At 38.0% G+C, this 71,422-nt stretch overlaps 5 protein-coding genes and 1 long non-coding RNA gene across 6 annotated transcripts; 5 read left to right on the top strand and 1 right to left on the bottom strand.

Moving 5' to 3' along the window:
• The first annotated feature begins 1,756 nt into the window (after positions 1-1,756).
• Positions 1,757-3,080, top strand: LOC143852998 (major pollen allergen Bet v 1-D/H-like). The gene is made up of 2 exons (XM_077362691.1): positions 1,757-2,016; positions 2,524-3,080. Exons 1-2 carry the CDS (start codon positions 1,836-1,838, stop codon positions 2,820-2,822), a joined length of 480 nt encoding a protein of 159 aa, XP_077218806.1. The 5' UTR covers positions 1,757-1,835; the 3' UTR covers positions 2,823-3,080.
• Positions 3,081-7,927: 4,847 nt separating this feature from the next.
• On the top strand, positions 7,928-9,536 carry LOC143853117 (major allergen Pru ar 1-like). Its single transcript, XM_077362841.1, has 2 exons — positions 7,928-8,171; positions 9,051-9,536. The coding sequence occupies exons 1-2, from the start codon at positions 7,991-7,993 to the stop codon at positions 9,341-9,343; spliced, it is 474 nt and encodes a 157-aa protein (XP_077218956.1). The 5' UTR covers positions 7,928-7,990; the 3' UTR covers positions 9,344-9,536.
• Positions 9,537-12,657: 3,121 nt separating this feature from the next.
• LOC143853055 (major allergen Pru ar 1-like) lies at positions 12,658-14,458 on the top strand. The gene is made up of 2 exons (XM_077362768.1): positions 12,658-12,998; positions 14,043-14,458. Exons 1-2 carry the CDS (start codon positions 12,815-12,817, stop codon positions 14,339-14,341), a joined length of 483 nt encoding a protein of 160 aa, XP_077218883.1. The 5' UTR covers positions 12,658-12,814; the 3' UTR covers positions 14,342-14,458.
• A 6,270-nt stretch (positions 14,459-20,728) lies between these two features.
• On the top strand, positions 20,729-34,825 carry LOC143853489 (uncharacterized). Its single transcript, XR_013237143.1, has 2 exons — positions 20,729-21,603; positions 34,156-34,825. It is a non-coding gene; the product is annotated as an uncharacterized LOC143853489 (long non-coding RNA).
• A 3,864-nt stretch (positions 34,826-38,689) lies between these two features.
• Positions 38,690-41,100, bottom strand: LOC143853330 (uncharacterized). Its single transcript, XM_077363063.1, has 5 exons — positions 40,862-41,100; positions 40,640-40,727; positions 40,489-40,562; positions 40,337-40,393; positions 38,690-39,061 (listed from the first exon to the last, which is right to left on the bottom strand). Exons 1-5 carry the CDS (start codon positions 40,964-40,966, stop codon positions 38,870-38,872), a joined length of 516 nt encoding a protein of 171 aa, XP_077219178.1. The 5' UTR covers positions 40,967-41,100; the 3' UTR covers positions 38,690-38,869.
• A 5,319-nt stretch (positions 41,101-46,419) lies between these two features.
• Positions 46,420-62,579, top strand: LOC143852634 (importin subunit alpha-like). Its single transcript, XM_077362117.1, has 12 exons — positions 46,420-46,568; positions 46,671-46,902; positions 47,571-47,667; positions 47,776-47,867; positions 47,957-48,088; positions 48,269-48,454; positions 48,544-48,707; positions 48,837-48,915; positions 60,902-61,030; positions 61,211-61,338; positions 61,445-61,825; positions 62,063-62,579. Exons 2-11 carry the CDS (start codon positions 46,693-46,695, stop codon positions 61,821-61,823), a joined length of 1,596 nt encoding a protein of 531 aa, XP_077218232.1. The 5' UTR covers positions 46,420-46,568; positions 46,671-46,692; the 3' UTR covers positions 61,824-61,825; positions 62,063-62,579.
• Positions 62,580-71,422: the final 8,843 nt, after the last annotated feature.

Genomic DNA, 71,422 nt, shown 5'->3' with positions numbered 1-71,422 from the left:
CAAGCCGATCCAACCCAACCCGAGTTGCACCCTTGGGTGATCCATAGTCTGCCAAAAAAATTATTCAAAAAATATGTTCATTTTTTTGATTGATTTTCCGGCAGCTGACAAAGTACCTTTTCCCGGCCGTATTGGTCAGGCAGAGAGATTCCGGTCAGAATTGGTCTGTGATGGCTGCCGGCGACAACTCATGTTACAATGGCATTATTAAAACTTTAACCCTTTTGTAAGGGTATTTTGGTACTTTTGCACTGTCCTTTTTAAAAATAAAAAATAATATTCCACAACCATTTTAAATCACTTTTCCAAACTTAAATATAATTAAGTTGTTTCACTAAGTTTAAGTTATGTTATCCGGTTGTTTTCTTTTTTCACAATGGAAGATTACAAATTTGTCCCTTCTGTTCACCATTCACACCCCTTTTATTGGTTTTATGCTCTGCGATAAAACTTAAAAGAGCTCTGTAGACATAAAACCGGTACAAAAAGCGGTATTCATGATAAAACAAGGGGCGGCGAATTTACCATCACCATTCACATTTTGTAAAGTACCTTTATGTTAAAAAAAGGAAATGATATACTCGCCCACTTTTTTTCTTGGGACAGCCCCCTCTACTGTAAAAGACTAGGCGGGCTAACTTAGGTCGGGTTGAAGGGGTTGAGACTTTAGCTCAGCTTCAGAAGACCATTTTCTTTCACCCTCAGGTCGTGGGTTTGATACCAACTTACCTGCCAAGAATAAAAAAAACTTGGGTGGTTGGGTCGGGTTTAACTTTTGCTAAAAGTGAATTGGAATCAACCGAACCCGTCGCCATACTGAGGTAAAATTTCAAACCGAATTCCCAAAAGTTGACCCGAGTTGCACCCCTATTAATAAAAGAGTAGTCATAAATACACTTGATGGGGCTACCCAAGTTTAAAAGGAATCAAATATATCACTTCCTTTATATTCACCCTCTTTTCTTCTTTGGAACAGTCTCCTCTAGTGTATTGATATTGCTCATGACCATGGATTCAAATTTCGGTTTCAGAATGCGTTTCGGTGAGGCCGCCGCCTCACCGAAACCGAAATTCACGTAAATCAAACGAAATCAAATAAAATAATATTTTATCTCCTACAAAATTCAGGCGAAATGACCAAAAATTCGCATCATATTAAATAATAAATAAAATCAAGATTTTTGGGTGTAATTCCTTAAATTTCCGATGAAATTTCAAAAAATAAAAATGAAATTTTGGCCAAAATTTTGTAACGTTTCTGGTATACCCGATTTCAGTATCCACTGAAACCCGAAATTTCGTCGTAACTATTCTTTTACACTACAACGGGCTGTCTCAAGGAAGAAAACAGGAGGGAATATATCAATTCCCAAGAAAAATAAAAAAAACAAAGATGACAGTATAACAAGGTTTTAATTTGGAGAGGGCCGTCAGTCTTGACGAAGTGGAGTACGTGATGGATGCCTTCTGCTCCCCACCTCGCCAGAAAAACACAAAATCTATTCTTTGAATAAGGTTTTGTCACTATCCGGAATAGTGCATTTATTATTATTGAAGCCGTCTCTATTGACAAAGTCATATCCTAGAAATGTATTCTACTATGATATCCCACCTTATCAGCCCCTATGTTGAATTTTCTCTCTCTCTTGATAACTCTAATGACTAATTAACGTATGAAATATTTTATTAGATGGATAAGGGAGAGAAAGGGACACCTCATCTACCTCTAGTCTATAAATACCACATTCCCCCTCCTTCCCTCAACAAGCCCAGATCTCTTCTTCTTCACTTATCTCTTTCAATCCCTTGTGTTTTCTTAACTTTTCATTATCACCATGGTTGTTGGCCACTTCCTCGAGGAGACCTCTTATCCATTCCCAGCTTTAAAGCTATGGAAGGCCATGTGCGACATGCACAACCTAATGCCTAAGGTCATGCCTGAATTCATTGCAAGCGTCGTGGTCCTTGAAGGAAGTGGGGGTGTTGGCACTGTCAAAAAGACCAAGTTCACTGAAGGTTCGGCTACACTATTCTTAGAAATAGTTTAAATTTTAAGAAACCATTTCTTAATACAACTTTTCCTTAGGCTTTTATTAAATGCCCGTTAAGATACTTTTGGTAATTAATTCACTCTCTTCCTTTTAGTTATCTTTTGAGAATGCTTGTTTTTGTTTAAGTATAAATGATTAAATAACATCAACTCTAACAGCTTAAGCTTTGTGAGTAATTGGTTGTTTCACATGGTATCAGACCTATTGCCTCGGGTTCTGGGTTCAAAACCCAAGAACTCTTTTATATTAAAAATTCATGTGTACGATCAACCCAAAAGAGGGGTCACTACATGTGCCACGTGTAAGGCCGACCCAGAAAAAGAGGGGCACACGTTGGGGGGGTTGAAGTATAGAGTAATTGGTTGTTTCACAGTTTTCACTTCTAAATTTCATTCTCAAAACCCTTTTCTGATTTCATTGATTAACATCATTATAACAAGTGTAAATTTTATTTTCTTGTAACAATTTGCAGCTGTGAAGGATTTTAAATACACGAAGGAACGTGTTGATGTCATTGATCATGATAAGTTTGTGTATAAATACACTATCATTGAGGGAGGACTCTGTGGGCAAATTGTGAAATGGTACTCTTTTGATATGAAGTTGGAGTCTGTTGGTGATGGTTGCGTTGCAAAGATGAAAGTTGAGTATGACTCCCTTGGCGATAGCCTCCTGACCGACGATCAGATTGCACAGATAAAGGCAGGAAATCAGGGCATGGCCAAGGCCGTCCAAGCTTACCTTCAAGCCAACCCTGCTCTCTACGCCTAAATTCGAGACTCAGACTATGGGCGTGCACTAAAAAAAGTAGTAATGGAGATATGCTTTGGTTTCCAAAAACCTTTGTATTTTATGAGTGTGAGCAGTAGTTTTTTTACTGTGTTCGGTTTATGTTATCTTTTCCCTGGTGAAGGTTTTCTTCTAATAAATGGGTCAATAAAAGATGCATCGCCCTCGTCCTGATTTTGTGTCTCGGTGTTGTGGTTTATTAATATAAATGGATACTGTTATGAGGTTTGGAAGGCTGAATTTTGGTTTTTAACTTTGTTGGTAGCTTTGCCACCATTAAATTAGCTGCTTCAGCACTTATAAAATTTGTCTTATATGTGAGAGTGAGGAAATTGAATGAGATTTGCTGCACTCAAATGCAAAATTTTAAAATGAAATGTGATCTTGGGTATTACCAAGTTCCAATGAATGCAAAGAAATCTAATACATGATCTTGGGTAGTACTCTTCATCAAACCAAAGGGCTTTTGTTGATTGGCATGCCTTCTTTCCTCCTTTTACCTTCTTGCTGTTAAGCAAGAAGTGTATTAGTAAGGGAAATATTCACAAGATAAGCCAAGACAAGCAATACGAGTGGAGGGTCACAAAATAGCTCTGAGATCTGAGACTAAAAGCCAATAGCTCAACAGCCCACTTTTCTTCCAGTGGCTACCCTTAGATCAAATATCAAGGGCAGCACCTATGTCGTACCCCATTATTTGAAAAAAGAGAGTCTTCTAGTCTGCTTTATTTGCAACAAAAGTTTTCTAATTTGACAAATTGCAAATAGAGATCACATTAATTTTACAAATCAGGAGGTGCCACGATTTTGTGACTAAAATACCCGTGGTAGATTTATTTTTTTTCACTAGTAAAAATATCAAAATTGTCCATTCATGTGAAAAGATGGAAATTACCTTGTGAAAAGGCCAAAATACCAACGATATGTTTTGATACGTTGGGTCCCACCAACTCAACTCAAACCATTCATGGGGTGGACGGTGGACCCATCATTTTACACCTCATGTTTTGACCGGGTGGGGCCCTTTATTGTTTTGATAGGGTGGTCACACCAACTCAGCTCAAACCAATCCAACGGGTGGGGACCACCATTTCACCTCATGTTTTGATGAGGTAGGTCCCACTAGATACACACCCGAGCCTATGCAGAGGGTGGAGCTACTATTTACACCTCATGCTTTGACGGGAACATCACGAATATTTTGATCTTTTTATAAGATAATTTTCATCTTTTTACACACATTTTGGTCTCTTACGAGTAAAAAAAATCTACCATGGGTATTTTGCTCACAAATCTATGACATGACCCGAATCACCCGATTTGCAAAATTCCCTCAGATGTGATGACTATATTTGCAAATTGTGAAGCTAGAAGACTTAAAAGCAAAGTAGAAGACTTCCGTTGCAAAAACCCTTTCTTCTTTGTTTTTTCCCTTGACTTGGGGTAGTAAGTATGAGAAGTATTTCTACTTGCAATTTGACTGTTGAATTGAAGTGCACGCCATTTGGGTCTACGAAATAGACAGCAAAGAGAAATTAAATGGTTGATTTTTGTATGGACAGAATACCCTTTTTTGAATAGGGCCAAGATCGTATGGGTTGCTTCAAAATGGTCGTCCATCAGATCAATTGTCCTATTACCTTTTTTGTTAAATGAATTTCATTAAAAGAGAAAATAGGAGGAAAAAGAACATGATCCAATCATAGTTTCAAAACTCCTACGCGTCCCGTGGACTCTCTCGAGTCGACTCATGGCCAGGTTTTTGTCCAAGTCCACGTTTTGCCCTACAAAGTCAATCAAATTTGACTCTCCCGAGTTATGACCTTGCCAACCAGGCTGAGTACTCCCGCGTTGTGCCGAGTCAACTAGGATTTTGCATTGACCATGTTTTGCCGCATCCGTGTTTTGAAACACTAGATAAACAACATTAATATCAGCAGAAAAGACGGGCCAGCTCTTAAACCAAAAACAAAGGAAAGGAAAGAACCCCAAATATAGAAAGTGAAAATGGAAATAGTAAAGATAGAAAAATACAATTTGCACAAGTGGAATGTTTTTGAAACTTGTAAGTCATTTTGTTTTAACATTTTTAGTTTTGTAGAAAGATTCATCTTTTAGATAAGAGGATTTACTGAAATTGATGTTGCAAACAACATGAGCTTGCCCTCTTTCATGGTGGGCGACCACGGAAATTGTTATCGATTTAGGTTTTATTGGGTTTCTTTCTAATAACTAACTTGATTCTTTAAAAACCTCAAGCAACTCATCTGAGTTTATTAAATTAGATTGAGTCAAATCGTTGACTAAACAAAAATCAAAAAATAATTTGTCCGAGTCGAGTTACTTCTTGAGTCAACCCAGACTTCATTCCAGTCGAGTCAACTTATTTGAATAGATACAATGAATCAGTACTATTAATGGTCCACTGGGGGTTGGGCTCGTAGGTATGTAGCCTTGAAGGGACACATATGTTCCTATGCACGCAAAAGGGAGCGACCACCTACGTCGTGCACCATAAAACTCGAGGAGACACATAGGGGGCTATGCCCCAGCACAGAACATTAGCTTAAAACTTTGAAAACATAATTCGACTTAAAAATGGGTCGAGTTGAGTTAACTCAAATGAGTGGCTAGTGACTGGAAAAAACTTGAGGATATTTTCCTACTACATAGCTATAATAATATTCCTTACTTTGAAATGCATGAAGGATGTATGCCACAAGGGAATTGTTAGACTAGCCGCATCGGAAATGAGGACAAAAGCTGCTGAAAAGTGAGCCCGTGTGGCTGGTTTGAGATGCAACAGACCATCTGTGAAATGCCTTCTGCAATGGACGCTAGTAAATCCCATGCCACAATGGTTTGAAACATTCTGCCCTGAAATTCCTTACTTTGAAATGAAAGACAGATGTGGGTTCTGTTGCCGTTGAAATTTGGACTGGGCTCTAATCATGTTGAGCTAGCTCCTTGAAAGGTGACATGCAGGCTACAAACAGAGACGAGCTTGGGAAAGTGGTCCAGAGTTGGACTCTGGGGGACTCTTAGGCCAAGCGGCCCAGAGTTGGACTCCGGGGGACTCTCTGATGCCTAAGTTAGATGCTACAACAAGTATGAGCTGAACTCTCTGAGGGCTTAGGAATCTGAAAATGAGATGCTGAGATGCGTGCCTTGGGTTTGGTCCCCGTTTTGTGAAGTAGTCCTAGGCAATGAAGGAAAATTGCCTTTCCTGGAATTTCGGTTTCTGATTTTATCTTCTTGGTGGATGTAATTCCTAGGGTTTCTAGGGCTTCAAAAAGACTTGCAAAATTACCCTTTTACCCTCTCAGCCTTTGAGTCTTTAGGTGCCACGTGTCAGCCTCAATTTAATTGAATGTCAAGTTTTACCCCTAACCAGTTCGAATTCGAGGAATTGTTGGGAAGTTGTTAACTCAATTTAAGGGCGACCGGAGGATTCACTTTATTCTTCATCAAAGTACTTGTTCCAATGTGGATTAAACGCAATAAAAAAGATCATTTGAAAAATCAAAGAAAGACACGGGTAACATAGCCATGCAAAATTTCAAATCTGTGTGCTATAGGAAGCTGGTTACTAAGCTAGGTAGGTATTCAAAATTTCAAATCTGTCTGCTAAAGACATATTTTAGTACCTTACAACCCTCTCCCCGATCATTATAAAATTTAGGCCAATGTTTGGCCACTTGTGAGAGATGGGTAGGCCGTAGGTGTCTAGGAGATGGAGACAATTGGAGGAGCGTTCTCAGGGGAGCATGAAAAGCTCCTAAAAAACAGGAAAACAAAAAATCAATTATAAATAAGTATTTTCTTTTCACAAGTTTTTAGGAATTTTTATACTACCTCAACTAATTCTCTCCCTCTCCTTCCTTCTTAGTCTCCCTCAACTAATTATCTCCCTCTCCTATGCAAATTAATGTGATGCTGAGATGCGTACCTTGGGGTTTGATTCCCTTTTTATAGAGTATAGTCCTAGGCAATGGAGGAAAGTTGCCTTTAATGGAATTTCGGTTTCGGGTTTATCCTCTTGGTGGATGTAATTTCTTGGGTTTATGGGGCTTCACGAAGAGTTGCAAAATTACCCATTTACCCTCTTAGCCTTTGAGTCTATAGATACCACATGTCGGCCTCTGAATCAGCCTCTAATTGAATGCCTAGTTTTACCCCTAACAAGTTCGAATCCTAGGAATTGTTGGCAAGTTGTTAACTCACTTTAATGGCGACTGGAGTCACTCAGTCGAGTTTCAAGACTCACTTGCCGGGATTTGTGGTTCAAAATGCACCTCAAGCGCCCTTGTCCCACAGCTTGTGCCCACACAAACATACCAATGAGTAATTCCCCTTGTGTGAACTCAAGCACAAAAGAGGAGATGATTCACTTTATTCTTCATCAAAGTCCTTGTTCCAATGTGGATTAAACGCACTAAAAAAGATTATTTAATGAAAAACCAAAGAAAGACACGGGTAACATAGCCATGCATTCACTTTATTCTATAGGATAATAGGAAGCTGGTCACAAAGCTAGGTAGCTATTCAACATTTCAAATCTGTCTGCTAAAGAGGCTCATATTCAATGGAATATTTGTGGGGCCAGTTGTGAGAGATGGGCAGGAGATGGAGACATTTGAGGGAGTGAAGGGAGCATGAAAAGCTCCCTAAAACAGGAAAACAAAAAATCAATTCTAAATAAGTATTTTCTTTTCGCTAGTTTTTAGGAATTTTTATACTACCTCAACTAATTCTCTCCCTCTCCTTCCTTCTTAGTCTCCCTCACACAGTTGAACCCATGAACTTTCCATGGAAAAATTTTCAAGGTTGCCAAAAATGGACTTATAATTTGTTGCCATGTCACAATTCATAATTTATGTAGTGTATTTCTAAGTCGGTGAAAGAGTAAAAAATGTCAATGTAGTTAAAATGCTGAAATTTATATGCTTCTTGTGTTTACATGTTAGATGGAAGATAAAGAAACATATCAACAAAGGAAAACAAAAAGAGACTGAAGAATAAAACAATGAAACAGAAAGAAGCTGAAGAAACAGATGGTTGGACCATCTATAAAGACCACCACCATGACCATCTCTTTGTCACCTTAAAAAGTCCTCTTCTTCACCTCTCTCTGTTCGTATAAAGAAAAAATGGTTGTGGGAAGCTTCTATGAAGAGTTCAAGTCTCCGATCTCTCCTTCAAGGCTATGGAAAGCAGCCATTGTTGACTCCCACAACCTCATTCCTATAGTTGCCCCCCAATACATAGCCAGTATAGAGCTTTTGCAAGGAGGAGGGGCCGGTACTATCAAGAAAATCAACTTCACCCAAGGTTTTTTGACAATGGTCTTGTGTATTATTTATACATAGTCGCATGCATGTATACATATGCTCATGCATAGATGTATCAATAAACCAATTTCTAGAGAACTATCATGTTAGTTACATGATTCAATACACTGTTAATATAATGTTAAATGAAACATACAATTACACTAGTATTAAGGACTCTACGATTTTTCAATTTAATCTTATTTTCAAATATTACCATAAGCCCTCCCTGGAAATCATTAACTATATAATTTCTAGAACTATTATAACTTTTATTTGCAAATAAATATATTTAATGTCAGAACAATTTGCATATAAGATTATATGCAAATAATATTTAGAAGAAAAATTGTCATTTGTTGGATCATGTGGCCATCAACCCTCGGTCGGAGATCTGTGATGGGGATGCATCACGTTGACAAACCTCAGACACATATTTCACACACTCACATGCATTGATTTCTAAAATTATATTTGTACTTTTATTATCTTGTATAAAAACCAATTTCTAAATCGGTGTATTTATCAATTTCATGACAAGTGCACTAGGGAGAATAAAAGATCTAAAGGTAGGTAATGAAAAATATCTCTCTAGGTTGGTGTTGTTTATAAGCAACAAGCTACCAACAGGAGTGTATATCACTGAAAATCAGAGACAAATCAGTTCTTTGTTAAGAATTGAAAATCCACATTGAGTTTCAATTGGGAGACTTGTACCCTGCCTCTCAGTTTCCTTTTTTCACATCGTTCTTTCGATATCCAATGATCTTCACTGTTAAGCTCTGATTGCTTACATGGTGAAAACCAGCAAACCCTGCAATAAGTTATCAATGAAAGTACTACCACTATACTAACATATATTTGTGGATTGAATTTGCAGCTATGAAGGGAGTAAGCTACATTAAGACCCGTGTTGATGTATTAGACGAGAACAATTTCTCTTACAAATACTCGGTGATTGAGGGCAACGAAAATTATGAATCGGCATCTTATGAAATTAAGCTGGAGGGTTCTTCAGATGGAGGAAGTGTGTGCAAGATAAGAGGAGAATACAAAACTGTTGGTGATTATGTACCCACTGAAGAAGAAAGCAAGGCTGGAAAGGAAGGGTCTGTTAATATGTTTAAGGCAATTGAAGCCTATCTCGTTGTGAACCATAACGCCTACGCCTAGTCTAGTTTCGCTAATGCTCATGGTTCTCCATTTCTTGCAAAGGTTGAAGTTGTGTGTGTCATAATATGCTACGTCTGTTTTTAGTCTTTTTATTGTTATAGTCTGGTTTGGGTTGCTAGAAGAATAAGGTTTGTGCTAAATAAATGAAAATGTTGGGAACTAATTAATAATAGCTTTATTACCTTTCTTGTTATTTTCATGTGAAACGCTTGATTTGAAGTTATAAGTCTCAGCTCAGTAGTGTTTTTTTAGAAGTGTTTAGTTAACGATTTTGCCAGTTTGTATATGCTATAGTATCCAAAATGAGATTTTAAAATGGCTTTGGTAGCACAATTTGGGATGGGACCTTTATAATTTGGTTGACCAATGGTGGTCAGTGACATTAATTCCAGGTTATAAAGGTATATGTGAGAATATGGTGGTGAACTTTATTTCGAATTGTGCAGGGCATACCTTTTAATAACAAGGGAACAAATTTGAAGGGATCGATTTTGTGATGCAACTGTTTTAACTCAAATTAGATTTGACTTCAATAAGGACACAACCTAAAGTTGGAAACACCGGATGATCCCACTCTAAACTTGCATCTTGAGATACTTAGATTTGCATCTTTTTTTTTATGGGTTACTTAGACTTGTATCTGATATAAGGTCACCTAAAAATAAATAAAAAGAGGTCACCAAATGCCCTTTATGCTTCTAATATGTAAGAAATTATATGATGCCAGACCGTCAAGTCGCGTGAAGGTGGTACTTCAAAACTACCACCCTTGATATTTGATCCAACAGCAGCATCTTAAAAAGTGGGCTGCTGTTGGATCAAATATCAACGGCGGTGCCTTTTTTACGGTACTTGATGGTCGGCCACCATATAAAAACTCCTAATATGTAACCCATTCATTCTACCATATTTATTCTTTTGGTGAATCTATGAAACTAAAGTTAAGATCTGGCATAAATTATTTAAAATAGTTTTAAAACACCTAATTCAAAATAAAAGTAGAGGGCTGATAAATTCCCCCCCCCCCCCCCCTTATGAATAAATTTGCCCCCTTCTCCTAGTACTATCTCGCTCTATGAACCTTTGGTGGGGCCTAAAAAAAGTGTTTAGATCTTTGAACAAGGTAGGGCCCACCCATTCATATTCTCAAAACCAATACTTTCTCCTCTCTTAAAACACAAACCCTTAGTGGGGCCAACAATGAATAGTTTAGATCTTTGAAGTTAGGCCCTATAAAAAGTGTATTTAAAAAATAAATAAATAATCTTTTGGGGCCACTTTTTTCGTGTTGCAGTGCAATGTTTGTCCTTGTCCCAAAGTCATCTCCCAAGGATGATACTAACTCTTCGATCCGCGGAGATTTATATATGGTGTCAGCGTATTAGATTGGAAGGTTATGATCATCCGATGGAGATGATTTTGGGAGCACAACCTATTCATGTTGAGGCGCAACAAATGAACGCTTTGGATCTTCAAACAAAGTGGATCCAATGAATAATAGGTGTGCCCCTATGTATATTGCGTCGGTTTATAGGTGATTATATATTTTGAAAAAAAAAAAACAATGAAGCCCACGTAGTTGAATGGGCACAACCATTTAGTTGCTGGGCCCCAAAGGTCTAGACAATCCACTTGTTAGGCCCAGCAAAGGTCTAGAGAGAGAGAGAGAGATCTACCGGTTGTGTTGTGAAAACCCGGTAAAAGGCCCCTTTCAGTCTTTTAGGATGCATCTCTCCTTTAATTGGCAATCAATTAAGCACAAATCATCAAGTTGTTTTACATTTGTTCGTGGGTGGGGAATACCTTTTCACTTATGCCCGTAAAAGGGATTATTCAATTTTACTTTCTGAAAGTATAGTTCAATCGTCTCTGTCTTTGTTCATATTTCAACATTTCCACCAATATCGTAAGTTTTACTTTTCCATTATAAAACCCATAAGTTGGTTTCGCGTGTTGTGGGCGTTGTGCTTACGCCTCCTCCGGTAACCTTTTTCATGTATCATATGACATAAAATACGAACGACATTAATATTTATTACTCATCAATCCATTTCATAGGGTTTATAAGTATTGAGATCGACTAGCAAGACTCCCTCGTCGTTTTGCTTAACAAAAAATGCTTTTTTCTTTCCAATTTTTAGGGCGGGACTATTCCCTACTGATGCGCGCAATCACCCATAAACCAAGCTCATCGGGTAATATATTAACCAAAAAAGCTGTCTCACCGTAAGGGTGGCACATGTTTTGTGATCTGAACTGTTGACATATATGATTAACACAAAGTTGCAGCTGCCAAATAGGGCAGGTCAATGTGGTTGCACAATTTTTGAGGTTTACTGAGTGTTTTGGTTGGTTTTGAGTTATCACATCATATACTAATGGTGTTTGGTTGAATGTTTTAATTCAAACCATAAGGAGAATACTTGCCTAGCTTGTCTATACCCTTTCGGCCTATCTTTGTTGACACTCTTGATCAAGTGTCTAAAACCGTCGAATGATAGCAGCACAAGGGCAATAGGCCAAACTTATGATGGCCACAAGATTTACGGACACACTCGATCATTATACCACATGGCAGTAAATTCATGGTGTGAAATTATCATTTTACTTGTATAAACTATCCTCCTCCACTAGATACCCCCATAGATTACAGAGACAAATTATGGCCATGGTTTTAAATTTCGACCGAAGTTGAAATCAAGTATACCTGAAACGTTACAAAATTTCGACCGAAATTTAAGGAATTTCTCCCAAAAATTTTGAATTTGTTCATTATTTATTATTTTCATGAAATTTTGGCTTTAAGCTGAAATTTTGTATATTGATTTCGGCCAGAATTTCGGTTTTGGTGAGGACCGAAACGCATTCTGAAACCGAAATTTGAAACCATGATTATGGCCCCGCTTTGTACATTTGTTTTTGAGTCCAAAACTGATTATGTGACTCAAAAACTAAACACAATTTTGTGTCCAATGGGCAGTTTTGGACCCAATATGCAAAGTCAATTTTCAAAGTATAAAACGGGGAAGGTCTAGGAGCGAAACAACATCTCTACTTTCCTTTTTTCATGTGGTTCAGAACTTCAGATGGTTCTGTAGTCTGTCAAAAGGGTTCTGTAGAGAAAGAAAAAAAGAAAAAGAACACATGCATTCGAGAAACATGACTCGGTCAAAATAATGGAACAGCCTAAAGTCAAAGCAGTGAGGGAAATCATATTTCACACACCCTTGTTTTGATATTGGCAATCATCTCTTCATTTTATACACTTTCCCGTGGTTATTGGAACTTAGAAAATGCTAAGAGCCATATTTAGACGTGAAAATAACGCGTAGAGTGTCAATATTAGAACAAAGGGAGTATTGATGTATCTCCCTTGTATAAAGTGCATCATCTTTCCCCTTTCTCTTACATAGAGCTAGACAACTTTCATTTTTCTTCCATTAATTCTTCAATCTCCATAGAATAAAAGAGATGGGTGTCTTTGGTTTCAGCTTTGAGATGGAGTCTTCAGTTTCTGCTACAAAAATGTTCAAGGCCTCAGCCTTAGAATCCCATATCCTCCTCCCAAAGGCCGTGTCTCAATTTAAATCGAGTGCCCAAATTGTTGATGGAGATGGAGAATTTGGAAGTGTTGAGCATTTCAAGTTCACCGAAGGTTAGACAAACAAACTCTTCTTTTCTTGGAATAAATGGTTTTAAACAAGTTTTAGGTCCTGTTTGGTTTTAGATTTTGAGAACCGATTGAGTTCAAAACTGATTATTGGACAAACAGCATCTTCTATTCACAATCGGTTCTCAAAATTCAAATCAAACATGGCCATAGCAAAGCTAAACCGTGGCTAATTAACTTTTACAGCCTTTGAAGTTTCTTATAAAAAGATGAAATGTAGTGCCAGGATGAGAAGATTTGCTTGTGAGTAGGGGTGCAACTTGGGTCGGGCTCAAACCGAACCTGATGGGTTCAATTAACTTGATTTCGGCTTGCGTTGGGTTTGCATTTCCTCCGGTTGGGTTGGGTTTGGGTTTGGGTTTGGATTTGGGTTACTGTTGGGAAAAGCCAACCCAATTTAATATCAGATAGGGAAACGGTTGAGGCCTTGGGCGACCCGAGCCCCACCTCCATCTTCTAATTTTATCGCGATAATCAAAATCTCAAGTTATGTTTATTTTCTTTTATAATATTTTTGGCTTTTGCTCCATGATAACCCGAACTCAACTTGACTCAATCCGACCCAGTTTGGAACAAATGGGTTATACAGGTTGGATTAGGGTTGAAAGACTTGGAGGCGGGTTGGCTTAGCTGGGTTAACCATCCTAGACCCAAGGCTCGGGTGGGGTCGGATTAGGGTTGAGAGAATGCTTTCTGGGGTATGGCTAGGGTTAGCCTCAACCCGGCCCAAGTTGCACCCCTAGTTAGCCTCAACCCTCTTTTACTAGTCCTAATTCAAAATTGTAAAGAACTGTTATGCAACCCGCTAGCATGATAGTAAGAAATTACATGAGAATATTCGTCCAATCTGCAGTTCTTCCAGAAGACTATGTGACAGAACGCATTGATGTGCTTGATCGCGACCCAATCCTACCCAAGTTGCAGCCATAATTAGCCTCAACCATCTTTTACTAGTCCAAATTCAAAGTTGTTAAGTCCTCTAATGAATACTAGTAGGAAACAACATGAGAATATTCTTCCAATGTGCAGTTCTTCAAGAAGACCATTTGAAAGAACGCATTGATGTGCTGGACAGAGACAATTTGGAATACAAATACACCGTAATTGAGGGGGGGAACATTGGGACGAAACCAACTTCAGCTATTTACCACACTAGGTTTGAGCCTTCAGAGGAGGGAGGGTGTGTCATCGAGGCATCTGCAGAATACAATACTATCAATGGTGAAGAGTATACAAAAGAGGAAATCAATGCAAGAAAGGATGAAATGATGGGGAAGTACAAGCTTGTGGAGGCCTACGTCTTAGCAAATACCGATTACTATGCCTAAATCTTTAATTTTAATTCTGTGGTTCCTTTCTCAGCACACTAATTTGAGTTTTGTTTTAGTAAAGATTGTTATATACATGTCAATATGAGGGGGTGATGATTCCCACCCTTTTTGGTACCTTGCATCTCAATTTTTCTCTTTGGCTAGAAGAATTTCAATTGACTAGATAAATTTGTAAGTAATTAAGGGTAATTTCAATTCTAGACAAACTGCAATTTGTTGGCATTGGGACCTTTTTAAATTACATGGAAATAGCAATTTGAGTGTATATTGCGCCGCATTTCAATTAATGATTTTTTTTTTCATTTTTGATAGTATAATAGGTGTATTTAACTCCATTTGTATTTGGTTAAGTGAATACAGTTTTTGCAAACATACTTAATGTTGGGTACTACTGCAATTATGTAAACTTTCTCTAATCCCATTGGGAATATGGATTCTAGTGAAGTGGAATTAAGATGGATGGAAGGTTGGAGATACATGCTAGATGAGATCCAGAAGTGAGTGAAGATTTTCATGTCCGCTTCCATCATGTGAAGAGATCGGCAAATTGTGTGGCGGATAGGCTAATACGAGGTGTTAGTAGAGAAGCGTTGGAGATCAACCTTTGATTATCTTTCCCCTTGAGGGTCTTGATTTTTTGTCTTAATTCGCCTTTTATTAGTTCTTTTTCTATCTTGATCTAACTATCTTGGTTGTGTATTACGTAAAAATCCCTTTACATTAGTATATATAATAATGCGTAAACCCTGGCTGAACCATGTATCCTGACAAGATGGTGCCTACCCAAGCAGCCTCCAAAAACCAACTTACCATTTGTCAATTGTGAGGTCAAGTATAAAACCTTAGCTGTCATGCACCGTGTAGAACTTCTCTGGTTGTCATATCGGCTTCTGATTCTACTAGTGCCTGAGTGGCTGAGTCTCTTCTTTTTCCCTAACGTTTGGTTGCCGGAATTTTTTGTGGTTCTTGGGATTTTTGTGGAACACAAAACTTCCTGAGAGATTAGTGGGAAAAAAATACTCCCTAGAAGTATCTTGGTAAAATAAAAATCCCATGTTTGGTTGACCATATTATGGTGGGAAAAACTTTGTTTGGTTGCTTGAACTGTTGGGAAGAAAAAAAATTCTTTTGCAAGCTTATTTTTGGTTCCTGGGATTATTTTTTGTTCCTTCCTAGGGTTTCATGCGGGATTATTTTGGTTCCTAGGATTATTTTGGGCCCAGCAACCAAACGTGGGTTTCCTGCGGAAATTCCACAAAAATCCCAAGAACCTAAAAAAATCTGGCAACCAAACGGAGAACACAATATTAGTGCTTTTTGTTCAAATTTTTTAAAATAAAAAGATTTTTGAAAATGATTTTCAAAATAATATAGTTTTTTTTATTAAAATGAGTGTTTTTCAACATGTATTGTAAAAAGCTTGTAGGATGACTAAAGACTAAAGTTTAGTCTCACATGGAAGAATAAGTAGAGCAGAAAGGTCTATAAGTTTCCTCTAATCAAGACATGTGTTTTAAAAACATGTCTTTTGCAATTGGGTGGCTCTAGGATGATGCCACATAATCTGAACGTGCGTGGAGTAGGAGTGGGTTGTAGGGCACTAAAAGCGCATGGTGGTGCTTCATTGGGATACTTTGTACTTGAGTAATCTGAACCGTAGACTCGTGACCAGTCGCAATCTAACGGTCAGATAACCATCCCATATGTTTCTTTGCATACAGTGGTTCATTGACCAGTCAATTGGACATTGCCTACAAGCCGATCAACGACTAGATCTTTTCCAAGGCCTTCATAGGCTAGGAAAAACACTAAACAACATCCTCAGTTTTCATCTCTTTCTAGTTGAATTTATAAATTTATTTGAGGCTAGTATCAACACCTTTAAAATTGGCCACCTAACCCATGCCAAATGATCATATATGAAGAAAACCAAAAGCGAATAAAAGAAGACAGAAGTGAAGATGCACCCTCGACCACTGTATTTGTACTCCAACTTGTCATCGTTTAGCACATAGATTCATTCTTTCATGTGTAGTGAATAACTGCACATGGGAAAACATTTGTTTATGTTAGTAAAGATATGAATTAGAAATGGAATTGAATCATCAACATTGAATCACACATTGATGTGGTCAGGATTGTCGATCTGGTAGACCATGATGAACGTGACACCACAGGGTCTGTTTCTTTATCTAAGGACACATACTTGATGCCTACTAATTGGGATAGTCTATTAGTTAGGTAATAATTCACTTGGGGGTAGGAAAAGGAGAGAATTGGAACGGAGTTTCTGGGTGACATGAAGAGTCTGCCGGAGTTGCTCACCGGCTACTAGGGCCCAAGCCCTTCAATCCAACGGACACGTATAGGCACAGCTGTCCATCGTTAATCGAGGATGATGGAATGCAGACAAACAGATGGCATTCTGCTCACGGTAGTAAATGGTCCGGCAAAATCACGGGATCGTACGTCACAGGCTGTGGAGTGAGATAAGGGGTGTGTGGAATCAATGGAAGGGCCCATGGATTGTCGGAGGGGATTTCAAGTCTACTCAAGACCGGCTGATCTTGAGTAGACTTGATAGAGTCTTGTTATCTAAGGAGTGGGAGGAATTGTATCCATTAATCTCACAGAGGGCACTACCGAAACCAATATCTGACCATAACCCGATTGAACTAGAAATGAAGGACTAAAATGTGAGTATGCTGATATTATTAGGAGGGAAGAAATTAGTTGGGGACAAAAGTCAAGGGCAATCTGGTTGAGGGAGGGTGACGGAAATACCAAGTTCTTTCATAGAATGGCCAATTCTCGCAGATGTATTAACAGAATTAATTGTTCATATGTCAATGGAGCACTGATCGAGGATGAGAGGGTGATTCGAAATTAACCTTATAGTGGAATTTTACAGGCTCGAAGCAACACTATTGGAGGTCCAAGTTTGAGGGACTTCAATTTAAGCAGATATCCTCCGACAATGCGTGCTGGCTGGAAAGGGCGTTTACCTTGGAAGAAATTGAGGAGGCGATGCAATCTATTCAAAAAGGACAAGGCACTAGACCTGACGGATTTCCTATCGCGTTCTACCTCAAATACTGGGAAATCATCAAATTCGAGGTACTGGATTTCATGAATGAATTCCATGATCGTAGCATTATCAATACTGATGCTAACGCTACTTCCATTACTCTCGTTCCAAAAAAATAGCGGGCGGTGGAGATGGGGGACTTTCGGCCCATTAGTTTGGTCCACAGCATTTATAAATTATTAGCTAAGGTTCTGGCACGCAGAATGAGCAAGGTAATGGGGGAGGTGATTTCAAAATATCAAGGTGCTTTCGTTAGAGAGCATCGGATAATGGACGGGATATTAATAGCTAATGAGATTCTGGATCCAATGACGAGGGAGGGGTAGTGTGGATACCTTATTAAAGTGGATATCGAAAAAGCGTATGATCATGTTGAACGGTAGTGTGGATACCTTACTATGTGCTTATGCGCATGGGTTTTGGTTATAAACGGAGAGGATGGATTGTTGCGTGCTTATCATCGGCATCTTTTTCCATATTAATCAATGGATCACCGAAAGGGTATTTCAAGAGCTCTCGTGGTCTTCGACAAGGTGACCCTTATCACCCTACTTATTTATTGTGGTTGCTGAAGTATTGAGCTCCCTTATTAATAAAGCTGAGGAGATGGGTTATGTTACCGGTATAAAGCCTTGCCGCAGTCATGTTCCGATCACGCATCTACAATTTGCGGATGATACAATTATCATGTTGCGGAACAAAGCATCGGAGGTAAAAAATATTAAGCATCTTCTATGGTGGTTTGAGATTATCTCAGGTATGAAAGTTAATCTCTCTAAGACTACTATTACGGGAATTAACGTGACTCACGAGGATGTTAAAGGAATGGCGGAGATTTTGGGCTGTGGTGATGTAAATCTTACCGGTACGATATCTCGGCCTACCTCTTGGTTTCGGTGTTCCACTTGCTTGTTCATGGGACCCTATTGTTGAACAAATTGAGAGAAAGCTTGCCACTTGGAAGAAGAGATAATTGTCCTTCGGAGGAAGAATTACGTTGATTAAAGCGGTTATGGCTAATATGCCGGTATGTCTTTATTCAAAATACCAGTAAAAATTGCAAAACGTATTGAAAGGCTGCAACGGGATTTTCTATGGGAGGGTTTGGATCGAGGGAAGCGACTGAAACATTTGATTCGGTGGGAAATAGTATGTAAGTCGAAAAAAAGGGGTGGTATTGGTATCGGTAAGGTTAAACAACAGAATCAATCTTTATCGGGCAAGTGGTTTTGGCGGTTTGGAATGGAAAAGGATGCTTTGTGGCATTGGATCATGGCGGACAAGTATGGTTCGGAGTGGGGCGAATGGATGGGGTGCAGTCCTTCTTCGAAACGAGGGTCTGGGGCCTGGAAATCAATTTGTTCCGTTCGGGAGTTATTCTTTCCCAATTTTAGGTTTCGGGTGGGAAAGGGCACAGCGATACGTTTGGATGGATATTTGGGTGGGCTCCAAGCCTCTATCCGAACAGTTTCCACGGTTATTTCGCATTGCAGCAGACCCAAATGCATGGGTGAATGATTACCTCGTAAGAGACAATGGAATTGGTGATTCCATTTGGGATATAAAGATGCGGCGAAATTTGAGAGACCATGAGAATGTAAGTCTCGGTTCTCTCATACAGCTTCTCTCGTCCTGCTACTTATCACCATACGAAGAGGATAAATGGGTATGGATGCCCGATACAAAGGGTGGTTTTTCGGTAAGATCTTTTTTCTGTATAATTTGTGAGGGCAATAGAACTGTCACTCAACGGGCCTGTATATGGCGGACGGTTGCCCCACCTCAATTCACGGCTTTTATCTGGACCACGGTGCATCGGGGAATCAACACTTGCGATAAACTCAAAAGGCGTGGACTTAATCTTGCTAGTAGATGTGTTCTATGCTATGAGGCGGAGGAAACAATTGATCATTTGTTAATACATTGCCCCTATGCATATCGGACATGGATGGATACTCTGAAATCTTTTGGCGTAGCTTGGGTATTCCAACGGCGGATATCTAAGGTAATTAAATATTGGCGTAGCGCCTTCTATGGTTGTCTTGGGGAGACACTATGGATGGCAATACCTTATGCAGTAACATGGCATTTGTGGAACGAATGTAATAATCGTGTCTTCAATGACTCAGGGAAAGCCCAATATTATGAACGCAATACCTTATGTTGCACTCGATGTGAAAATATCACTTACTAAGTGGTATCAATCTAAAGGGGGATTCCCATACTCGGTCGAAAGTATTCTTCGTAATTGGGAATCAGTATGCACGGAGAGAATCTCAAAACAACATGATGCGCCGAAATGGACACCAACAACATGATGCGCCGAAATGGACACCACCACCTGAAGGATGGTACAAACTAAATTTTGATGGGAGTTCACATGGGAATATGGGTATGGCAAGTGTGGGAGGTGCCATTCGAGATCACTGTGGCAACATCATAGCAACTTATTCTGGACCTGCAGGGATTTGTGATGCTAACAAGGCGGAGGTAATGGCTCTACTCATCGGGCTTAGATGGTATGAAAAGAACAATTTGGGACCTCTTATTGTCGAAGGAGATTCCTCGAACACGATAGCATGGGCGAGCAATTGGAGTGGTGGGCCATGGTAAATGGCGTCTATTATCGATGAGGTAAGAGACCTTGTTCACGTGATCCAGCCGCAACTGCAACATAGAAGACGGACATCAAATGAGATGGCCGATGGGTTGGCTAAGAGTGGCGTTAATCGACCGGCGGTGAGCATCGTTATGGGAGAGCTGGTGGTGTGAACTGTAATTTTGGGTATTTTGTATTTTCGAATTACATGTTTGTCTGGGGTTTCTTAGCCTTCGACTGGGGACATCTTGTCCCTCCCATGTAATGATTATATATTAATAAAGTTATCGTTACTGTAGACACCCCATTTTGACCGTGCCCTAAACCTTCCAATTTTATGTAAAACCCCATCAAATCAACTAGGTAGGGTCCCAAACTTCACCCTAAGCTAGCTTAGAGTCTCACCAAGGTCCCTGTAAAATTTTGTCGAAATCCGTGCACGTTTGCCTAGCGAACGAGCCGGGAGAGTGTGCGCAGTGTAAGCAGAAAAGGGGGGTGAAATATCCCGAGAGGTGTAAATCCGAAATCAAATAGGACACGATGGTCAGTGCGTTTATCAAATTTCCGCGCGCAAATCAATTTTCCGCGCGCTTTATCAAAGTGGAGTGTCAATATCAACACCCAAAATCCTTTATAAATAGCCGCTTAATCTCATAAAAAAAATTTCGTGATTAAGAGAGAGAGAGAGAGAGAGAGAGAGCAAAATCCCCAAATCCCTAATCTTACTTTTCCCAGATCTTCTTCTCCGATTGTCTCCGGCCAAAATTCCGATCGATTTCCGGCCGAGCTTTCAAGCTTTTCTTCACTTTACTGTTATTACCTCTTTTACCTTTGCAAATTTCATCTTTCTTTGATTTGTATTTTACAAAAAACAAAACCCTAACCCCGAGCAGATCCGATCATCTTCTCCGGCGAGCTACTCTTTTCCGATCAAAGATCCGATCAGCTCCGATTAGGGAAGAAATTTTTTTAAAAAAAAGAAGATCCGTGGAAAGCAAGCTCAGATCCAAGCAGGAGATCTCATTTTTGTGAAAAAATTCCATAGAGAGAGAGAAGGGAGAAAGAGATCCATGGATTTAGGCTTCTCTCATTTTTCTCAAAATCACAAACCCTAGCACGAGCAGAGAGAGAGGGGAGAGAGGGATTTGTATCATCTTCTTCATCTTCTCCGGCAATTTTTGCCGGAATCCGGTGGAAATTATCTTAACTCCGCCTCATTACCAAGGTTACAGCCACCATTACCTTCAATTATTTCTTACCTTAACCATAGATTTAGCTATTCTCACCCTAGAAACCCTAGATTTTACTATAGAAACCCTAGTTGAAACCCTAACTCAAGATCACAAATCTTAGTTCCAATTTCAAGCTCCAAATCTGCTCCGTTTTCTTAGGAAAACTTAGGTCCTAAGCACCTTACATCTACTCTTACCTGGATCCGGAGCATCTGCTGCAAGATTTGTCCATTGTGAATTCAGATCGGAGATCTGAAGATTGAGATTTTCGATCATTTTCGGCAGTAAACATCCTTATCTTCAAAAGATCTTCAAGTAACTCTTGTTTAATCTAACAAAGGTAAGAGAAATTTCAGGTATAGTTTATTTTCTTTCTCAGTTTATTGATTTTGTGATTATTTATAGGGTAGTTGATCTGTGGCTTTAATTTGAGTATGATTATTTCATTCTTTTAAGATTTATACCTAATTCATGTTTGGAATGAAATGTGTCTTATTGAGTGAAAAGTCTGTTAGTATTTCTCATTTTAAGCATTGTTTGGGACATATGCTTAGGCCTGTGATGTGAAAATTTTCATTTGAAGCTGTTATAATGACTCTTGCATATTACTTGGACATAGCTCTTAGTTATTTGTTGATAAATTCAGCCCCAGACTATGGATCAATATACTCCTCCTGTTTTGAAAATTGATTGGTGGCTTGTAAGCTGGAGTGCATTTTTTTGGAATATTTCCTGTAACTGCATAATGTTTTCACAAGTAACAGAAAGGATAAGCTTAATTGTCAAATTTTAGTTCTTCCTTTTGACTATTTGAATATCTTGGATTTTAATTTCATCAGTATTTTTAGGACAAATAGCATATGATATTTGTAGTTACAATGAGTATGAAGGGATGCTTGTTTGGTATGCCTTAAGGAATAATTTTAGGTATTTGAAGCTAGTTTGGATGTCCTATGAAGATTGTCAGATCTTTCTTATGGAATAATATTAAGAGTTTACCTTTTTAAATATATATTCAATCTTGCATGTCTACTGGTGGGATTCTCCAAGTTACTTCTCCTTTCAACTGAATAGCTAGTTCCTGTTTTTTTTCCTGTATACTATTAGTGTTATAGGTTTATTTGTTACACTAGTTCATTTTATATTTGTAGCTTTGTCTGTCCAGCGTGATGTGCAAATTAGATTTACATTATTCCATCAGGTTTGACCACATAATTAATAAAAAATGGTTTCAATGATGGTTTTACTAAGGTGTTTATGCTAGTAAGGTTTCCTCATGTCTGTTAGCATTATTTTACCTGCGTAGATGCTCAAAATCTGTTTGTTGCTCTATTTCACTTTAAATCCTCTATGTATTTGTACTTAAGTAGTAATGGTTTCAAGGATCATTTGGTATTAAAAATTAGATTAGATACGTTATGGCTGTTGGAACAGATTGTAAGTTCCATTAGTAGCTTTGAATTTCTGATTCTCATCATGTTTTATAGAAGTTAGCTAAGGAGTTATATTGTTCATCATTTTGACACAAAATAGCGTGAATCGTAATCATTCTTTGATAATTGTAGGATTTTATCTTGCCTTTTCTTTTCTACATTACTTTATGTAGGACAAGTTAAGCCTTCTTCATTGCAAGGGCGATGAAGGCAATAGCCCAAGCCTATCTTTAGGGGACTTGCACAGTCCGGGTATCGCTCCCTTCTTTTGGTTATAAGACTAACTCAGTCTTTTGGATAAGAACCTTGAAACCAGAACCCCACTAGGAGACACACTATGTCTCGTAAGGCACACCTCCCTTGGAGACAAGCCTTGTTTAGAGCCTACCCCTTAGAGAATCTATCCAAGTTTCACAAGTAAAATACCTTTATTAGTAGAAGACCAACTAGATCTGTCAGTTGCTCATGTCCCTGTTTATCATTGCAAGGGCAATGAAAGAGTCATCTTGAGCACCCCCTTTTAGAGAGACAAGCTGTGTCTCAACAGAAAAATCAAACCCTTTTTAAGAGACAAGCTATGTCTCAGTAAAAAAAAATCAAATCATTTGGAGACAGGCTTTGTCTTATTAGTACCTCATTCTTAGAATTACTAATTGCAGAGTCAGTCCTTAGCATAGGAGTATGTCCTTAGCTAGAGAGTCAGTCCTTCTTTCAGGAGTCTGTCCTATCATCATAGGGGTTAGGATTCTTTCCAACCTCTCATCAAATCATGTGATTTTTATCCACTCTTGCAAGGTATAGGATGTTGTCCAACCCTTATAGAGCTGTGTTTCTTTTCTTCCCCCGCAAAGCATAGGATGCTATCCAACCTTTGCGGGATATCAAGAATCTGTCATACTCTTATGATGATAGGAATTTGTCCTCTTGAGTTAAAAAAACTTGAAAATTCATCAAAAACATCTAAAAAACCAAAAATCTCAAAAATCTTAAGTCAGTAAGAGTAGCTAGGAAGTCTGTTACGAACTACGTTGGCTTAATCCCTTACCACGGGGTACGTAGTGCAGCTTGGGATTCATATCCTAAGTCCAGCCAAACCTTTAAAAATAAACATTTCAAACCTTTCAAAATTATAAAAAAAAAATCTTCAAAACCTTTTTTCAAACAGATCTTCCTCTAGAGTTAGGAGTTTGTCCTAGCTGTTTGGGGTGTTTTAGAGTTAGGAGTCTGTCTTGTTTGTATTGATATGGTGTGTCCTGTCATGTGAGTGTCCCTAGAGTTAGGAGGCCTCAAGTTGATCGGTTAGACATTTATTCGAACCGATGGCTAGACTAGGAAGCATATAGTCAGCCCATGATTTTCTTTAGGATGCACAGCCTAGATACATATAGGGTATAGGGCTCACCTGCATTAGCTTAAGGCTAACCAACTTGCATTAGTTAGAGCATATAGAGAGTCCTAAAAATTACAATTCACATGAACTTAAGTAATTGTATAAAAAGCTTTAAAAATCAGTCGAGTCTAGTGGATCGAGTCTAGGATAGCGGTTCTAGATGGTTAGGCATCGTAGTTAGAATAGGTCATCGAACTACGTTGACTCCGATTCTTCCCGAGGCCGGGATACGTAGAGCAGCTGGGATGGACGACCATCCTGGTCCGAGTCAAGTTCTGCATTAGAGTTTTAGGATTCATCTTGTCCAGTCATGTATAGAGTTGGTTTCTCTTGTATGTTTTGCTGTATTTTCTTACTTTCATGTACAGATCCTATACCTTTAGCTGTAGCATGCATGTGTTTGCACACCAGAACTTAGACACCAATTAGGTATGACACTCATAACCTAGTTATTCTCAGGTGACACTTATTTTATTTCTTTTATGTGTGCTTATTATTTTCATCTCCGAGACACGCATGATTAGATAGACGTCTTCTCGGAGATATTCGTTCCCATTTCATATGACTTTCGCCCAAAACTCTTCAAAATCAATAAGTAAATGGCATAAGAGACCAGGTGTTTGCACTTGGGCGGATGAGGTGCTCTTCGGACCTTCCAAATTCGTAATCAGGCACGAACCTTATTTTATATCTCTGGTTATCCGTTGCAACAGAGCATAGTATGGGATCCTGGGCCACTTCCTTGGATGGCGACTCTTCTTTGTTTAAGGTACGCCTCGAAGCTGGGTTAGTCCCCGAATCGAGAGGTATCTCCCTTTGTATCTCCACTCATGCTGTGAGAGGCACATTCTTTCGAGAGTTCCTTGGTAGAGCTCTCCATTCACGTGGATGATCCTGAGACTTCGTGTGGGGGCTCGTCCCCCGCCTCTCTCGGATCGGGGTCCACAGTTACCTGTTCAAAAACAAATTAGCTAGGTAAATCCCCTTATTTTCCCAATCTCCTAATATCAGGGACCCCACAATGCACAGCTCAGCTCATAAAGACCAAAGTAGTAACAAGAAGTATATAGCAAATCCGATCCGATCGTTTACAAATTAACGTAAAAGTAGAAAATAAAACAAGCCATAAGATGAACACCAAGATTTATGTGGTTCGGCCAAGCCGACATTTGCGGGCTAGAAACACGATCTTCACTATGAGAAAACAATATACAAGGATTACAATGGATTAAACCCAAACCCACAAAGCAGCAACCCTTCCTTGCTTCTCTCACCCAAGACCGTGCACAAGAGAAACCTGAGACAAAAGCCCAAGAGAAACCCCAATGGTTCGTTTGGATTGCCGGAATCATGAATCGGTATCGGTATTCGATTCCGATCTATGAGATTCCGGCTTTTGGAATATTGGATTCATTTTCATATTGGAATGGGAAATGATGCTTACCTCCGATCGGAATAAACGAATTTGGTGCTTTTTGATACCCGCCTAAGGGGGTGGTATTCTAATTCCTGGAATGGGAAGAGAAAAGGGCATCAAATCTCCTCAAAGGCACTTGACCAAATACACCTTAAAAATGAATAAAATACCCCCATGACATAAAAACTAATCAAAATATGCCAATCAACTATAAATGACCGCCACGTGAGGATGCTAAGAATTGCTCATACAAAGTTGAGTTCTATAGAAGTAAAAAATCCCCTTCAAGAAGATACTACGAAAAACTTTGTCATGATCACTAACAATTGGATTTGGAATACAATGTAAACAATTAAACAAACCAATTCTTAGAGAAAGTTGTAGGCAACGATGAAGCCGTGTAAGGAAGTGAAATGACATTAAAATGAGGATTCCTAAATAGCAATCGACCACATGGGTAACTACTATCTACGAAATTGATGAACATATCATACCAGGAATGGGCAATGGTTGCAGTAAGCCCGGTGGAGACAATGTTTCTGTTTTGTTTTTGTGGGCATATGTCACAAGATCAAACAAATTCGTTGATAATCATTTTCATCCCTTTCTAATGGGAAGCTCGGACTAAACGTTTGTAGGTGCTTTTGGTGCCGGGATGGCCTACCTACGCAGTAGCATGGAACTCAAGTCTTTCAATCAATGACGACTGTCGTAATAGAACAATACGGTTTTTGCAAGAAACAGCCCCGTTTGGATTGCAAGAAAAGCATTTCTGACGGGAAAAAATCTTGGGATTATCTCTTCTTTCTACAATTTAGAAGAAAATGATGTGATTATGATTAATTTAGAGGGATATTATCATAAATTGAAGCTACCTCTAAGTAATCATGGAATATGGTTGGTTCTGGAAAGCCAATCGTACTGCTCTTCCTTTGCTTCCAATACCTCCTGCAGAATCCAGTGAATCCAGTTAAGCTCGATCAGTAACTATTGAATCATTCCATTCGTTAACTGACCTACCTACGTTTCACTCTATCTTTAGCTTGATTGTGAATCTTGATTCTCCTTTTCACATGTCAGTTAGTGTATCGAATATGCGTTCCGTTCTATCATATCTGTTCTGTTGGTTAGCTACGCGAGCAAGAAGTACCATGTCAGTCTCTGAAAAAGGAAGAGCAGCTAAGGAAGCTCGGCTTGCTGCTCTTCCTTTTTGGGAGAATTAAGCCAGGCATTTACAACCCTAGTTCAATGTCTGATTGTGGTGGGGTGCTTGCTTTAGGTTGAGGGCATGCCTTCCTTGCCTGACCGACTAGTAGTGATTTAGCCTACTTAAAAGAAGTAAGAAAGGGCTTGATACTGAACTTATAAGTATCTTTTTGGGAAGTGATAAATCTGCCCCTTTTGATTACCTGGGGGACACCTAGCAGCAGTGTATCGATGATTGCAAAGGGGCTGATGTACTTCACGTCAAAAGGATTCAATGGGCCTAATTGCCACGTACACTGCTGCTGGGTGTTCCAAGTAATCAGAAGGGGCGAATGTATCACTTCCCATATATTTTTTTGTGTAAAAAAGCAAGCAAATTTAGGAATTTTTCCCTGACCAAACTTTTACGAAAAATTCTTGGAATCCTAACAAGTTGGCAGTGCAAGCATGCAACTCACATGCGGCCTATGTTGATCAATTATTGGAGCACTGGGATCACCTTAACGGTTGAGGATGATCCAGCTTACGTTGCCGGTATTCGAAATAAACTTCGATTTGATCCAATGCTCTGGCAACAAGCTCTGAATGAAGGAGATAGTATGACATAATCTAAGAGTGATGAGACATCATATGATTGCATCATGTAAAATAATAGAAAATTATATTAATCTTGGATGATTTACATTAAGCACAAGGAGTGTTTTTATAGAACACTCAAATGATAAAAATAGCAAGAGAATAAGATAATTATGGAAAGTCACTATCCTAATCTAATTCACTTGCCTAATCTAACCCAACCAACCAATATAGCCTAATCAAATCAAATCTTCTAATCTCAGAATATTTAGAAAATTATATTAATCTTGGATGATTTACATTAAGCACAAGGAGTGTTTTTATAGAACACTCAAATGATAAACATAGCAAGAGAATAAGATAATTATGGAAAGACATTATCCTAATCTAATTCACTTGCCTAATCTAACCCAACGATCAATATAGCCTAATCAAATCAAATCTTCTAATCTTAGAATATTTGATCTTGATTTGATTTCATTCTCTAATACATCATGCATCATCCCCCCACAAATTGACAAAAAATTTATACCAATCTGAGAGTCGAATAAAAAATTATGCTATGTATGGTTGTGCGGGGTGGCTCGGAGAGTAGTGGAATAAGGAGTTAAAAGGAGTCAAAAGGGAGGAGACAAGCATTTTGACTTGTATGGAATTACCTCAAAGAATAGTGTACAGTAGTGCTTGGTTGCACTGCATATCCTCGGAGAGTAGGAGAATAGGTAGTTTTGTCATTACCGTGGTTTAAAATTTCGACCGAATAGTTTTTCGTAATCTCATTTTTTTAATTTTTTGGTATACCGCTAGTCTTTCTTATAGATATACCGGCGGTCAGTAAAAAGAGTTTCTAATTATTTAATATTTTTTTGAAATTTCGGTAATTTTGGCCGAAATTTGGTATGGAATAAAATATTTTTTTTAAATGGTTTCGTCTGATTTCGGCCGAAATTTTGGTTTCAGTGACGACCGAAACTCATTCTAAAACTGAAATTTGAAACCATGGTCATTAACTCATTCTGAAACCGAAATTTGAAACCATGGTCATTACCAATATATGGAGAGAGAGAGAGAGAGCATCATTCCCTAGAAAATTCAACCACATTTTTATGCTTTTTGAAGGATTTGCTATAAGAAGGGACAAGGAATCCAAGTTAGCAGACAAGGAATTATTACATGGGAGACATTCAAGGGAGTCCAATGCTATTTTGGCACCCAAAGGAATGACATGCCAAATTCAAGCCAAATTCTGACTGCTGCCGAGCTTTTAGGCATAAACTCTCTCCATCCATTGGAATTTGGATAGAAAAGTAAAGTTGATTCATTGTTCGGTTGCCAATATTGCATTGAAATTCCAGGTGACTCCTCATTAGGCTGCAACACGGGTCGGGCGGGTCGGGTTTCGAAGAACCCAACCCTACCCGAGAAATATCTCGGGTCGGGTTGTGTTTTTTTCCGGAAAACCCACGATTCCCAAACCCGGCCCTACCCATGATAAATCTCGGGTCGGGTCTGGTTTTTTTACGTTGACGCAATTTTTTAAAGAAAACTCTTGTTTGGCAAGGCAACTCAACTCATAGAAGTAGAAAAACTCAAGCATGGCAAACTCTTTAGTGCATTAACTAATAACTAGTCCAAAGAGCATAAATTGATGCATTACCAAATGAAAATTATTATACTCATATGAGATACACAACAAACTATTTAGTGCATTAACTATTTAGTTGAAACTTGAAACCCTAGAGCTAATGGGGGGAAACCAACATAAGATGGAAAGAGTCCTTGTGATTGCGTGCATGCGCGAGTTTACTTTTAAGTTTTCACTTTTAAAGTAACAAAGTTTTAGAAAAAAAAAAATACTATAACTTAAGTGCTCAGTCTGGTCGGGTTGGGTCGGGCCCCTTCAAACCCAGCTCGACCCGAGATTCATGCGGGCTTTTGGATCATAGACCCGGCTCGACTCGAAACCCGAGAAACATGAACCCAACCCAAGCTATTTTCGGGTCGGGTCGATGCGGGTCAGGTAAAACCCGACCCAAGTTGCAGCCCTACTCCTCAACTTGTTTTGTTTTTTTGCCAATGTGGCATTCATGTCCCCCTTTCTCATTTTCAAACCAAAGTGTACCAAAAGGGGAGAATTTTGGTTGAAATTATTGGAAAAGCCTCTCTCTCTCTCTCTCTATCTCTCTCTCTCTCTATCTCTCTCTCTCTCTCTCTATATATATATATATATATATTGGTAATGGCACCCCTACTTTTTCCACTATTCTCTGAGTCTATATCATGCAACAAAACACTACTTACCACTATTCAATATTCTCCAAGAGGTAATTCTAGACAAATCCAATGCTTGTCTCCCTTTTTTACTATTATTTCCACTACTCTGCCACCCCCATGCATCCAATAACCCCTACTTTTTCCACTATTCTCCGAGTCTATGCCACACAACCAGACACTGCTTACCACTATTCCACTATTTTCCAAGAGGTAATTCTAGACAAATCCAATGTTCGTCTCTCTTTTGACAATTATTTCCACTACTCTGTTACCCATGCATCCAAACATAGCCTTGGAAAATAAAGACGAAGTGAAATCGTCCAACGATTTGATCATTTCTACTATTTTTTCCATTTTGTGGGGATTCGAGCTTACTTCCTTGTCTTGCACACGTGTCACAACATGGGATTTTGTTTTTATTTTCCAAACAAAATCCCGTTTTGCTAGCTGCCCTAAAAAAAATTTTGACCACCACAACCTTCTCCTACTTATAGGCAGCTAAATGTCCCAGAATTGTACCTAGAGTCTCTTGCTCCTCGATGGTTATTTTGAAAGTCAATTTCCTTTGTATAATCTAGGGAAAATGACCAAATGAAAGGACTTTCTACTAACTATGACATATGAAGAGGGGAGACTTGAAAATAACCAATCTATAGTGATGGTGACTGGTTTGCAAGGGTTTAGGACAAAAATACCCTCATTTTTAAAATACCGTCACCTCTCTCTCTCTCTCTCTCTCTCTCTCATGAGATGATCCCAACCATCAATTAGAGGGTCACAATTCCTCTCTCTCTCTCTCTCTCTCTCTCTCTCTCTCTCTCTCTCTCTCTCTCTCGTGGGATGATCCCAACCGTCCATTAGAGGGCCCCAATGCCCCCTCTCTCTCATGGGATGATCCAAACCGTCCATTAAACGGCCACAATGCCCCCCTCTCTCTCATGAGATGATCACAACCGTCTATTAGAGGGCCACAATTCCTCTCTCTTTCTCTCTCATGGGATGATCCCAACAGTCCATTAGAGGGCCATAATGCCCCCCCCCCCTCTCTCTCTCGTGGGATGATCCCAACCGTCCATTAGAGGGCCCCAATGCTCCCCTCTCTCTCATGGGATGATCCCAACCGTCCATTGAAGGGCCATAATGCCCCCCTCTCTCTCATGGGATGATCCCAACCGTCTATTAGAGGGTCACAATGCCCCTTTCTCTCTCATGGGATGATCCCAACCATCCATTAGAGGGCCACAATGCCCTCTTTCTCTCATGGGATGATCCCAACCGTCCATTAGAGGGTCACAATGCCCCTCAGGTTCGTGCACCTCTCTCCGGTATCCTCTTATTCTGAGTGAACCTCCTCTCACAGGTTGGTAGTCTCTCCCTTTCAGTTGTTTAAACTCCTAATTTTTTTAGAAATCTATGGTTTAAAGCCTTAAAGTTTGGTTTAAACCCCTAATTTTCCCCAAATTTTTCACAGATTATTGGTTTAAACCTCCAAGTTTGGTTTAGAAATTTAGTATAGAAAATCCTATATTTTCCCAAATTAGTTGAGAAAACCGTATATTTTGGAAAAGCAGTTTAGAAAACTCTATAATTTTCCCAAATCAGTTTAGACTCAAACCAATAAGTTAGGGTTGGTACTCTCTCTCTCTCTCTCTCTCTCTCTCTTTCAGTTTGGAAAATCAGCAACTAAAACTCTAATTTTTTTTTTAGAAATCTATGGTTTAAAGCCCTAAAGTTTGGTTATGTTTTTTTAGAAATATATGGTTTAAAGTCGTAAAGTTTTGTTTGAACCCCTAATTTCTTAGAATTGTATGGTTTAGAGCCCTAAAGTTTGGTTTAAACTCCTAATTGCTTCAAATTTTTACACAATTTTTTTTCGACCCACAATTACGGGCAACTTCTTCCCGCCGATGTATTCAAATGATACCGCATCCTTTACAAAGCCGTCGACGTGTAAGATAAAAGAAGCTCTTCGTTCTACCGTTCTTCTGTTTACACAAAATTAAACCATTGTCAAAATAACCAATTGAAAAACAATCATTCCAATTAACAAGTAAAGCAGCCATTTTAGAATTATGCACAACTTCAACCACTACTAAATCTCCATAAAACAACATAAACCACTACTAAGACAATTCGGGCCACTTTTAAACACTCTAGACCACTACTAAGTCATGACAAGGAAATATGAACCACTGCTTACCCTATATAAACCACTTATAAATTCTATGAATCACTGTTAAGCCAATATAAACCACTTATAAACACTCTAAACCATTGGTAATCCTAAATAAACAACTTATAAACACTCTAAAACCACTGGTAAGTCTATATAAACCACTTATAAACACTCTAAACCACTGATAGGGTTATATAAACCACTTATAAACACTATAAACCACTGATAAGCCACTCTAAAACCACTGGTAAGTCTATATAAACCACTTCTTACCCTGTATAAACCATGTATAAACACTCTAAACCACTGATAAGCCTACATAAACCACTTATAAACAGTCTAAACCACTGATAGGCTTATATAAATCACTGTTTACCATATATAAACCAGTTGTAAAAACTCTAAACCACTGATAAACCTATATAAACCACTTACAAACACTATAAACTACTTCTTACCCTGTATAAACCATGTATAAACACTCTAAACCACTGATAAGCCTACATAAACCACTTATAAACAGTCTAAACCATTGATAGGCTTATATAAGCCACTGTTTACCCTATATAAACCAGTTGTAAACACTCTAAACCACTGATAAGCTTATATAAACCACTTATAAACACTGTAAACTACTTCTTACCCTGTATAAACCAATGATAAACACTCTAAACCACTGATAAGCCTACATAAACCACTTATAAACACTCTAAATCACTGATAGGCTTATATAAACCACTGTTTACCCTATATAAACCAGTTGTAAACACTCTAAACCACTTATAAGCCTATATAAACCACTTATAAACACTATAAACTACTGCTCACCCTGTATAAATCATTTATAAATCTTTATAAACCAATTATAAACATTCTAAACCACTGGTAAGCCTTAATAAACCACTAATTACGATTATAAACCACTACGGAGGATTCTTAACCAAAGAAGCTATATAAACCACTTATAAACACCCACTTCAGTACCGGTTATGGTAGTGAAATACTGGTTAAACTTAAGAAATTAGTGGTTTACAGAAAAATAACAATGATTATAAAGTGTTTAAAGTAATTTAAATAAGATTAAATAGTGATTGAAGGCTTTCTGCAATGGAAGACAGTAGTTTAACATGGAAAACTTTCATTCAAGTTTATAAACATACCTTATAATGGAAAGAGAGGGGAGAGGGGTAAAAATACACACCTTTTCATTAAATGGAAGCTTTCTGCAATGGAATGGTGGTTTCTAGTGAAGATTTTTAAGATTTCCAAATCCAATAACGTTTTTTTTCAATATTTGTTGAAAATGGAGGCGTTGTGCAATGCAATGAAGGGTTAGGAAGGCTTTCACATCTAAAAATGAGGTTTTCAGCAATATAATAGAGCTTTTGGCATCTAACAATGGAGGTTTTTGGGTTTCAAAAATGGAGGTTTTTGGGTTTTTCATACGTACGTTTTTTTTGTAGGTGGGAGGAAGAAGAAGAAGAGGGAAAAAGGTGGGTTTTGGGATTTGTTTTTCTCTAAATGTAATCATTTCAAAAAGGTGATTTGATAGGGAGAGAGAGAGAGAGAGAGAGTCAAGGGCATTTTAGTCATATGCACTATTGATTGGTGATTTAGAAAACACCCCTCTTGAAATGTCATAGTCAGTAGAAACCCCTTCTATTTGGTCATTTTCCCTATAATCTAAGAATGAACACCACACGTCATTTCATGCGTCAATAGCAATGACCACATTAATCATACTTTAAATTAAATTTATAATTGTGAATCAATGACAACGTGATGAGTATATTCTACTTCGTATCTGTTAATACAATACTAATGAGCCTATATTCTACTTATTTGCAGCACAGCCCAGTAGCTTAAATGCCATTGATCCACGACACCCACACACTATAATGGCAAAAGAGGCAAAAGCCCCAACTCTCCAATGAACAAGAACATCGAAGCATTATGTTGCTTATAAAAGCAACACATCATATTTAAATCAAAAGAGGCAATGCCGCCCCACAATTAATTTAGTGAAAATTCAGATTCCTCTTTAAGCTAAGTGGGTCTAGAAATTCTAAACTAGGCAAGTGCGTTTGGTGTAATATTGGGTCCATGCCACGCGTTGGCTCTTCGAAGGGTTGCCTATCTATCTGTATCTGTCCAAGAAAGAGCACCCTCTCATTTTAGGACACTTTTCTGTAGTCTTCTTTTTCTTAAAGCTGACTTCCAAATTTGTTAGTGCTTATGGTGGGAGGCAAAGTTTTCTTATTTGCAATGCCTTCATACTAGCAAAAGTTTTCATACTTTGTTATAAATTGGGTCTTTGCTCACATCTTTTGTCATGCTTCTTTGTGTTGTATTTCCTCTTTGGGCTATGGGGAGTGTAGTCATGGTTGTTCCCATTCTCATTTTACTAACACATGCAACAGGCCTTGGAGAGTGCCCTAGATGTGGTGAAATGGAGGTTCCATACCCACTTAGCACCCAAGAAGATTGTGGGGATTCTAATTATAAAGTCTATTGCAACAACAACATTTTGGAATTCAAGTCACTTGCAGGGTCTCATTACAAGATCCTTAGCATTAATCCAAGTGCTAACAAGCTCGTGATTAGCACTCCGAAGATCGAGAAGGGTGCTTGTTTATCGTCTGATCTTATGGACGGAGGATTGAGATTGGATGAGAGCACTCCGTTCAATATATCTAACCGAAATACAGTGATGTTGTTGAATTGCTCAGATAGTATCCTTCTCTCCCCATTGAATTGTTCTTCAAATAGCCTGTGTAGGCTTTTTGAGGAGGTTGAAGAGGGACGCGCTTGTTTGGGTACTCTTTGTTGTTCATTTTTGAAGGATGCGTCTATGACTGCACATAGGATTAGGCTCCGGGTTGGGGGGTGCACTGCCTACACGTCTGTGGTCGATCTTCGTCCTAGTCAGACACCATATACATGGAACTATGGCATTGAACTGCAATGGGTTCCTCGCCCTTTCTAAGTTATGATTTTCTCCATTGAACTTGTTTGCTCGCATTTTAGCTGTTATTCTACTATTGTGTTGAGGTCGTTGTACTTTTAATTGAAAAGATGTTAGTTTGCTCGTGGTTTGGTTGTAACTCTCTCTCTCTCTTAAATCATAGGCCTTTCTATTCGCAGAAATTCAAGAGTGATCGGTTTGACTGTGAAACAACCACTTACTCCAAAAGCTTAAGATGTTAGAGCTGGTGTTATTTAATCATTTATACTCACTATCTCATGTGACCCCTCTTTTATTTTAAGTTTGCTGTACACGTGGCATGTACATGTGGCACCTGTGGCCTCTCTTTTGGGTTTGTTGTACTCATGTATTTTTAAGGCCTTGTTGGGTTTAGAACCCATGACCTCCTGTTAGGAAATAGGCCTATACCATATGAAAACAACACATACTCCAGAAGCTTAAGGTGTTAGAGTTGGTGTTATTTAATCACTTATGCTTCAATACAATTATCCAAACCAGTTTCTTAGGTCTTGTAACAGATGGACCAGGCCCCACACTCTCATGGGATGATTCTGACTCGAATGGCTTTGAATTGAACATTTAGAAAAAAAATGCATCAATTCATGGATACCAAGAAAGGCTCTATGATTGGAAGCCTTGAATCATTTTATGGAAATAGGTTTTGGTGTACAGCGGATACGGATACATTGGAAGACTTAGGCCATGTCTGGCAGCCAGGAATTTTTTTTTACATGATAAATTAGTGTCCAACGCCTCAACCCTAACCCAACCTAGAATTGAATTGGGTTGGCATATCCCAAATCTGTTATGTGCATATAATTATGGTGCATATGGGTAGTTATAATCTAATTATTATCTAGCTGTATGAATATGTTTTTAGAGCTACGGGTGTTAGTTATGGTGTATGTGTTTAGGGTAATGGGTGTTAGTTGTTGATGGTGTGTGTTGTAAGTGGGGAAGTGGATGGGTGATGCGTAACTACTTTGCGTTAGTATTTAAGTAGTTGTATTATAATGAAATGAAGCAGATGATTAATTTTAAAACAGCAAAGGCAACTTTGTTTTGGAGGGTCACGGCTCCTCTGGAAATCGAGCCATTAGGAGGTCTGATTGCCTCGAATCAACCATTCCCCCTATTTCTCTTTTATTTAGTTTATTTCTGTTACAGCCGATTAGGCACATAACAATTGGTATTGGAGTAGTGGATCATGCACCATGGCTGCGCCGTCAGAGCTTTTGGAATCTCTACGCGATGATTTCTGGCAAATCAAAGTGAAGTTTTTTAAAATGATGGATGAGCACTAGCGAATCACAGAAGGCTTGGAAAAAATCAGCAAAGAGATCAAAGAAATGCGTAAAGACAAAGAAAAGTTAAATCTTGAGAAAATTGATGCTCACGTAGAGAAAATTGTGAAAAGCAATGGCGACAAGGATAAAAAATTATATTCCCTTCAAACTATGAGAGCAACAAATTTTGAAACGGGGTTCGAAGGATCAAGGTCGTTACTTTTGAAGAATACGGAGGTCTAAAGTTGACTGTGTTTCTCAATCAAAGTGTGCCCAACAAGATTTGGGACCCCGGCGGAATACAATCTTTTCTACAGTAATTCGACCTTGAGGACAAGGTCGATTATAAGGGGGAAGGAATGTTAGGTGCATATAATTATGGTGCATATGGGTAGTTATAATCTAATTATTATCTAGTTGTGGGAATGTATTTTTAGAGTTATGGGTGTTAGTTATGGTGTATGTGTTTAGGGTAGTGGGTGTTAGTTGTTGATGGTGTGTGTTGTAAGCATGGTTTTAAATTTCGATTGAAATCCGAAATTTCGGATTTCGGTGGAGATAGAAATCGAAATTTCCCGAAATTCTGAATTTCGGCCTTTACCAAACTTCATTCGAAATTTCAGAATTTCGGTTTTAAATTTTCTAGAAATTGTATTTTTTTAATATATATATATATATATATATATATATAAAACGGTTCCTACACACTAGCTTAAAATACAGTGGGGGCCCACATTGTTTGGGTGATCCAAGCCATCCATTTTAAAGGCCCTCACATAGATAGGGTGTCTACAAAAAATTAGATCCATAGGATCATCCCAACCCTACGATTTGTGGAGGTAAAATGGATGTCTTTAAACCTTCACAAATTAGTCCATTTTTTGCCTCCACAGTTCGAATGGTTAGGATGATCCTATGGATCTGATTTTTTGTGGATACCCTATCTATGTGAGGGGCTTAAAAATGAATGGTTTGGATCACCCAAATAATGTGGTCCCCACTGTATTTTAAACTAGTGTGTAGATAACTTCTCTACACATATGTGTAGGAACCGTTTTCTCATATATATATATATATATATATATATATATATATATATATATATATATATATAAGGAAACTGTTGGTGAGCTAGCTTGCCCAATCACATGGGTCCCACATTTTGGGGAGTGATCCAAACCATTCATTTGCAAGGCCTTATCATAGATAGGGGGTGTACCAAAAATCAGCTCCATAGGATCATCCTAACCCCTCCATTTGTGGAGGACAAAAATGAGGCAGATTTGTGTCTGTCCATTTTTGTCCTCCATAAATGAAGGGGTTAGGATGATCCTATGGAGCTGATTTTTGGTACACCCCCCATCCATGTAAGGGACTTTCAAATGAATGGTTTGGATCATCCTAACAAAGTGGGCCCCCCATGTGATTGGGCAAGCTAGCTCACCATAAGTTTGGTGAGCTTAAGCTCACCAACAGTTTCCTCTCTCTCTCTCTCTCTCTCTCTCTCTCTATATATATATATATATATATATATATATATATTTATATATATAAAATAAAATTTCAGCCAAAATTTCAGAATTTCGGTTCGAAATTTCAAAATGAATTAAATATTGTTTTTTAATTATTACTAGATTCAACCAAAATTTCAGTTTTTGGAATGTCTGAAACCGGTACCGAAATCAAAAATTTAAACCATAGTTGTAAGTGGGGAAGTGGATGGGTGATGTGTAACTACTTTGTGTTAGTATTTAAGTAGTTGTATTATAATGAAACGAAGCATATGGTGAATTTTAAAACAACAAAAGCAACTTTGTTTTGGAGGGTCATGTCTCCTTTCGAATCGAGCCATTAGGAGGTCTGATTGTCTCGAATCAACCATTCCCCTCTCTATTTCTCTTTTATTTAGTTTATTTGTGTTACGACCATTTAGGCACGTAACAAAATCCCAATCCTAACCCAACCATTATTTAAACCATGTTAGCTTTTCCCAACCCAAGGAAATGTTACGGCCGATTAGGCACGTAACAAAATCCCAATCCTAACCCAACCAGTATTTAAACCATGTTAGCTTTTCCCAACCCAAGGAAATTCCAACCCAGCCATAGCCAAAATCGGGTTGAACCCATCGAGTTCGGGTTAAGCACAACCCATGTTGCACCCCGAAATTTAAAACCATGCCCATGACATCATCCATCAACCACTCTGGATCCAATGGTTAAGATCATATAATTTTAGAGCAATGGTATCAAATCATATTATGACACCTATTTCTATACATTTATACATTTTCCAGCATGACAGTATATCTTTGATTAAGAAACAGAATAGAGAATTAGAATTAGATCTGTCATTAAAAAACAAGCCATACTTGGTAATCATGAAGTCCAACCACCATGTCAGGAGATCAGAGCTAAGGGCTCCTCAATAGTTTTTCACCATGTCAGGAGATCAGCCAATGCGGAAGCAGACACCCTTGCCAAGAAAGGAGTCTTTCGGGCCGCGTTTGAGTGCTTTGACTATCTACCTCCTTGAATTATTGTACTGCTATCTTTGTATTATCTTTGTTCCTTCAGGACCACCTCGGTTCTGTTTTTACATATATATATATATATATTCTGTTGCCCTTTTCAAAAAAAAAAATGAAGTCCAACCACCCTTCGGCAAAAGAAGGCCAACAAATCAAAAACATAAATCCAACACTAAAAAAAGGAAGAGAACTCCAATTCATTAAGGAGATAGTCCTCCATACATTTGGTTTTTTTTCGCTCACCAAATTTCCTTAACATCCTTCCTAAAAATGAAAGAGGGCAGAGGAAACAAATGTGTTTTGGTCTCTGAGAGAGTACATAAGAAGGGTCACTAAAACTCCCAACCGGCAACCGAACTAGCTCTTTTCAGTCCGGCACTTCCTTGAGAAGCAGACCCACTTGTGTTTCTCCTCGCATCTGACGTCCCTCGACGCATCTCCTCACCAAAATCATCTCCCAATTTGAAGCCTCCATCACCTACCATCTCCATAAACATCGTCTGAAGATCCTCGAAGCTGTCTTTCTACAAAAACACACGACATCAGAGGTTAAAAATCACATAGGGTATCCCCACGCCAATTTTTAGGAAGGGACGATTCCCTATAGATGCACCCAATCACCTGTAAATCATGCGCATCGGGTAAGCCCGGGGGAGTTAAATTCGCATCAATGAGGAGCATACCCATGATTTTAAGCCAACGAGCCACACCCGTAGGGGTTGTTCATGGACCTTGGTTGTCACGGAGAAATCCAATGTGAAAAGATTTGCACTAAAATGTATTCTATTTTATTAGTAATTGTTAGAGGAAAATATGGGCCCGAAAATTGAACCATGTACACATAACCATCTACCGATAATGGTTGTGAGGTAGAGTTTTATCAGCCAAGACGAGGAGTCAATGGTCCGATGGATCATCCGGACAGGATCTAAACACATTATCAACATCCATGGACACATTTCGGGACCCTATTATATGATCCGAAATTATATTATTACCAATCGGACCCAGACAAGTAGGAAAAGCCCCCGAGACAGTCCTTAATCTGATTTAACTTTAAGCATACTTTAGGAGTATTTTAGTAAAAATGTCATTTTCTTTTTTATGAGTGTGTTTTCCGAACCAATCCGTGCACATAGGCTGCAAGGTTCCACCGCGAGGCTGCATCCGTGCTGCCATGACCACCTATTTTCCCCTCCCACTTGAGAATTTTAACTATGCAAAATGTTATTAGAACCTATTATGACACTCCGATGGACGGTCCAATTAAAAATGGGTTGTGAGAATGGGTGTGACCCGAGTCACATGAAGTAGGATCCAAAGAACACTCCGAATCCGATCCGACCCGACCACCGATGCTAAGTGGATCCACATCCATTAATGGGCAAATATCTCGGTTCATACGGGTATTTTGATGACTGCACTCCTCACTTTATTAATTTTAGGGAAATGTTATCTGCACTCCTCACTTTATTAAAAGTACGGTATGGCCCAAAAAATCATTTCCATGGGCAGGGTTGATAACCCTCTATAGATCGGAGGGTTAGGATCAACCTATGGAAAGAAATTTTGGGCACAACCTATTTAAAGTGTGTGGCCCATCTAATGGACGGTTTGGATTCATCCTATGGTGCGGGCCATACCGTATGTGCGATCATCAAAATACAGTAGTGCTGATAACATTTCCTAATTTTATCAATTCATAAAAATTTAGATATTTCAATTGGTCCAGTGGCAATAAAGTAACTTCAGCAAAAAAAAAAAAAAAATTTATCAAAAATAAAATAAAATATTCTTACCTGTGACCCTACATTGTCCATCATCGAAAGCATCTCTTGCATAAAATCAGAAAATTCCTGTTTCACAACACAAGTCCCCAAAAAAAATCAAACAAAATACAAAGAAGAGGAAAATACCGAAACAGGACAGGGTAAGAAAATAAAATACCGACTTCATCCTCTTCATCATCAAAAGGATTGTACAACGCCGCATCGTACATTGCCCTCTTCCCCTGATCTGATAAAACTGCAAAAGCCCCAAATTACCCCGCCGTTAATCGCCGTTAAGATCCCCCTAACGGAAAAGGAATCTCCGTTACTTACCTGAATACGCTTCTTGGATCTGCTGGAATCTCTGTTTCGCTTCAACCGCAACCGTTGGATTTCTCGTCCACTTATCCGGATGCCACTTCTACAAAATAACAAATCCCTCCAAAATATTATAAACAAAAAATTAAAATAAAGGGACATGATAAATTCGCACCCCCTGTAGGATAAATCGCACCCCTTGTTAAAAAAAAAAAAAAAAAGAGAATGAAAACCCACCAAAGCGAGTCTCCGATACGCGCCACGGATTTCGGCGAGAGATGAATTTCGGCGAATCCCGAGAAGGGAATAGTAAGAGGGAGCATCGGACTGTCCTCGATCCATCGAAGAGGGGAAGAAGGGCAAAATGGTAATAAGGGTTTTATTACACCATGGATCAGATTAGAGAGGTATTAAAAGGAGGGTGTTTTTTTTTGAAGGAGAAGAAGACTTTTTATAAGGTGGGGTTGTTTAGGAAACTGCTTTTGATTTAACGTTTCATGGCAAAATATCTGGGGGAGTTTAGACCGACGGAAGGTTCGAGAGATTCATGTTCTACTAGATATTTTCCCGTGGCATGATGTAAATATTAGTGTTTAGTATGGATATTTATATGAAATGGCACGAGTGGGGTGAAATCAAGATCGTGGCACACGTTTTTCCTTTTTATAATGGGGTCCACGCCTTGTTGGGAAGTAAGATTGGATTTTGCTTTATGGCCCACAAAGTATACTGTTTTGGAAAATCATAGCTCTCCAAATTGTTGATGGAAATGGATGATTGGGAGATTAAAAGAAAGAAAGTAGAATTTGATGAGAAAGTCTACACAAACTAGAGGGTTAGGGTTGTCTAGTGTGGAGGATTATATGGCCCACCAAGTATACTATTTGGGAAAATCATAGTCCACCCGTTTGTTGATCGGATTGGATGATTGTAAGATTAAGGGGCTGGCCTCCCAAAAGTGGGGTTGCCTGATCAAGGCTTTTCCATCCAGGCAGGGAATGAAAGACATTGAATCAGATGGAATCATCAACGGCTATGATTGGATATGTGGATTTTAGAAATCAGGTTTTAGTTTGAAAGCCGTGTAAAATTCTGAATTTTACAATCAATTATCCTGAATTTGGCTATTTGTATACATAGATTTTAGAATAAAGGTTTTAGATTCTGAATTTTACAATCCATTATCCTGAATTTGGCTGTTTGGATACATGGATTTTAGAATCCAGGTTTTAGTTTGAAAGCGGTGTAAAATTCTGAATTTTACAATCCATTATTCTGAATTTAACTGTTTGGATACATGGATTTTAGAATCCAGGTTTTAGTTTGAAAGCGGGGTAAAATTCTAAATTTTACAATCCATTATCATGAATTTTAAGTAAGAAATCCGGGTTTTAGAAATCTCTCCCCCATCCTGAGAATTCTAAAACCCGGAAACACAGGACGGCCTCCTACTCTCTCGCTCTACGGGAAAAAGGGCAAGAAATAAAAAAACAACCGACGGTCTCTTTCTCGAATAAGATCCAAGATTCTAAAATCCGCGTATCCAAATGGCCCCTAAAAGAAAGGGTCTAATTTGATTAGGATTGTCTAGATCATGTGTCTATTTGATTGGTGGATAATATAACCTTGAATAAGATCTAGTCCCAGATTTCTTGTTATCATTGATGGCACGTCCAAGATTAGTTTTATCTATTGTTTGTCGACTTTGCATCATAGTTACACCTCTTGTGCCTTCTCCTGAAGTTGTTGTTCACATCTGCAGAAATTTGTCTTATGTGGGTTGTCTTCCTACTTATACAATCGATCATCTTCATCGTTCATATGGCTAGTGATTCGTCTATCTTTCATGGCAACCAATAGGCTGTCATTGTTGTTGAGAGCACATCTAGTCTCACCAATGTTACCACTATTGGAACCAACAGCATGTCACTGCTTGAATCAAATTAGTTTAGAATAACTTGTACATGAGATAAAGTTATAAGGTTATTTTAAACACAAACCCATTGTATTCTTAGACTTGAGATGTTATATTAGTTTGTGGGTCCACTATTTAGATTTGGTCTGCCTCATAATAGTTCTCAGTTGAGAATCATATTGGATATGTTAGATTGTTGGGTAACCCCCGAGATTAATAGTGATGCTCAATAAGGATTCCACTACATCAAAAGAAAAAATCATTTGTGATTTGATCAAAGCGCGTACTTTGGAATCCTAACTAGGAGATTAGATAATATAAAAAAAATATCAAAAGGATTTCTAAATATGTGTGTATTTATATTTTAAAAGGAATTTACAAATACATTTTCCGATCCAAATTGATGAAAGGAAGGATGGGCCTAACGGGTCGTTAGTGTTATACCCCTCATATGGCTCATCCTTGTAAATTTGGATCTTTTTTTTATGCAAATGAGGACCATTGGAAGGATAAATGATGTATTTGTGCGTAGGGTATTTTGATAATTTGATGTTATCTTCAGGGTAATGGTCTGATATCAGCTATTTCCCTAATTCTGGCCACTTGCCTAAGTGCAACTTCTAGTCGGACTACAAAGAATCAGTTGTAGCGGGACTCTCAAAGTCTTGCAAGATGAGTCTTCGGATCCATGCGACGATCCCACTCATAACTTGCTTTACTATTGGAAAATCTAGCTCCATGAATTTATAGAATTCTTAATTATGTCTGTATATGTATATGTTTATGTATATGTATATACTAGTGAGATTAACCATGCGGGCTAGAAGTGTTACTAAGCATACTTGCATCTCAACATTAAAACACATGTAGCTCAGCATGTGTTACTACACATAATGAAATCCGTAAGCACAGATCCTAGTTTGAATGAGTTTATTGAAAACCTCTAGCTGAAAACATTTGCATGCAACTGTTCAGTTAAGCTGAAGCTCAGATATTGATCATTTGGGCGTGATGATTTTGTGGATTTTCTTTGGATCTAGATAATAGCCTTTTCCACTAAAAATGGGGAAGGAAGACGAAATAGTACAAAAAAGTTCTATGGTCCTTGGATGGAATTGAAGTACATGCTGCCTGAATTCTTAAACTATCGTAAGTTCTCCGCAAATGAATTGAATGGGGATAGAATTGTGCACGATCCGTGATCAGGGATTCAGGGGTTTGGTTGTGTTTAGTTAATTGTGGTATGTATGCTAGGGTTGGCTGATCAATTTCTTTTTGTTTAGAAACTTAGCATAGTGCATTTTCTGGCTCACTTTGTTTCTTAAACTCGAGTTTCAAGCCATTGCACCTGGCTTTATTATGTTTTCCTTCGTGTTGAGTGTTGTTTACATTTTAACAAGACATTTGGATGAGACTTTTAAGACCTTAGCATGTGGCTTTAATTAAAGACCTGCAAGCAATAGATCCGAACCTCTAATTGACCAAGAGCTCAAACTTTTCTTAGAATTCCATTTGTGTATGCGTTAAGCCCAGAGTTCATGTACAAAATGAGCATGATTCGGCTCATTTCCACGTCATTATTTGACATTTTCCACCTAGGCTTGTTACTTTCTCAGGAAAGCAAGTGAACACTATAATTCTGTCTTGTCAAGGAAAAAAGAGGCTGTTTTCCAAGGATTTGCTTTCCAGGGAACGCAAGTGAACAGAGCCTTTATGTGCATGGCTGTACATGTGTGATTGGCTTGCCCAAAAAATGTGTTTAATACCTTCAAAACACATTTTAAACGTGTTTAAAGCGTTTGCCTAAAAAAAAGGGAGTTTTTTCAGTGTATAAGTTTTAAACGGCAAACCAATAAAATGTGTTTTTTTTCTTCTGAAAAACACCATTTTAAAAAGGAGTTTTGGTAACTATGCTCACTCACAAAAAGCCACTTTTACAATCAATGGGATAAGTTTTGGGTCCTAAAAGGGGGCATAGGGGGCATACATGTGAGAACAAGATTGTTGAATCTAACGGGGAGAATAACAACACTCCCAAGCCATTCAAAATAAAAGTAAATATAACAACCCTTCAAAAAAACGTGGGAGAGTAGGGACCAATCCCATATATGTAGAATAAAGGGAAGTGATATTTACGCCCCTTTTCATCACCAGGGACAATATACCAATGACTAAAGGGGGCCTAATGTACTTGATGTCAGAAGAATCTAGTGGCTTTGATTGCCACGTACACTGGCGCTGGGTGTCCCTAGTGATGAAAAGGGGCGTAAATATCACTTCCCAGAATAAAAGATAAAAGAGTACTGCTATGGACTAATTTAGAGACCCAGGGTGGAACTTAATGAATCCCAACATGCCACGTGGCATGGGACGGGTAGTTTTGCCATTTAAAAAAACAAAAATAACGAACCAAGGTACCTAACTTAAACCGTTCCAAAAAAAAAAATGGCTAACTTGTGAAGAGGCTATTGGTTCAGTTCCACTCCTGGACTCCAATTTGGTCTTCAAAACATTATCCAAGATTTAAAATCTTAGAGTCCACTCACTGTGGACTTTTGCCACTCAAGTAAGCCCATATCTTTTAGCTATAACTTTTTGGGCTTATATTGGGCCCATACATAAATGACGCGTTATCATACACAAAAAAACAAATAAATTTTAAGTGGTTTTTTTTTTTAAAAACTTTTATAGGTAAGCTGGGGTTAGGCAAGACCCCTACCACATATCATTTAATAAGATAGGAAATACAATTAAGGGGGCTCAAAAGCCAAGAACTTGGGGACAGACCCAAACAAGACCAGCTACAACCATAAAATAAAAAGGTCAGCATGCACATCGAAGGAGATACAGACGCTCAAGCTAAGAGTCCTGACTTACTTCAAACTATGGAGCTCACAATATACTTTTTTTTTTTAAGAAGGCAACAGAATATGTATATATAGATGAATAATCAGAATCGAGATGGTCCTGAAGGAACAAAGAGAAAAGAAAATGGAGCTCACAATATACTAGTAGTAACATTTAGACAAATACTTTTGGATTCACACAAATACTCTCTCTTTCTGCGTGCGAGTGTGACTGTTTTCTCTTCCCCCGGCCCTTTTGAGTAAAGGTAGAGGAACATCTGGCGCTGAAGATGAGGATGATCTAGATGTTGTGGGAGAAGTGGTGGATTGAATGTGTGGAGATGACTCATTTCTTCTTCTGCATGGGTTCCTGAGTGGTGGAAATGTGATGAACATTTCTTTAGTCATGGATATAGTTTGCATCGACGGTGGAGATGAGGGTCGATTACCTTAGTTTAGTAGATAATATCATCCCATAGGTGTAATCTTTGTGCTACTTGTGATCCAACATAAGATCAATTAGACTGTTGTTCCATATCAATCAAAGATTCAAAAGACGGGCCCCGTGACCATGCCCTATCAATGAATTCCTCTAAAAACTATTCATGACCCAATGTCATTAATATAGTGTCAAGATGGATTGAATCAAGGCCGCCCATCCTTTTTGGGCGGGCCATGTCTAAAAGATCACACAATCCAAATCGTCCGATTTTGGAGTGAGGATGCCCCCCACCCTAGGAAGAGCTGTTGGAGATACACCTTTCTTTTAATCAACGTTTTTTTGGGAGATGAATTTCTCACCCCCCCACAGTAGGATTATGCGCCCCCCTGTAATGTGTTTCTTAAATGTGAAGGAATGGCATTGTCGTGAATACGGATCAACCGACTCCTCCTAAAGGGCAAGACCATTTTCTTATGTCTAGTAGTGTAGCCTCTAGGGTTTTGAGCCCTTCCCCTTTTTCCATTTCAGTTCAAAATCAATGGCAACTATTGTAAATAAACCCAAAATCAGGCGTAATCTCCCACCTCCGAATCTGAGACGCGCTTTAAAGGTCTCTCTCTCTCTCCTTACAAAACCTAAACAAAAAACGAAACAGATTAAAAACCAAACCCTATTTCTAACCGCTCTTCTCTCATCACTCCTTCGTAAATCTCCTCCTCTTTCTCTCTATCTTTTTCTCAGGTATGATGTTTTTTATTTATTTTTTTAACTTCTAGGGTTTTGTTTTTCTAGACTTCGTTTTGGTTTTATTCTCGATTTTTTTTTTTTTGTGTGTGTGTTTAGGGTTTATTCGATCGAAGCAGAGATGTCTCTGAGGCCGAACTCGAGGACAGAGGTTCGTCGGAACAGGTACAAGGTAGCCGTAGATGCAGAAGAAGGAAGGAGAAGGAGGGAAGATAACATGGTGGAGATCAGGAAGAACAGAAGAGAAGAAAGTCTGCAAAAGAAGAGGAGAGAGGGTATGCAGGCTCAGCAATTTCCAAGCTCCGTTCACGCATCGGCCGTTGAGAAGAGGGTAATTGTCTCTCTCTCTCTCTATCTCTATCTCGTTTTGTTGATCTTTATAGTAGTAGTGTTTGATTGATTATATTGATTGTTAGATCGGTTTTGGCTTTTGATCTAGGGTTGGGGTTTAGATATTTTAAAAATTGTGGATTTGGGATTTCGTTTGGGTGCGGATCTGTGTTTGATTGGATCGGTTTGATTTGTTAGGGTTTCGGTTTGAGATATTGGGGTTTTGTTATATTGACCTTTTATGCAGCAATTACTGTTAAATAGCATATTAGGGTTTTTTTTTCTTCTAATGGTTAGATAGCATATTAGGGTTTTTTTTTGGGAACTAGATAGCATATTAGGGTTTTTTTAATTTAATTAGACAGTATATTAGGGTTTTTTCCATGGTTAGATAGCATAATAGGGTTTTTAATGGTTAGATGTTTTTAATGGTTAGATAGCATATATGGGTTTTTTTTCCCAATGTTTAGATAGCGTATTAGGGTTTTTTTTTTTTTTTTTTTGAATTAGATAGCATATTAGGGTTTTTTAATGGTCAGATATCATATTAGGGTTTTCAATGGTTAGATAGCATATTAGGGTTTTTTTTTTTTCTTTTCTGAATTGTTAGATAGCATATTAGGGTTTGGAACCTGACTATTCCTTCTTCATTCATTTGATAAATTGCAGTTAGAAAGCCTACCGGCTATGGTGGCGGGCGTTTGGTCAGAGGATAGTACGTTGCAGCTTGAAGCGACAACACAGTTTCGGAAGCTGCTTTCTATAGGTATTTGACTTCATCTCTTTGGTTATGTTACTGTTGTACTTTCCCTTTTCTCTTGCTATCTTACTTAATGTAAAATATCTTCTTTTCTATTGTAAATACCTTTGTTAGAACGTAGCCCTCCAATTGAAGAAGTTATTGCATCTGGTGTGGTTCCTCGTTTCGTTGAATTCCTTGTGAGGGAGGATTTCCCGCAGCTTCAGGTCTGGATAAACTTGCTTGTTTGCTTTTTTATTTCCTGAGTTTTGTGTTTTTTACTTCTAAATATTATAAATATTTTAATCTTGTGTAGTTTGAGGCGGCTTGGGCTCTCACCAACATTGCATCTGGAACCTCGGAGAACACCAAGGTTGTAATTGATCATGGTGCCGTACCAATTTTTGTGAAGCTTCTTGGATCTCCAAGTGACGATGTCCGTGAACAGGTATTTTAAATTAGGTTCTTGCTTGGCTTGGTACATGTTCTCTATTTGGATGCTGCATATGTGTTCTGCGATGCTCTTTTGGAATCTCATGAGTCAGATAAATTCTCTCTTGATTTCGTACCTACATATGTTGATTAGGTGAAATTGGGTTTTTGATATATACCCTTCTCTTAATTGTAGGCTGTGTGGGCATTGGGAAATGTTGCTGGTGATTCTCCCAGATGCCGAGATCTTGTCCTAAGCCATGGTGCCTTGGGTCCGTTGCTGGCACAGTTGAATGAGCATGCCAAGCTTTCTATGCTAAGAAATGCCACTTGGACTCTATCCAATTTCTGCAGGGGCAAGCCACAGCCACCTTTTGAGCAGGTGGGGTTGAATGCTATTTTTAGCGGGTATGTTGCAATTTCATGCTGGTTATTTTACTTGTACTATAATGTCTATGAATTTTTCTACAGACAAAGCCTGCACTTCCAGCGCTTGAGCGTCTTATTCATTCAAATGATGAGGAAGTCCTTACGGATGCCTGCTGGGCACTCTCGTACCTATCTGATGGAACAAATGACAAAATCCAAGCTGTTATTGAAGCAGGTGTCTGTCCTCGTCTTGTGGAGCTTCTTCTGTAAGTTTTTTTGTCCTTTTCTTTTCTCAAACATTTTATATTGACCTGTGTAGGTTGTGAATTTCTGCCTTTCTTATATGCATTTGACTAGAAATCTGGAACCTTTTTCTTTTTTGTTTCCTTTTTTAGGCACCCGTCTCCATCAGTGCTTATCCCTGCTCTTCGTACTGTTGGAAACATTGTCACTGGGGATGATATGCAGACTCAGGTAATGAAGTTCTTGATAGCTACTTTTATTTAACACTATTTAAAGTCTTGGAATTTATATATACTTTCTGGTAAATCAATGCTCATTATACTTGTCCTTTCACAAAAATATTAGTTTGATGCATCCTTTTGATTTTGTCATTTTTGACTTTAAACTTGAAATCCTTTCATCATATAGAATATCTATGACGCTTCCACAAATATCGAGGAATACATTACTTCATGTGGATAACTTTGTTTGTATCTATAAATTTCTATGATCCAGTATCACCTAGTTCTTTATTAATAGTGTCTTGTATTTGCAATTTTAAATGCTTTTGATTTGATGAGATGAATGCTTCATCTCTTTTAGTTGCTTATGATTTGTTGTTTCATTTGAACTTCATTGTTTAATATATGAAATGATAAGGCATCAAAATTAAAAGTCAATTAAATGGATCCTGGCTCCTAGCAGTCACATGCGATCAACGTCTGTTGTATCACTTACCATCAATTGTCAGTGGCATGTTGTGGACTTGTTCCAACATCTTGTCTAGTGTTTTTGGTTTATGTTAGTATCTTCTGATTCAATCATGTTATTTTATTTTGTTTAGTTCTTCTGACTTTACAACATACAGTTATGTTTGTTTTGCATTATAATTTAGTTGTTATGGTATCACGTTGTTTTCTTTGACTTTGAACTTGGCTGCTATCTAAGAAAGGATCTCAATTTTTCTGCGATTTCCATTGTCTGGCTGGTAAAACTATGGTTCGAAATATTGGTCAATACGAATATGTGTTGGCCTTATAAATCGAGTGATAGGATATGGAGCCTTTATTGGGGCTTGCAAAAACAGAAAAATGCGTGTATCGCGCGATATGGCCTATATGCACATTGATATGAACGACATATGGTTGATATGATCGATATTGGGTCAATATGAGTCCATATCATGTGATGTTCACTTAAATACAATGAACTTTCTTTTAACAATTAACATAGACCGGCTAGATTCAACCGTGAAAAACATGATGCAAAGCGTTAATCGATGGATCAAAGCCGAAGTCGCGAAGCTTTGAGATTTTCTCTTTCAAGGTATAGCCTTTTTTTAATGGATTAGTGGTAATGCATCGATATTGTGCATGAGTTGTTCGATATGCATGTATGATACACGTTTTTTTTTTTTGAATGATGGTAAATTTTATTAAGAAACAAGAGGAAGCTACACGACCGAGGAGGTCAAAAAATGGAAAAAAAGAACTGAAAGGAAGAGAAACAGAAAAGAAGAGAAACAAACAAGATGGGTCGTTGGGGTGTGGATCAAAAAGCCTATCTTTGTACACTTTTATGAGCGGCAATCGGTCAGCCTTGCTTTTAGCCGATCTTCTAACATGATGGAAGCGAACGTGGTGCGTGTATGATACAAGATTTGAGGAGATCTTGATGTTATTTATGCTGATTTATTGTTTTCTTGTCATTTTTCTATTATTTTCGTAAAATCTCATCTCTGAATGATATCCTTCTTTGTTTAGTGTATCGTTGATTGTTTTTACACTTACTATTAGACTAGATATCAAGTTATGTTTGCATTTGATTTTTCTCTATGATCTGTGGACACAGACATGAGCGTTGCATGTCGACACAGACACGGAGTGTCGGACATGGCAAACCCTCAGAATATGGAAACCCCCAAAATATAGAAACAGGGAAACGGTTAAAATACAAAATATATGATTTGTAGATACGGATTCGTGTGTTGAGTTTCAACAAGGATACGAGTTGCTGACATGGCAATATCTAAAAATTTATCAATGCTGACATGTACATACATATAAAATTACTAATTACTATCATAATTTGTAAACATATAAGTACGATATTCATTTAACAAACTACTAAATCTTAGAATTAATCAACTATAATCTAAAACAAGGGAATTGCTAGTGTCCATCGCAAAAGGCATTCCGCGGCTGGTCTGTCGCACGTCAGACCAGCCACCTCATGAATGAAGACAATAGCTTTTGTCTCTATTCACGAGGTGGCTGGTTTGACATGCGACAGACCACCCACGAAAAGCCTTTTGCGATGGACCTTAGCAAATCCCCTAAAACAAATATGAGATAATCAAATTATTAGGCATTCTTCAATTTAATCTAGTTCTCTTCCATCCCCAATATACAACAAGAAAGGGAGACCAATATGATACAGTGAATAAGAGTTAAATATTAGTTAAAGAAGGGCTAAAAGACAAGTTTATAATAAAAGAAGACTTAATAATAAAAGAGGTAAATGCGATATTCAATGTCACAGTTGACACGGTAGGAAAACATGTTCACATGCCCACATTAAGTCTAACACTTCTAGCAATGGCTTTAAAACTGTCCAAAGGAGTGTCGACACGTGTGTCGGCAATAAATTCAAAGTGGTGGCTAAATCATAGATTTTTCTTCATTTTATTTATTTAAAATTTTTTTCATCATAATTTGTTTATTTTAACACTTCCTATTTAAAAAATTTGTCAAGTTATGCATGCTTATGCTCTTTCTTCATTAATTATTTATTTTTTGAAAAATTCTTTCATCATAATTTTAGGGAAATCATATCAGCACAACTTTCTCTTATGTTCAATATTTTAGAAATTTTGACTTATATTTGTGTAGGCTCTTATGTATTTACTATTTTTTAATAAATTTTTAATGGTGGGACCTGTAAGTTTCTCATGCAGTTATTTTAATGTTTTTGCTATTTTATTTGATCATTTGTCATTAAAATTGTTTTTTTCTGCACTTTTAGTTCTAGTAGCAACAAAAAAACTTTTAGACAAGCAATCGAAATGCTTGCCAGCACTATGTAATTCTAAAAATAACATTAGTTTTATCAAATAACAGTCTTCAATTGAAGTAAATATGCCAAAAATCATTCACGGTAAAGTAAACACAAAAAAGATTGTAAAGTAAACACAAAAAAGATTGTCGAAATATTGCATATACCTTTCGTTTTTGGGGAATGAGAATCTGTTTCACCTAGTTCGCAGGCATTTCATCCATATGACGGATTTGTACTATGAATTTGACCTAGAAGGATTGTTCTGGCCTCCTCCTAAAACGCTGACCAATACCGGTGTTTTGAACCTTCATTATAAGCTGAGTTCCGAGTTGAACACACCAACTTACTCGAATAAATCAACTAGTAAGCTTCCTTGACATTATAAAGTTGTTACGGTGGTTACCTTAGGGCGCGTTCGGCAAGGCTTCTCATTCTCGCCCAATTAGATTGGCGAGAAACGGAGTGATGAGTATCTTTAGAAACAGTTATTTATCTCTTTGTAGAATCCTATCTTTTAGTCGAAAAAGTAGGCAAATTTTTAGAAACGGACCATAGCGGGTCACACAGGAAAATTGGATTTTTGAGATTTTTTTTTTGGCTTTCGTCATTCTCCTCCCCTAAAAAAGGGAAAAATCACGTAAAAGAATAGTTGCCGAACATGCCCTTACTTATCAATTCTATTTGGTTACGGCCAAAGTGCTCAAAGTTTTATGAATTCCATTCCGGAATAAATAACTGCGCACCATTGGAAACAAAATGTTTGATGCGGAATTCTTATGGGCTGTGAGTGGATGTGAAATTGCAGCAATTGATAGAAAATGGATTAAGGTTTGTTATAGGTAAATATAGAAGGGGGTTTCATGAGTTTGACTTGTGGGTTTCTTTTCTCTAATCCTAGTATTAATGGATTTATCAGTCCTAGTGTTGGCTGGAGTTTGGGTTTTTTTTTTTTTTTTTGAAAATGTTGGCAGCAGTTTGATTACAAGAAGGATTAGTACTTTGCTTGTACTAGGACATCATGGAGTCTGTAATACCAAATTAGGAGTTTTATTTTTGTTACTTTAGTAAGTCAAGTGACATGTGTCAACTTATTAGATATCAGCAGGGTACTTATCTTCTTTGGAATGGGTGATTAAACAGTTTTGACTTCCAATAGAACAGGAAGTCTACTAAGACACCCCCCCTTGGATTTTCGTGGGGCTTAGCCTGTACATTGTAATTGGAGATCGTGAGTTATATGCTGGTCAATGGTGGTTTAGTAAGGGTGAAGATCGAGGGCTATATGCTGCTCAATGGATTGGATAGCTCGACAATGTTGGCCGATATATGGTGGTTGGGTAGGTTATGGAGGGCTGAAGCTGGTGGCAGGTTTGGATTGACTCAACTCAACTCAACTCAACTAAGCCTTTGTCCCAAACTAGTTTGGGTCGGCTAATGAATCCTCTAGAAAATTTTCATGAAGAAGGTGAAAGGATCTACCCGGATCAAATTGACTAAATCTAATCCTGACACTAGTTGGTTCGTCTATATGGATCATCTTCTTCCATTATATCCTATCCAAGGTCATGTTCTCAGCCTCAAGTCTTTTCCTCACTGTTTCTACCCAAGTTGTTTTCGGTCTGCCCCTACCTCTTTTTACTCCAACTTGGCACAAGTCACTTCTTCTCACCGGAGCACCAACGGCCTACGTTGGATATGCCTAAACCATCTTAAACGATGCTTTCTCATCTTATCCTCAATTGATGCCACCCCCACCTTTTTACGGATGTCTTCATTTTTAATTCGATCTAACCTTGTGTGGCCGCACATCCATCTAAGCATTCGCATCTCCACTGCACTCATCTCATGCACATGCTGCTTCTTGGTGGCCCAACATTCTGAGCCGTACAACATAGCTGGCCTCACAACTGTGTTATAAAAGTATAAAACTTTCCCTTCAACTTGGTAGGTATTTTATAGTCGCACAGAACTCTTGAAGCATGCTTCCACTTCAACCAACCTGCTCTTATTTTGTGGTTAACATGCTCATCAATCTCTCTCCTTTCTTATGTAGGATTGAACCAAGATAGCGAAAGATATCCCTCTTAGGTACCTCCTGTCCAATCATATTTACTACATCCTCGCCCCGCCTCCTTACATTACTAAAGTTGCAGTCCATTTACTCTGTCTTAGTCTTGCTGAGTCTTAAACCTTTGGATTCGAAAGTAGTTCTCCATAACTCTAACTTAGCATTAACTCCTACTTTGGTTTCGTCAATTAATACTATGTCATCTGCAAATAACATACACCACGACACCTTGTCCTGGATACCCTCTGTAAGTTCATCTATAGCAAGAGTAAAAAGATAACGGTTTAGAGCTGAAAGAAAAATAAAAAAGAAGAAAAAGAAGAAATAGAGTACTTGCATGCAAATTAGAGGGCTACTAGGGCCTCTAAGCAAAGTTGGTACAACAAACAAGGGGGACAATCTCAGTACAATCCATTAGATAATATAATATTAGAATTGTCAATCATATTCTTCAGTTGAAGTAAATATGCCAAAGATCATTAACAGTAACTGTAAACACAAAAAACATTGTCGAAATATTGCATATACCTTTCCTTTTTTAGGCAATGAGAATCTATATCACCTAATTCGTATGCATAGCACCGATATGACTGATTTGTACCATGTATGTGGCCGAGAAGGACTGTTTTGGCCTGCGCCTAATACGCCGACCAATATCGGTATTTTGGACCTTCAGTAAAAGTTGAGTTTTGATTTGAACACACCAAATTACTAGAATGAATCAACTAGTAAGTTTCCTTGACATTGTAAATTTGTTGTTACGGTGGTTACCTTAGTTGTCAATTTTGTTTTGTTACGGCCAGAGCGCTCGAATTGTTCTGTATTCCGTTCTGGAATAGAAAACAGAACACAACTTGAAACAAAATGTTCGAGGCATAATTCTTATGGTAGGTGGATGGGAAATTACAGCAGCTGATAGAAAATGGATTAAGGCCTGTAATCCACACAGAATGGGGGGTTTCCATGAGTTTGACTTGCTCTAAAGGGGTCCTAGTATTAATGGGTTTATCAGTCCTAGAGTTGGTAGGAGTTTGATTACAAGAAGGATCAGTACTTTGCTTGTACTTGGACGTCATGGAATCCATGTAATACTAAATTATGAGTTTTATTTTAGTATGTTTAACAAGTAAAGTGGCAGTGTTGTCATTGGAATGGGCGATTACAGAGTTTTGACTTCCAATAGAATGAGGAGTCCTACTAAGACACCCCCTTGGATTCAAGGTTTTAAATTTCGGTTTTAGTTTTGATTTCGGTCGCCAAGGAAATGGAAACGTTTCAGTTTCGGTTGGAAATTTCAGTGGGAATCTTGTAAAATAAAGGAAACGTATGAAAACATTTGCAAATGATAGAATTTAAAGATGAAACTTTCAGAGATGCTAGAATAAGCACAAGTACACACTTAGAAACCATCATATACGCAAGACAACCATCTATAATGGTTTAAAAACATCAAACACCTAATGACATGCACTGTCTTGCATGTTTGACAATTTAGTAATTACCAAATTTCACATGTAATTCATTTAAATATTTATAAATATAGATAAATGGATCTGAGGGAGACTTAGATAGCTTATCTGAGCTAGCAAGTATAAATAGGGTAGGTGCCTATGTTGTTTGGGTTATGTTAGATATTGGTTCTATAGGACCTAACATATAGATAGGGTGTTCCTAAGAAATCATCTCCATAGGATCATGCTATCCCTTGATTTGTGGAGGTTTAAAATGGACGGCTACAAAATGGGTCCATTCTGTGCCTGCATAGATCGAATGGTTAGGATGATCCTATGGAGGCATAAACATTTCAGTTGTTTCGTGTCGGTTTCCTTGTAAATTTAAAACCTTGCTTGGATTTCGTGGAGCCTAGTTTAAAAATGGTAATTGCGATTGGCCTCCCGAACTAATGGATTGTATTGAGAGTTTCTCCCAAGCTTGGTGTAATACCTTTGCTTATAGGCCTTGGTAGGGTAGATGATGGAGGACTGAAGCAGGTGCTGGTTGGTTGGAGGTTTGGATTATTAAAGAATTATAAAAGAGTGAAGAAAAAAAATACTTGCAGGCAAATTAGAGGAGGCAACCTGCTTTTGAGCCCTTCATCATATACCCTCCTACCGTCCATTGATCAACACTGTTGGGCTGAAGGTTTTAAATTTCAGTTTCGGTTTCAGTTTCAGTCATCAGTGAAGCTGAAACATTTCAGTTTTGTACGATAGTAAGAAAATTTTCAGCTAGAATCTTGTAAAATCACGGAAACATTTCGGTATGCATTCGCGGCCGAAATCTAGGTAAGATTCTTCACCACTGATTTTTTTTTTCTTTCTATTTTTGTCGTTTTTAAGAAATATATCTTAAAGGAATTGTGTTCTTTTCTTTTTCTGCGAGTGAAGTATGACTTTTTTTAGGGTTTCTGTTGAAATGAAAGTCGTTTTTATTTTAATCTGAAAAGTTGCATGTTTCGCATATTTTGACCGAAACATTAACGGAATCCCAAAATTTTTGGGGAAATTTGGTATTTTTCTGATCAAAGTGGATTTCATTTCTGTATCTGTTGAAATCAAATATTTCAGCTGGAAGTCGATATTTTAAATCAAGGTTGATCCCTCCATCATCTGCCCCATCACCAATCCATCGACCAACACATAACACTTGATCTTCACCTTTGCTTACCCACCAAGACCCCACAACTCCTCTATCTACGACATGCTCAGAACCCTGCAAATCTTTTCCTTTTCTTCATTTTAAAAAAAATTTCTTTTATCATAATTTTATTTTTATTTTAACACATTCTATTAGACTACATCGATCAAGTTATCAAGTTATGCATGTTTTGTTCTTTTCTTCATTTTTTTTATTTTTAAAATTTTTTTTCATCGTTATTTTAATCTTTATTTTATTTAACATATGCTATTTTAATTTTTTATCATACAAAATCTACATGTTATGACCATGATCCACATGTATTTTGGTATCTCTGCTCATTTTTATGAACTGTTTTACTTTTATTTTTTGCAATTTATTATTTAATATTTTGCTATTTTTAAATTGCTATTGAGCTAGATCTACATGTTATGAGCATGATCTGCATATATGTTTAATATATTAGAAATTTGTTCCTAGATTTGTGTGTGCTTAATCTTATGCATTTTATGATTTTTTTAATGGTGGGACCTGCAAGTACTCATGCAATTATGTTAATGTTTTTTCTATTTTATTTGATTATTTCTGTAGTTAATTTTTTTCTACACTTTTAGTTCTATTAGCATTGAAAATTTGTTAGACAAGCAACTAATAATACTTGCCCGCACATTATAATTCTTAAAAATAACGTTCGAATTATCAAATCATAGTCTTCAAGTGAAGTATATATGCCAAAAATAATATTTGCACATACCTTTCTTTTTTAGGCAACGACAATCTTTATCATGCACATAGTTGGATCGGTAAAAAGTCACCGATATGACTGATTTGTACTGATATGGTCGAGAAGGATCGTTTTGGCCTCCATCTAGTACGCTGACCAATACCAGTATTTTAAACCTTCAGTAAAAGCTGAGTTCCGATTTGAACACTCCAACTTGAATGAATCTACTAGTAAGCTTCCTTGATATTATAAATTTGTTGTTACCTGTGGTTACCTTAGTCATCATTTCTGTTTTGCTATGGCTAGAAAGCTCGAAGTGTTCCTCTATTATGTTCCGGAATAGGAAACAGAACACAACTGGATATGATCAAACATTTCCAGTTACCCTACCCCATTGCCACACCTTTTCTTTTCCTGACCCTCTTACATGCTAATGTCACTGTTACTCTAGCCTAGACTCTTAAACCTAATCCCCACAGTCCTTTTTCTTTTGAATAGCAAAATTGGCCCACCTAAACAATTCCTTTTCTTTTATTTGAAAATGATACCCAATTTTATTGAGCAGAGCGACCGAGGTGGTCAAGATACAAAAGAGAACCGCAAAAACAAAAACAGTGCGATTGACGAAAAAGGGCCTAGGGGGGAAGATAATAAAAAAGAGCTAGGTCATCCTTAGAAGCTCCCTCTTGTGCAAGACGGTTGGCCACTTGTTTAGCAGAGCATCAGACATGATGAAAGGACCACGAAAACTGAGCAATCCAATCAAACATCTCGTCAAATAAATGGTCAAACCCCCATGGTGGTCTTTGTGATTTCTCGAGCCATCTTATGACATTAGGACCCCACCATTGCTGGCCGTGCCAAGGTTGCCAAAGCTCGAGACATCGAAATTCAATTGTACCATTTTTGGGGCTGGCGGAACCCATTCTTGAGCCCTTTTTTTGCCTCATGACTGCCGATCCACACACATCTCCATCCGGGCCAAACATCCTATGCAAAAACAAATTTAAAGGAAGGGTCTTCCGCCGAGAAATCGTGAGCGCTAAAACTATAATAAATAGGAAATCCGAGATCCGAGAAACATCTTTGAATACTCTGGCATTCCTTTCCCTCGATAGCACCCCGATGGTAGCATGGAAAGACACATTCCAGAGCGTTTTTCCTTTCTGTTTCCATGGGACTAGGGACCAACATTGGAGAAGATTGACCAGCTTTTTAGGGAATACCCAAGACATACCAAATCTGCCAAGTAACTTGCCCCAAACTGCTCTAGCCACCCACCAACGCCAAACAATTCTTACCAGAGTCAAACCTATACCTTTTGAATATTAAACAATTTTACCCAACATTAAGCCCATATGTCTTTTTTTTCCAGATCTCTATTCACAGGCTTTAAGCTTCTTGGTTAAAGGTTTCATTAGAGACTTAAATATGCTGCAGAGTTTATTCGCAACAGTTCATTGCCTCTGTCACATCCATTTACATTTCAAGGCCTTAGACATCTTTTGAAACTCCTAATAATATCGTCCTGAAATTGTTACCTATCCAATTTTTTCATAGAACTGAATTTATTTCAAACTGAAACCAGACTTTGTGAATTTCTGTGCAGGAATAGTTGACGCCTGTGGACTGTCTACCTTTTGAAACCTTACCACCAGTCTTTTCTACAACCTAAAACCACCTGAGTACCTTTCTCACATACCCTGAAATATGTCTTTCTTGTTTCCAATTGACAGTATACAATTCCACGACTGTTACATACACAATAGTCCTTTGCATTCTCTGATTTCAATTTGTTTAAAACCTTATTTCCTTACCTTGATCAAGACTGGTCTTTTCATATTTGTTGGTTTTCGTTTGTCAATTGGCATTAGTGCTACATATACAGTGTCTTCCCATTTCCATCCCGCATCAATGAGATTGATACATCATTTGCTCACATCAGACTCGTCTGGGGCGGCTATGTGGCTCTTTTTGTGATGAGAATATGCAAATTGATTCGTTATGATTGATGATTTTTTTTTTTTTTTTTTTTTAAATTTAATTTTGAGTTAAAGTTTAACCCAAGTTTTGTTTGGGCCCCCTGGTAAAGGGAAAGCATGAGTATTAACATGAGAAGTTATGTAGTTGAGAAATTGGTATTTTTGGGCTCATATTAGTAACTTGTAAAGTTGTAATAGGAGGCCTTAATTGAATTCAATGTAGCAAGTAGAGAGTCTAATATTAAAAGTTTTTTGAAGTTGGTATCGTAGATTCCTTGTATAACATGCAATACACTTCAAAATTTTATTTAAGGCTGCTTTAAAATAAAATCTAGGCTTTATTTAGGTTTCTTTAAGGCTGAAATCGATCCTATACCCATGGTTTGGATTAATTATGTTTAGGTGTTTCAGGTCAAATTATAATTTACAAATGAAGTTTTGGTGTTCTTTTCAAAAGGTTAATGAATCATGCTGATTTCCCTAATGGGTTTTGATTTTTATTCTATTTTGCTTAGGTTTTGAATTTTTTGTCGGTTTTAGCTCTAGCATTTTTTGGAAGAATCTATTGGTTTGTGTGAAATGTGTTGTTTTAGCTCTAGCGTTTTTTTTTTAAAGAATCTATCTATTGGTTTGTTTGTGTGAAAATTCAATTTCTAGTAGTTTTCTTGAATGCTTCACATGATTTTTTGGGATAGTCGGTCACTGAGAATGTGTGATGAAGGTTGTTAGGATTGTGACTGCTGTAGATCTCATCTCATACCTTTCGGATATTGTGGAAAGCTACCAGATGCCACAATATTGGTGTGTCTCCATGCTGCTTTGTTGTATACTTTAGTACGGCACCATGTCATGCATGGGAAGCACACTCTCGGCGCATATTGGCTTAGGATTGTGAGAATGCGGCTCACTGATGATGTCCTTTGGAATACGTGCCAAGTGATGAGTATCTGAACCACTTCTGTCCCGTTTGTCTTTTTGGTACACATGTAATGAACATTTCAAATGGCAGATGTGGCTTCTATGGGGCATGTTGCCTGTTCCATTGACTTCTTGACTTCTGTGGTATTGCTGATCTTTGCCACTAAATTTTATGGATATTGTGGTCTTTACAATAGGTTTTGTAACGCTTTTCTCTCTGTTCAGAGATTTTATCAGTAGCTTGTTCATTCATCAATTTCTTGTTGTCATGCAAATGATGCAAGCTCAATGTGAAATGTTTCATGCATTTCTATGTGGTGCTTGAAATATGTTTATTATTGAAGTGTGGCATTTTTTTCATAGTTAAAAGTGCATGATTGGCCATTGGATCTCTTCATCGGCATGTTTCTATTAACTTGAGAAGATTGGTAGTCTTAAAAGCATTAAAAAATAAATTAATCAGATCCAAAATGAGCTGAAAAAATTAAGCATCTTGCAGTCACAAATTTTGATGGCTAAATTGCGTATTTGTACCTACTCTATGGTTGAGCTAAATATTTCAATTATTTCAGCCACCAACATCCTGTTGTTACCTAATTAGGCTAGGGCACGCAGTGTTTGTTTTCCTGCTTAATGTTTTTAGGCTTCATTGGGCATTTGGTGTCCAACCTTGGCCATGCACTGCTTGTTTTCCTGCTTAGTGTTATTAGGCTTCATTGGGCATTTGGTGTCCAAAGTCCAAACTTTCAGTACTTACATACTTTGTGGTTGTCTTTGCCAATGTTATTGTTGCTTCTTTTTTTTTTTCTTGCACAATATGTTATTGATATATTCTTTATTATTATTTGTCAGTATATCATCAACCATCAAGCACTTCCCTGCCTGCTAAATCTTTTGACACACAATCATAAGAAAAGTATCAAGAAGGAAGCTTGCTGGACCATCTCGAACATCACGGCAGGGAATAAGGATCAGATACAGGTATGTAGTTACTCTTCTCTCTAGCTTGCACTGATGTCATCTCAAGCCCCTCTTTAGTTTTCAAACTAATGTTTGAAAATTTTATATTTTATTAGTGGTTTTTAAATGCATTGGTTCTTTTGACCCCGTAGTGTTGCTTGTTATATTCTAATTATGGGTGTGCAATTTGAAAATTCTCAGGCTGTTATTTCTGCTGATATCATCGGTCCTTTGGTCCATTTGCTTCAAACCGCTGAGTTTGATATTAAGAAAGAGGCAGCATGGGCTATCTCAAATGCAACTTCTGGTGGCACCCATGATCAAATTAAGTATGTGCACGTCTAATCTCAGTTTTGTTTTATGCATGAGAAAATGGAAGTCTATGGCTACCTAGATCAGTTAATTCTCATTCTTTTATTATCTTATTCTTGAAAGGTACCTCGTGAGCCAAGGTTGCATCAAACCATTGTGTGATCTCCTAATTTGCCCTGATCCAAGAATAGTCACGGTCTGTTTGGAAGGTCTTGAGAACATCTTAAAGGTCGGGGAAGCAGAGAAGAATGACCTGGGTAACACTGGGGGTGTCAACCTCTACGCACAGTTGATTGATGACGCCGAGGGGCTAGAGAAAATTGAAAATCTTCAAAGCCATGACAATACGGAGATCTATGAGAAGGCCGTGAAAATCCTGGAGACATATTGGTTGGAAGAGGAAGATGAGCCATTGCCTCCAGGTGATGTTGCTCAATCTGCTGGGTTCCGTTTTGGGGGCAATGATCTCCCTGTGCCTTCTGGTGGATTCAACTTCAGCTAGAGGTAAGCTGTATAATCCCAAAATAATTGATTTATATTTCATCTATAGTTTGACATATCCCTTATTTTTAGTCTCTTTTTGCTTCATGGAAAGCGTTGGAATTGAGCCTCTTGCTTAATTGATTTAGGCTTTGTTCTTCAACTTTGAGGTCAGAGGTTCAAGCCCAGCTTACCTACCCGGAAAAAAAAAACGTGGATAGTATTTTCCTAATGGAAGTTTTATACATGCAAATTTTGCAGTGGTTTGGGCTGAGCTGCTATGTATGGTGTCCAGAAGGGAACGTCGACGGGATGTAATGGGTCGGTCGGGGAGTCGGGTGATGGTCGGTCGGGGAGTCGCGTAATTGGGAGTCGCGTCGTGTTGTTTGGTCCAGTTGCAGGTTTGGTTGAAGAGGTAATGAATTGGGTCTTTCTGTGGTGGTAGAATAAAAAAAAAAGTGGGGGTCCAAGGAGGCGCTAGAGACATGCTGCATTTTGTTGGTATGTTTGGGGGAAATGATATGTAGTTTGGCTTTTTATAATTTCTACCCGGAGGGGATTGATTGTAAAACAGGGTCATCGTTGCCTTATGTTGTCCCAAAGGCGATGAAATGTCTTGTTTTTTTTTTATTGTTATTATCGGTTTAGTCTTGTAGTAGCTCTGTAGCTACTACAGAGTCGAGTGTTGCAGATTCAAACCTTTTCCTAGCAGAATAGTCGGGTTATGTTACTATCAAACTTTTTTTGAAATGGAAAGGTGAAGTATTCTATAGGTCTTTGTTTTCCTCTTGTCAAAAAGGTAAGGTTTGGTTGGTTTGGTGTGAAGCAATTTTTCCTATAGTTTCCTGTAAGTTTTAGAGGTTTTAATTTGCTGATGCTTTTTTTAACTAGCAAGCAGAAATTGCCCTGACCCGAGGCCACGGGAAGTTACGAAGCGGAAAAAGCTTGTGGTTTCCAATTTAATTTTACAAATTGGGTAAAAGTAGTAGTGAAAATTCGAAAGTGGGATTGTTAGTGGAGGGTGACTTCTATTTGCTATGTTTTGGTATTGTGATTCATTGGTTTGAAATTAAGTAATGCAAGTACAGACCCTAAGCAGGCATATTACTGCTTGAAACAAGTTCATGTAGCCTCTAGTTTCTAGGTTGACCCATCTTAGTCATGGAGGTAGTAGAGACCCTAAGCAGGCGTATAATTGTGTGAAACTACAAGTTCAGTGAACAAGATCTTGGTAGTAGAATTACTTGTGGATATCAATGCCATGGAATTCTTTTACCAAGAAAATGCATTTTGTCCTTGTACCTAAGATGCCCATATTTTTAAGGGACCCGGTATTTACTTTGAGGATTGTCAATCAGTGATGCTCAATAAAGGGATATAAACAGGGACAGTAGAGTACACACTGTACTCAATAGGATTATAGATGCTCAATATGGAATACACTACCCTAATAGGGGGAATATTTAAGGTTGTCCCCATCAGAATTTAGACTTACTAAAATGACTCATTGTTTTTGGGTATAGCCTTCTATTGGGAATTGCTAGTTGCAATCATCAAAGTCATGTGTTAAACACACAAGTCAAAATCGGCCTCATTAGGTCTAGGGAGTTTACTTCATATGTGTTGGTGCCAAAATTTGCTCAGGTCAGATGTGGTTTAGGATAACTTCAATTAGTGTGCGTCCTGCTCTCAAAGAACACACGTTAGGGGTTGCGTTAGGAAAGCTGCTGTGCTAGGTTCGGGTTCTTTCTGTTTTGCTTGGGGTTGCTATCCTTGGAGGATGGGGGTAATGACCAACTCCCCCTTGTTTCCTAGGAGACGAGCTTGGTTGCCAAAATACAGTAGGTGCCATGTGGGTGGGTGGACGGATATTACCTAACAATTTGCACGCTGGACAAAGTACTCTTGAGTCACTTTTGAGGCTGCTACTGAAACGGAGATTTGTTTTATAAAAATTAAAGAAAATGAAAACAAAGAGGGTTCTCTAAAGACTGCTTGAATCCCGAAAATGCTAAAACATGGTGAAAATGACACAATCGTTGGTCATTTATTGTTGGGAAAATTATTTTTAAAATGCAAAGTTTTGATGAAATTATGAATAAGGGCAGACTTTTGAAAATCATGAGAGGGGTTGTCTGGTGAGTAGATATGTTTTAGGACAAAATTACCCTTCTTGCTTTTCCCTCCACCTTTAGGCACATATTCCAATGCCATTTCACTTAACTTTTTCACTGTTTATCTTCTTCTTTCACAAGCCTTCTAAACAGTAAAACTCCATACCCATTGCTATTGCCATTAGAAAAAAAAACTCCATTGCCATTGCCATTAGGAAAAAAAGTCCATTGGTTTTCTTTAATTTGCTTTGGATAATAAACCTAGGCTTTGTTCACTTGCGTTCCTAGGAAAGCAAATCCCTAGAAAAAAGCTTATTTTTTCCTGACAAGACCTTGATAAGACAGAATTCTAGTGTTCACTTGCTTTCCAGGGAAAATAGAATTACACATGTGGAATATTTGCAAAAAAGCAAAAAATGGCATGGAAAAGCCCATTTTCCCACGGGATTTCATTTCCTAATAAAAACACACGGATTTCGTTTTCCTGGAAAACTAGTGCAAAAAGAAGGGCAAGCAGTTTCCCTGGAAACCTTTTCCAACGCAAGTGAACAGTCTAGGGAAACTTTTTCTTGCATAGATTCCCTGGATTTCTTTTCCAAATGCCACGTCAGATTCCCGGGAAACATTTTCTTTTCCTTTCCCGGGAAACAAGTGAACAGAGCCCTAGGGAAATGTTATCAGTTGTATATTGATGAGGGCACTTCTCACTTTATTAAAAGTACGGTATGACCCACACCATAGGATGATCCAAACCGTCCATTAGATGGGCCATGGCCTAAATAAGTTGTGCTCCAAAAATCATTTCCATAGGTCGATCCTAACCCTCCAATCTATTGAGGGTTAGGATCAACCCTCTAACATTCAGATCGGAGGGTTAGGGTCAAAATATGGAAATGATTTTTGGGGCACAACTTATTTAAGCTGTCGCCCATCTAATGGATGGTTTGGATCATCCTATGGTGCGGGCCATACCATACTTATAATAAAGTGAGGAGTGCCCTCAGCAAAATACAGTAGTGCTGATAACATTTCCCTAAACCTATGCTTTGGTATAGGGCTGCAACAGGGTCGGGTTGGGTCGGGTTTTTCAAAACCCTAGCCCAACCCTGGATCCCATTATCTCGGCCCTGACCCTAAGTCAGGGCCGGAAAACCTCAACCCATTACCCGCCCTACAGGGTATTGTGCTGGCTCTGGCCCGCCCTGATTGGCCCTGATTGGGCAGGGCCGGGCCGGCCCTAATTGACCCTAGTGCAAATACCTGTAAAGAGTGCCAAAAATAAAGCAACCACTTATCATATGGAACAAAATGATCAATAAACAGAGAAAGGGAACAAAATAAGACAATATGAATTCAACAACATGTGGGCAACATAGACAATTAATAATAATAATCTAAAGAAACGTCAAGCCAAGATAATAGAAAACATTAGCAAAAGAAACATGCACAGATGGTTCAATTCTATAATAGAAAACTTAGGGTCGGGCCGAGTCAAGGTACCCGAGGCATTAACCCAAAACCCGCCCGACCTGAGTCAGGGTAAAAAAAAATGAACCCTGACTCGCCCTCAGGGTTAGAAAATCCAGCCCTGACCCTGTTCGGGGTCAGGGCGGGTCAGGGCTGACAGGGCCAAACTTGCACCCCTACTCTGGTATGTTCATTGTCCTCCATTTTTATTTGGATAATAATGGAACCACTCTTTCCATATTTGGCCGGTGGTGTACATGTGTTGGACAGTGATAATATATTTCTATGGTGATATCAATATTTTAGACCATGTAACCACTATACTTCTTCTTTTGGAACCACAATTTTGATTTTGGCAGCACCTTTTTAAATCTTGGAACCACTATCTTGAAAACGGAACCACTATTTCTCACTTAGGAACCACCCATTTCATACTGAAACCACTCTTTTGATATTGGAACCACTATTTTTATAATGAAAAAGCCACTCTTTTGATATTGGAACCACTCTTTTGATATTGGAACCACTCTTTTCATCATGGAACCACTCTTTTCATATTGGAACCATTCTTTTCGTACTTGACCCACTTCGTTCGGGAGTCTGAATGACCTTTAGGACTTCCGATAGGAGTCCAGTAGTTTATGATGGAAGTGGTACCCAATCGGGAGTTCGGTGGGAACAATCGGAAGTCCGAGTCAGACTTCCGATTGGGTACCATTTCCATCACAAACTACTGGACTCCTATCGAAAGTCCGAAAAGTCATTCGGACTCCCGAATGAAGTGGTTCCAGTATGAAAAGAATGGTTCCAGTATGAAAAGATTGGTTCCAATATCAAAAGAGTGGTTCCATTATGAAAAGAGTGGTTCAAACAGAATGTTAGAACAACTTTAGAATGTTAGAACCACTATTAATAAGATATTAACCACTATTATACTCTCGGAACCACTAATTAGTGGTTCCAAGTGTCTACATACTGATTATGAGTGTGTAAACTACTATTGATACATGCATGATCACTTTTACGGCTAATAAAATACTATTAGAATGTAGGAACTATTTAATGAATCGAAACCACTAAATTGTGGTTCCGAGGTCTAAATAAAGGTTTCAAAGTATACATGGTTGTTCTGAGTGTTTAAATAGAGCATCTGATTTTTTATAATGGTTAGAACCATTGAAACAATATTAGACTGTATGAACTACTATTTACACTCTTGGAACCATAATTGACAGGTTCCAAGTGTATAAATAGATGTCCTTAGTGTTTAAATAGTGCCTCTTATTGATTAGATAGGGTCATGAGTGTGTAAAGTGTGACAACTATGCCTACTCTAGGAACCACTATTGATTGGTTTCGAGGAATAAATAGTGGTGCTGGGGTGTAAATAGTGGTTCCGAGATTTAAAAATTGGTTCTGAGCCCTTGTAACTTGTGGTTCTGATTGTATAGATAGGAGTTCCGTTCTGATTTGCCTCTACACATAGAGAGAGAGGTCAAAACAAACATGTAAGCAAACAAAGAGAGCATTATAAAGAGGATGAAAATAAACCGTATCGTTGTAAACAGAAAAAAAATGCAAAGAACATGTAAAACCTAAGCAAATGGAGGACAATGGACCTACCAGAGCATAGGTTTATCGCCCAAAGCAAACTAAAGAGAACCAATGGAGTTTTGTTTTTCAAATGGCAATGGCGATGTAGCTTTTTCCTAATGGCAATAGAGTTTTTTTCAAATGGCAATGGCGATGGAAATAGAGTTTTTTCCCGTTTGGAAGGCTTGGGAAGAATAAGATAAAAGGTGAAAAGGGTGGGTGAAAGTGCATTGAGATTAGTGCCTAAAAGGTGGAGGAAAAGCAAGAAGGGTATTCTTGTCCTAAAACCACTCTGACGCCCCTCTTTCATGATTTTAAAAAGTCTGCCCTTGATTCACAATTTCAACAAAACTTTTCATTTTTTTAATAATTTTCCCTTTATTATTTGAACCGATTTCTGCTCGAAGTGTTTGCTCTGTTTGGTTGCCGTGTTTTTTTTGTTCCTGGGAGTTATGTGGGAGAAAAAAAATACCCTGGGAGATAGGTGGGAAAAAAAAAGTCCTAGAAGTATCCTAGTAAAATAAAAATCCCATGTTTGGTTGACCGGATTATGGTGGGGAAAAAAAAAACCTTTGTTTGGTTGCTTGAACTGTTGGGTAGAAAAAAATTCTTCTCAAGCTTATTTTTGGTTCCCGAGTTTATTTTTGTTCCTGGGGTTATCTTGGGATGGGATGAAAAGGCAATCATTACAAAAGTGGGATTAAAAAATTCACCCCACAAGTAATCATTACAAGAGTGGGATTAAAATAAATCTAGTGCTAAAAGGCAACCAAACATGGGATGGGACCAAAATTTAACTTACTCTCCCACATAACTCCCAGGAACAAAAAAAACCCGGCAACCAAACAGAGCAGGGTGCCCTCGCAAAAACCTGATGAAAGGGAACCCAAATTGGTGGAACGTGACCAAAGTGGATTTGTAACATGTAAAGTCAAAGAACATTAAATGGACTCTGGTGACATTCCACCAATGGGGGCACCCTTTCATCTGCTATTTGCAACGGCGCCCTTGAGTTTAGCATTCGTCTTATATTAATGATCCTTGTCCATGTGTGACACTCCTTCACACACTCACATTTTTGCTTTGCGTCTTACCTCATCGATTGTGATGAACCCCTCTTTATCTAGCAGCACAACATGTGTCAACTGATTAAGAAAAAGTTTTCCTACTTTGGTGGGAACAATATTAAGTTTAGAAGGAACCAGAAAATCATATCTCCTACTAATGAATATACTCTTAGGTATTTGACTTGAGTGCAAAACAAGTTTATCCTTGCCGTCTTTGAGATGAATATTTGTTTCCAATATAGTTTAAACAACATGTGGTGGGACTTGCTACTATAAACCTGTCCTGTTCCATGATCCTTCATCCAAAATCAGATCTTTAACGCAGAAGTTTAAATTGCTTTTATTTCTATCTGAAACCCAATCTATAAGAGGCTTGCATTCAATCCACCTGTCTACCCGGAAACATGTTTCCTTGACCGTTAATCCAGTTGTTATTCCCTATATATCCACAAATCTTTTACTTTGAGAATATCTCTCCATTCTTTTGATACTTCTTTCAGATATTTACATCTAGGAAAAATTGCCAAGGGGGGGCACCAACATACAAGAATTGTGGACTGGGGACACCCTTTTCAAAAATTGTTAAAGAGGGTTGATAACCCCCTTTTGAGAGTTTGATAACCCCATTTAGAGGGTTGGTAACCCCCTTTTAGAGATTTGATAACCCCCATTTCGTCCCTCTCTAACAACTTTTCAAAATTGTGTCCCCCTGCACAATTCTTGTATGTTGGTGTCACCCATTGGCAATTTTTCCTTACATCTAATTAACCTGCTCAAGTTTCACCTTGCCTAGAGTGATATGACTTGATTTCATTCCATAATGATAGGCTTTCGTTTCATATAGATGATCATATTCAATGTGTGACATTCTTTTTTCACACACATATGCCTACTTAGGGTCTCCACCCCCAGCCCAACATATAAAATATATCTAGAAAAGGATTTTTAGTCTCCATCCAGTGTTGTCAACACTAATAAGTTTATAATTAAGAAATCATAACACCATATGTCCTGTCAAGGGCTCTCCATTCTTAGGCATTTGACTTGATTGCAACACTAAGAGCAATATAAGTAGTCTAAAATAAAAATGCTTGATTTACAATGTCTAGAGAAACACCAAACTACTTGTGAGAGTAGGCCTGATAACATAAAGAAATTCAACGAGAGAACTCTTCCACCTAAGAGCATGATGTGGAAGTGTAGGGTCTCTTCTACATTCAAATACTACAAATCCAAGTTGCTGGAGATGGCCTTTTGTCAAAATACACAACCCACGACTTAAAAAGATGCATCCATGGTAAAATTAGGGAGCTCGTTTAGTGACAATGAAGTTCAAAAAGAGTGCATTGAAGAAGCCATGTTTTTGGGAATCCCACCTGTTTCACACCCGGCCACGCCTTTTACATATAAGGGCATTTTAGTATTTTCACCCACGCTGTCTTTTGAGTTTTTGGGAACCATCCACATGTGGTGACTCCCTTAATAAATTATCATCATTCAAACTCGGATACTGCTTTCGCAAATAATGCAGAGTATGAAGCTTCTTTTGCAAACTCTCCTAGCTAGTGATATTGGCACGACATTTTTTTTATGTTGGGACCAGATGTCAATGGCTGTTACAATACCCCAAAAAAGCTCTCATATGTGTTTTGAGATACCCGTTCAAAACACAATGGTGCGGATATCAGTAGCGTATACATATAGTATCTATAACCCATTAAAATAGAAAAAAGAGGGTGCATATATCAAAATAAGAAACTGTAAGTATGGTTTTCTTTTCCCTTGCTAGTTTATTATAAGAGTTGCAGAGAAACTTAAAAAAAAAAAAAAAACCCACATATTAAAAAACGTTTCAGACATGATATCATGTTTTCGAGGTAGACAAGCTTTCTCAAGTGGGCTCTTAAGATTTTTCTTTTGGCAAACGAGAAGCCTCGAGTCAAAAATAACATAACACTTGATCTTCCCCTTTGCTTACCCACCAAGACCCCACAACTCCTCTATCTACGACATGCTCAGAGCCCGGCAAATCTTTTCCTTTTCTTCATTTTTTAAAAAATTTCTTGTATCATAATTTTATTTTTATTTTAACACATTCTATTAGACTACATCGATCAAGTTATCAAGTTATGCATGTTTTGTTCTTTTCTTCATTTTTTTATTTTAAATTTTTTTTTTATCGTTATTTTAATCTTTATTTTATTTAACATATGCTATTTTAATTTTTTATCATACAAAATCTCCATGTTATGAGCATGATCCACATGTATTTTGGTATCTCTGCTCATTTTTATGAACTGTTTTACTTTTATTTTTTGCAATTTATTATTTAATATTTTGCTATTTTTAAATTGCTATTGAGCTAGATCTACATGTTATGAGCATGATCTGCATATATGTTGGTCTATTTGCCCATTTTATGAACTCTTTTTACTTTTTTTTGCATCTTTGTTTTTTATTAATATTTTAATAATTAACTTTTGTTTTATGTTTAATATATTAGAAATTTGTTCCTAGATTTGTGTGTGCTTAAGCTTATGCATTTTATGATTTTTTTAATGGTGGGACCTGCAAGTACTCATGCAATTATGTTAATGTTTTTTCTATTTTATTTGATTATTTCTGTAGTTAATTTTTTTCTACACTTTTAGTTCTATTGGCATTGAAAATTTGTTAGACAAGCAACTAATAATACTTGCCCGCACATTATAATTCTTAAAAATAACGTTCGAATTATCAAATCATAGTCTTCAGGTGAAGTATATATGCCAAAAATAATATTTGCACATCATACCTTTCTTTTTTAGGCAACAACACAATCTTTATCATGCACATAGTTGGATCGGTAAAAAGTCACCGATATGACTGATTTGTACTGATATGGTCGAGAAGGATCGTTTTGGCCTCCATCTAGTACGCTGACCAATACCAGTATTTTAAACCTTCAGTAAAAGCTGAGTTCCGATTTGAACACGCCAACTTGAATGAATCTACTAGTAAGCTTCCTTGATATTATAAATTTGTTGTTACCTGTGGTTACCTTAGTCATCATTTCTGTTTTGCTATGGCTAGAAAGCTCGAAGTGTTCCTCTATTATGTTCCGGAATAGGAAACAGAACACAACTGGATATGATCAAACATTTCCAGTTACCCTACCCCATTGCCACACCTTTTCTTTTCCTGACCCTCTTACATGCTAATGTCACTGTTACTCTAGCCTAGACTCTTAAACCTAATCCCCCCAGTCCTTTTTCTTTTGAATAGCAAAATTGGCCCACCCAAACAATTCCTTTTCTTTTATTTGAAAATGATACCCAGTTTTATTGAGCAGAGCGACCGAGGTGGTCAAGATACAAAAGAGAACCGCAAAAACAAAAACA

Source organism: Tasmannia lanceolata, unplaced genomic scaffold, assembly GCF_043159265.1.
Source record: "Tasmannia lanceolata isolate RefF3 unplaced genomic scaffold, GAP_Taslan_0.1 ptg000019l, whole genome shotgun sequence".
Classification (NCBI taxonomy): domain Eukaryota; kingdom Viridiplantae; phylum Streptophyta; class Magnoliopsida; order Canellales; family Winteraceae; genus Tasmannia; species Tasmannia lanceolata.
This window is presented reverse-complemented; position numbering and strand designations above follow the sequence as displayed.

Bases quoted from the DNA above. Each gene is read 5' to 3' on its own strand.
- LOC143853117 (XM_077362841.1), top strand. From the start codon at position 7,991: ATGGTTGTGGGAAGCTTCTATGAAGAGTTCAAGTCTCCGATCTCTCCT. The intron at 8,172-9,050 runs GTTTTTTGACAA...TTGAATTTGCAG, and splicing joins GAAAATCAACTTCACCCAAG to CTATGAAGGGAGTAAGCTAC.
- LOC143852634 (XM_077362117.1), top strand. From the start codon at position 46,693: ATGTCTCTGAGGCCGAACTCGAGGACAGAGGTTCGTCGGAACAGGTAC. The intron at 47,668-47,775 runs GTATTTGACTTC...TACCTTTGTTAG, and splicing joins TCGGAAGCTGCTTTCTATAG to AACGTAGCCCTCCAATTGAA. The intron at 61,031-61,210 runs GTATGTAGTTAC...GAAAATTCTCAG, and splicing joins GGAATAAGGATCAGATACAG to GCTGTTATTTCTGCTGATAT.
- LOC143853330 (XM_077363063.1), bottom strand. From the start codon at position 40,966: ATGGATCGAGGACAGTCCGATGCTCCCTCTTACTATTCCCTTCTCGGG. The intron at 40,728-40,861 runs GTGGGTTTTCAT...GTTATTTTGTAG, and splicing joins CGTATCGGAGACTCGCTTTG to AAGTGGCATCCGGATAAGTG. The intron at 39,062-40,336 runs GTAAGAATATTT...GTGTTTTTGTAG, and splicing joins TGGACAATGTAGGGTCACAG to AAAGACAGCTTCGAGGATCT.
- LOC143853055 (XM_077362768.1), top strand. From the start codon at position 12,815: ATGGGTGTCTTTGGTTTCAGCTTTGAGATGGAGTCTTCAGTTTCTGCT. The intron at 12,999-14,042 runs GTTAGACAAACA...TCCAATGTGCAG, and splicing joins GCATTTCAAGTTCACCGAAG to TTCTTCAAGAAGACCATTTG.
- LOC143852998 (XM_077362691.1), top strand. From the start codon at position 1,836: ATGGTTGTTGGCCACTTCCTCGAGGAGACCTCTTATCCATTCCCAGCT. The intron at 2,017-2,523 runs GTTCGGCTACAC...AACAATTTGCAG, and splicing joins AAAGACCAAGTTCACTGAAG to CTGTGAAGGATTTTAAATAC.